General features: G+C 40.5%; 2 protein-coding genes across 3 annotated transcripts; both read left to right on the top strand.

Moving 5' to 3' along the window:
* Nucleotides 1-23013: 23013 nt before the first annotated feature.
* LOC129635893 (plasminogen activator inhibitor 2-like) lies at nt 23014-40715 on the top strand. 2 transcript variants are annotated; one of them, XM_055559115.1, is made up of 8 exons: nt 23014-23065; nt 27523-27702; nt 31939-32058; nt 33701-33829; nt 34472-34589; nt 37985-38127; nt 38813-38977; nt 39514-40715. In XM_055559115.1, the coding sequence occupies exons 2-8, from the start codon at nt 27532-27534 to the stop codon at nt 39916-39918; spliced, it is 1251 nt and encodes a 416-aa protein (XP_055415090.1). In that variant the 5' UTR covers nt 23014-23065; nt 27523-27531; the 3' UTR covers nt 39919-40715. The 2 variants fall into 2 exon arrangements, with proteins under 2 accessions (XP_055415090.1, XP_055415091.1); XM_055559116.1 differs by lacking the exon at nt 23014-23065 and adding an exon at nt 25606-26133.
* A 14082-nt stretch (nt 40716-54797) lies between these two features.
* SERPINB10 (serpin family B member 10) lies at nt 54798-70158 on the top strand. Its single transcript, XM_055558869.1, is given in 6 exon segments — nt 54798-54876; nt 55674-55742; nt 63796-63938; nt 67653-67723; nt 67725-67806; nt 69754-70158. Coding segments are annotated over 6 exon segments (849 nt in total).
* The last annotated feature ends 1158 nt before the right edge of the window (nt 70159-71316 follow it).

Genomic DNA, 71316 nt, shown 5'->3' with positions numbered 1-71316 from the left:
CTCCTCAACTTTCTGTCTATGGTAATCCCAGAAAAGTGCAAAATTTTATCTCAGCATTTCGTATTACCGTGCTTCCTTGTGTATAAGTCAATAATATGTGAACTCAGCCAACTACACAAACTGTTCAGTCATCCAAGTACTTATCAGGTGCCTGACACTGCAGTAGGCATGATGGGACACAACACATGTGCATCACACAGGGACACACTAAATATTTCTGACACACATTAAAGGAATGAATTGAAAAATACCAATATAAAGGAAATGGTAAATATGAAATTTATAAAGATTCTGCATTATCAAATATAGATGTCAATTTCTATAAGCTCAACATATAAAAATGAAGAACAGTGGGCTACAGAGAGAAGAAATATATAAACATTAAAATCATCTACTGAATGGTATCTGACATGATAAAAAAATACCTTCTGGGTACTAAAGCAATGCACTCACTTTTCATAAACTCCTAAAAACTAAAAGCTTAAACAGAATTGACAAAAGTTAAACCAGACTAATCAAAAAAAGAAAAAAAAATGGAGGAGGGCCCATAGAATATAATCAGTAATGGAAAAGGAGAAGGTACACAGATTACACAGAAATTCAGTGGACTATAGAGATCACTGCAATCAACTATACACCAATCAAGTATAAAGTCTAGAAGAAATGGATAAATTCTTAGAAATGTACAATATCCCAGTAATAAGGCATTAAGAAATAGAAAACATGAACAGACAGATTACCAGTAAGGAAATTGAATCAATAATTTTAAAACTTCCCCCCCCAAAAAAAGTCCAGGGCAAGTTGGTTTTATAGGTGAATGCTACCAATTTAGAGGAGAGTTAATACCAATATTTCTGAAATGACTCCAAAAATTTGCAGTGGAAGGGATACTTCCAAACTCAATCTAAATACCACCATCACCTTGATATCAAAATTACAGAAGTCACCCCCCAAAAAAATTACAGTCCAATAACTGTGATGAACATAGACCCAGAAACCTCAACAAAATACTAGAAAACCAAATCCAACAATATATTAAAAGGAGCAGACACCATGATCAAGTGGTCTTTATCTTAGGGACACAAGGCTTTTTCTCTACCTATAAATCAAACATTGTGATACAACACATTAACAAATTGAAGGATAAAAGCAGTGTGATTATCTGAGTAGGTGAGAAAAAAAGAGCTTTTTGACAAAATTCAGCAACCACTTAAGATAAAAACAAAACAGAACAAACTGCTCCAATAAGTGGACATAGATAGAACTTACCTAAACATGATTAAGCTCATATACAACAAACTCAAAGCAAGCATCATTCTCAATGGTGAAAATTTAAAGGAATTTCTTTTAAGATCAGGAACAGGACAATGATGTCCATTCTCACCATTTTTATTCAGCATAGTTTTGGAAGATCTAGTCATGGCAATCAGAGAAGAAAAAGAAATAAAAATAATCCAAACTGAAAAATCATAAATGAAACTATCACTGTTTGTAGATGATATGATTTTATACATGTGTGTGTACTAGGTCACTTCAGCTCAGTTGCTCAGTCATGTCCGACTCTTTGCAACCCCAGGGACTGCAGCAAGCCAGGCCTCCCTGTCTATCACCAACTCCCGGAGTTCACCCAAACTCATGTGCATCGAGCCTGTGATGCCATCCAGCCATTTCATCCTCTGCCGTCCCCTTCTCCTTCCCCAATCCCTCCCAGCATCAGGGTCTTTTATAATGAGTCAACTCTTCGCATGAGGTGGCCTAAGTATTGGAGTTTCAGCCTCAGCATCAGTCTTTCCAATGAACACCCAGGACTGGTCTCCTTTAGGATGGACTGGTTGGATCTCCTTGCAGTCCAAGGGACTTGCAAGAGTCTTCTCCAGCACCACAGTTCAAAAGCATCAGTTCTTCAGCACTCAGCTTTCCTTATAGTCCAACTCTCACATCCATACATGACCACTGGAAATACCATAGCCTTGACTAGACAGACCTTTCTTGGCAAAGTAATATCTCTGCTTTTTAATATGCTATCTAGGTTAGTCATAACTTTCCTTCCAAGGAGCAAAACCTTTTAATTTCCTGGCTGCAATCACCATCTGCAGTGATTTTGGAGTCCAAAAAAAATAAAGTCTGACACTGTTTCCACTGTTTCCCCATATATTTCCCATGAAGTGATGGGACCAGATGCCATGATCTTCATTTTCTGAATGTTGAGCTTTAAGCCAACTTTTTCACTCTCCTCATTCACTTTCCTCAAGAGGCTTTTTAGTTCCTCTTCACTTTCTGCCATAAGGGTGGTGTCATCTGCATATCTGAGGTTATTGATATTGATTTCCTCTGGCAATCTTGATATTGATATTGATATTGATTTCTCCCGGCAATCTTGATTCCAGCTGTGCTTCTTCTAGCCCAGTGTTTCTCATGATGTACTCTGAATATAAATTAAATAAGCAAGGTGACAGTATACAGACTTGACGTACTCCTTTTCCTATTTGGAACCAGTCTGTTGTTCCATTTCCAGTTCTAACTGTTGTTTTCTGACCTGAATATAGGTTTCTCAAGAGGCAGGTCAGGTGGTCTGGTATTCCCATCTCTTTCAGAATTTTCCACAATTTACTGTGATCCACACAGTCAAAGGCTTTGGCATAGTCAATAAAGCAGAAATAGATGTTTTTCTGGAACTCTCTTGCTTTTTTGATGATCCAGCAGATGTTGGCAATTTGATCTCTGGTTCCTCTGCCTTTTCTAAAACCAGCTTGAATATCTGGAAGTTCAGTTCATGTATTGCTGAAGCCTGGCTTGGAGAATTTTGAGCATTACTTTGCTAGCGTGTGAGATGAGTGCAATTACACGGTACGTCACTTCAGTCATGTCTAAAGCATCATGACCCTATGGACTTTAAATTGTATAATTTATTGTATACTTTAAATTAGATAATGCTTGCAAATTGCTTTGTACAGTGAATACACGTGGTAGATACTCAACAACTGTCACTATGGTGTTATTATTGTTGTTAATTGAACCAAACCTTGTGCTCTTTTTACTGAAAAAAGTTACTGTCTGTATATAAGTACAAAACTAGGGGAGCACATATGAGGTGGTTACATTGGCCCAGCATTGATGGAAGAGGGCTGCAGGCATAGGGAGGAGGAAGGAAGAAATGGAACAGTTCCTGGAGGGTGCACAGAGAAGATGCTGGAATGGCGGTGCAAAAAATATGAAGGATAGCTTTGGGTAGTTGGAGGGCTTGAGTCAGTATGTTGAAAAATAACTCCATGGAATTGCATTCACTCAGCATTCACTGAAGACCTGCTTAACTGAAAGCAAAAATAAATCTGATTTTACTGTAAGGTTATTGCCCAGAGAACCAGACAGACATGTAAATTATACCTGTTTGAATTTGGAGTAAAGAATCCAGGTGTGTATGGTGAGGAATTAAGGGACATTCTCATCCCAGGAAGTGGTGTAAAATATAAAAAGAAGCAGTGAGAAGAACTAGAAGTCAGGTGGGACAATCTGTATATATAAAATAAATAAAACATTAAAAGTGAAATTTAAGAATGGCCAGAGCAAACAAAGGGTAAAAACAAGTATGAAAACTGGGATATGGAACCAGAAATTGGGAATGTGGAGGTATAAATATGTTTAAACAAGTCGGAAGGAACTGGGAGGGGTAGGGTAGGGAGAGAAAATATTTTTCACAGCTCTTTGTGCTCATGGAAGAACTTTATGACAAATAGCATCACATTTTTTAATTAACACAATGTACCTTTTCATTATAAGTTGACTTTTAAATTTATAATGTTTTTTATTGAATAAAGTGAATAAATTTGATGAAAGATTTATTTCTGAATGATTGTTCACAATCTCCCACCCCTGCTTCCTTCTCTTTCTTTGCTTCTGTTATGTGGGGAGGTTTCTTGTTTCTTGGAATGGCTTCCAGGTAGGGAAAGTTGACTAATCCATAGAGGGAAAGAGGAAATGACAAGAAGCCAGAGGGTAAATTAACTGATAACAATCAAGGACTAAGAAAAGGGAGGGAGAGAGAAAGCAAGATGAATCGCAGAGTGAGGCATTCCAAAGGTCTGAGAGGGGATGTGAGTAGAGAGAGACCGAGAACAGATGAGCAAAGTCCAGAGTGAGAGGGAGATGCTGGGGGTAGGGCCAGTGCTGAGAAAGTTGCAAAGGGATTGACAAGACGGCGCTATGGGTTCCCAACTGGAAACCCTTTAGTGTTCTTCCAAGAGACAGAAGTAAAGTGTGGAATTGCCTTTTGATTATTTCTGGTTGCTGCCTGTCTGGACAAAAATACACTGTAGGCTACATGTGTCTTTTATACATAGAGAACTCAGGTGGGCTTTATCTGCGTGATACTGATAAATGGAATATTTCCTACCATGAATTCAGTCACTCAGTTGTGTCCAGCTCTTTGTGACCCCATGGACTTCAGCACACCAGGCTTCCCTGTCCATCACCAATTCCCAGGGCTTGCTCAAAAGCTTGTCCATTGAGTTGGTGATGCCATCCAACCATCTCATATCAGTAAACAAAGAACAATCATCAATGATTGTAGCCACCAAGGAAGGTGAGCTGATGAGGCCTAATGAAACTCAGGAAGGAAGGAATACCTGCCATCTAGCAGTCATCAGATAGCATCCACTCCCCACAGTGAGCCCTGAGGAAACTCAGGATGTGAAAACACAGGATCCTGGACCCAGATAGCTGAGACACATAACAAAGGAATGATTTCAGTGAGCCCAGGCTCTTGCATCTTCCCACACATAGTGAACCAGTGAAGTTGCTCAATCCCGTCTGACTCTTTGAGATCCCATGGACTGTAGCCTACCAGGCTCCTCCATCCATGGAGCTTTCCAGGCAAAAGTACTGGAGTGGGTTGCCATTTCCTTCTTCAGGGGACCTTCCCGACCTGGGGATTGAACCCAGGTCTCCTGCATTGCAAGCAGATGCTTTACCATCTGAGCTACCAGGGAAGCCCACACATAGAAAAGTGCTAAACTCCTTAACTTGGGACATCGGGCTTTCTTTAATTTATAGTAATCTTTTAGCATTCAAACTACCTGCCTTTTGTTGCAAAACCTCTATATAATCTGTCCCTCCCTCCCATGCCTCCTCAGAGCAATTCTTCCTGGGTTACTTAAGATGCTGACTTCTTGGCTCGATGTCCTAAAAATTCCTGCTGAATAAAAAGTAACTGTCAACTTTTATGTTGTGAATACTCTTTTAATTTCACAATACCATTCACTTTTACTTTCATTTCTTCTTTTGCTATGCAATCATTTAAAGGAACCATTAAAAAAAAAAAAAAAGATGTGTAAAACATTTTCTTCAAAATGGTCTGTGTGAAATAACTTTCCTTAGAATGAGTATGCTTCCTACCACGTACACATTTGCTGGGCCTGCATTCCAAAAATGTTGCAAGAATACGTGCACAGCTGGGTTGCCCCATGACACAGCAGCTGCATGATGTGTTGCCATTATGAATCTGCAGGAAATGGACTTTGCATGTGGAGTGGTCTTCCTGTCTTTCCTCATGAGCAGAAACATATCATTAGGGAGGAGCTGCTGGGTCAGCACTCAGGGTGGATGTGGTGATGACTAGAGGTTCTGGAGCTCTTTCCTGGAACAGGGCTGGAGGATGGGAGCAAAGGTACAGGGGCGCCAACAACTAAGTCTTCAGCACAGATCTCTGTTAAAGGAGTGGGGTCTAGGGACATATGGTGCTGAGCCTTTTGTACCTCCAGAGATCCTCAACTAGCATTTGGGTGGTTAGAGGTGAGGAGCTAGAGGGCTAGCCCTGCCCAGGCAGATGTTCATATTAACAGGGAAGAGCCAATTCTGACTCCATGTTCGATCTGTTTCTTTGACTTTAAACTTTGCTTTTTGTTGTTTTAGTTATTGTAATCATACATAATGGCCTGAAGCACCAAAGAATTGATGCATTTAAACTGTGGTGCTGAAGAAGGCTCTTGAGAATCCCTTGGACTGCAAGGAGATCAAACCAGTCAATCCTAAAGGAAATCAACCCTAAATATTTGTTGGAAGGACTGAATATTTTGGTCACTTGATGTGAAGAGCCAATGCATTGGAAAAGACCCTGAGGCTGGGGAAGATTGAGGGCAGGAGAGAAGGGGGCAACGGAGGATGAGATGGTTGGATGGCATCACCAACTCAATGGACATGAGGTGGAGCAAACTATGGGAAATAGTGAAGATCAGAGAAGCCTGGCGTGCGGCAGTCTACAGGGTCACAAAGAGCCCGACATGACTTAGGGACTGAGCAACAACAAATAATGGCCTTTCTCAGGGAACCCTGCACCTCTGCCTGACTGTGGCTTTGTTCAGCTCACACAGAGACAATCTCATTCTGTCCACCTGTGAATGACTGCAGGAAAGAAGACATTAACACATCCTCTCCTAGTTTACAAAATAAACGGCCTTTATACTTTGTTTCCTCACCTCCCTCCCCATCCCATCTCTGTTCTATAAAAGAAACTGGCATCCAGACCCTAATAAGATGGTTATTTTGAGACATGGGTCTGCTGTCTTCTGGGTCTGCCAGCTTTCAGAATTATTCCAATAAGTCTGTAGACTCAATGGCCTGATGTATGATAAGCAGAGCAAACTTGGACTTGGTAACATTCAGGCATGCTGAGGAAGGGCTCAGGATTTGCCCTGACTGCATCATCAAAAATTTAGGTAAGGTTTTTAGGGGCTTCCCTGGTGGCTCATTGGTAAAGAATCCATCTGCCAATGCAAGAGACGTGGGTTCAATCCCTGATTCTGGAAGATCCCACATGCCATGAACCAACTAAACCTGTGTGCCATGACTACTGAGCCTGTTCTATAGAGCCTGGGAGGTGCAACTACTGAGCTCACGTGCCCTAGAGCCTGTGCTCCACAAGGGAGGAGTCCCTATAATGAGAAGCCCACACACGGCAACTAGAGAGTAGCCCCTTGCTTGCAACTAAAGAAAAGCCCATGCAGCAGCAAAGACCCAACACAGCTGAAAATACATAAATCAATAAAATTATTTTTTAAAATTAGATTAGGCTTTTACATCAAGTCTATCAAGAAATTTGATTCAATCATCCTGTAAATGGAAGAGGCAAGGTGAAAAACTGGGCTTTACCAGAGAGGAGGTTAGGGATTTCCTTATAAGGTAGCAGGTCCTATTTTCTAGAGAAAGGTGAGCCAGCTAAGGCTGAGCTGAAGGATGGTGGCTGGGTCTCTTAGTGTGAAATTTTCCTGCTATAATCCTTCTCTGCTTAGGTTTCATGAGAGTTTAAGAACTATGGAGAAAGCCACCTGCATTATTGATAGGTTGCATGTGTGCGTGCTAAGTCACTTCAATTGAGTCCAACTCTTTGCAACCCCATGGACTGTAGCCTGTCAGGTTCCTCTAGCCATGGGATTCTCCAGGCAAGAATACTGGAGTGGGTTTCTATGCCTTCCTCCAGGGGATCTTTCCATTCATTTCAGTTTAGTTCAGTTGCTCAGTTCAGTTTGAGACACCACGGACTACAGCACGTCAGGCCTCCCTGTCCATCACCAACTCCCAGAGTTTACTCAAACTCATGTCCATTGAATCAGTGATGCCATCCAACCATCACATCCCCTGTTGTCCCCTCTCCTCCCACCTTCAATCTTTCCCAGCATCAGGGTCTTTTAAAATGAGTCAGTTCTTCACATCAGGTAGCCAAAGTATTGGAGTTTCAGCTTCAGCGTCAGTCCTACCAATGAATATTTAGGACTTATATCCTTTAGGATGGACTGGTTGGATCTCCTTGCAGTCCAAGGGACTCTCAAGAGTCTTCTCCAACATCACAGTTCAAAAGCATCAATTCTTCAGCACTCAGCTTTCTTCACAGTCCAGCTCTCACATCCATACACGACTACTGGAAAAGCCATAGCTTTGACTAGAGGGACCTTTGTTGGCAAAGAAATGTCTCTCCTTTTTAATATACTGTCTAGGTTGGTCATAACTTTTCTTACAAGGAATAACCATCTTTTAATTTCCTGGCTGCAGTCATCATCTGCACTGATTTTGGAGCCCAAAAAATAAAGTCTGCCACTGTTTCCATTATTTCCCCATCTATTTGCCATGAAGTGATGGGACCAGATGCCATGATCTTTGTTTTCTGAATGTTGAGTTTTAAGCCAACTTTTTCACTCTCCTCTTTCACTTTCATCAAGAGGCTTTTTAGTTCTTCTTCACTTTCTGCCATAAGGGTGGTATCATCTGCATATCTGAGGTTATTGATATTTCTCCTAACAATCTTGATTCCATCTTGTGCTTCATCCAGCCCAGCATTTCTCATGATATAAGTATATCATGTATATAAGTTAAATAAGCAGGTGACAATATACAGCCTTGATGTATTCCTTTCCTGATTTTAAACCAGTCTGTTGTTCCATGTCCAGTTCTAACTTTTCCTTCCTGACCTGCATTCAGATTTCTAGTCTAGTATTTCCATCTCTTTGGGAATTTTCCACTGTTTGTTGTGATCCACACAGTCAAAGGCTTTGGCATAGTCAATAAAGCAGAAGTAGACGTTTATCTAGAACTCTCTTCCTTTTTAGATGTTGGCAATTTGACCTGTGATTCCTCTGCCTTTTTTAAATCCAGCTTGAACATCTGGAAGTTCACGGTTCATGTACTGGTGAAGCCTGGCTCGGAGAATTTTGAGCATTCCTTTGCTAGCTTGTGAGATGAGTGCAATTGTGTGGTAGTTTGAGCATTCTTTGGCATTTCCATTCTTTGGGATTGGAATGAAAACTGACCTTTTCCAGTCCTGTGATCATTGCTGAGTTTTCCAAATTTGTTGGTATATTGAGTGCAGCACTTTCATATCACCATCTTTTAGGATTGGAAATAGCTCAACTGGAATTCCATCATCTCCACTAGCTTTGTTTATTCATAGTGATGCTTCCTAAGGCCCACTTGACTTCGCATTCCAGGATGTCTGGCTCTAGGTGAGTGATCAGACCATCATGGTTATCTGTGTCATGAAGATCTTTTTTGTATAGTTTATCTGTGTATTCTTGCCACCTCTTCTTAATATCTTCTGCTTCTGTTAGGTCCATACCATTTCTGTCCTTTATTGGGCCCATCTTTGTATGAAATGTTCCCTTGGTATCTCTAATTTTCTTGAATAGATCTCTAGTATTTCCCATTCTTTTGTTTTCCTCTATTTCTTTGCATTGATCACTGAGGAAGGCTTTCTTATCTCTCCTTGCTATTCTTTGGAACTCTGCTTTCAAATGGATATATCTTTCCTTTTCTCCTTTGCCTTTCACTTCTCTTCTTTTCACAGCCTCCTCAGACAACCATTTTGCCTTTTTGCATTTCTTTTTTTGGGGGATGGTCTTGATCATTGCCTCCTGTACCATGTCACAAACCTTCATCCATGGTTCTCAGGCACTCTGTCTATCAGATCTGATTCCTTGAATCTATTTGTCACTTTCATTGTATAATCATAAGGGATTTGATTTAGGTCATATCAAAGTGGTCTAGTGGTTTTTCCCTACTTCCTTCAATTTAAGTCTGAATTTGGCAATAAGGAGTTCATGATCTGAGCCACAGTCCACTCCCAGTCTTATTTTTGCTGACTGTATAGAGCTTCTCCATCTTTGGCTGCAAAGAATATAGTCAATCTGATTTCAGTATTAACCATCTGGTGATGTCCATGTGTAGAGTCTTCTCTTGTATTGTTGGAAGAGGATATTTGCTATGATCAGCACGTTCTCTTGGCAAAACTCTGTTAGCCTTTGACCTGCTTCCTTTATTACTCCAAGGCCAAATTTGTCTGTTACTCCAGGAAGCTCTTTACTTCCTACTTTTGCATTCCAGTCCCCTATAATGAAGAAGACATCTTTTTTGGTTGTTAGTTCTAAAAGGTCTTCACAGAGCCCTTCAGCTTCTTCAGCATTACTGGTTGGGGCATAGACTTGGATTACTGTGATATTGAATGGTTTGCCTTGGAAATGAACAGAGATCATTCTGTAGTTTTTGAGATTGCATCCAAGTATTGCATTTTGGATTCTTTTGTTGACTATGAGGGCTACTCCATTTCTTCTAAGGGATTCTTGACCATCGTAGTAGATATAATGGTCATCTGAGTTAAATTTACCCATTCCAGTCCATTTTCGTTCACTGATTCCTAAAATGTCTATGTTCCCTCTTACCATCTACTGTTTGACCACTTCCAATTTGCCTTGATTCATGGACCTGACATTCCAGGTTCCTATGCAATATTGCTCTTTACAGCATTGGACTTTACTTCCATCACCCATCACAACCACAACTGGGTGTTGTTTTTGCTTTGGCTCAATTTCTTCATTCTTTCTGGAGTTACTGCTCCACTCTTCTCTAGAAGCATATTGGGCACCTACTGACCTGGGGAGTTCATCTTTCAGTGTCATATCTTTTTTCCTTTTCATCCTGTTCATGGGGTTCTCAAGGCAAGAATACTGAAGTGGTTTGCCATTCCCTTCTCTAGTGGACCACATTTTGTCAGAACTCTCTGCCATGACCCATCCGTCTTGAGTGGCCCTATGTGGCATGGCTCATAGTTTTATTAAGCTAGACCAGGCTGTGGTCCATGTGATCAGTTTCGTTAGTTTTCTGTGATTGTGGTTTTCATTCTGTCTGCCCTCTGATGGGTAAGAATAAGAGGCTTATGGAAGTTTCCTGACAGCATCTAATGTAGAGCTACCCCAGACATATGTAGGTTGGGATGTTAGACAAAGCATTGCCAGAGGTCACTTATCCTGAGAATGTCCCATTTAGCCTATTGACTGAAGACTTCTTATTTGCTAATGACTTTGCCAGGCTCTGGGGAGGTCAAGAATGAATACCACATTGTCTGATGCTGGTGGTCCTGATAGCCCCTTAAATAATCACAGAAATATAGACTCATACATTTCAATAGTGTAAAGAGCATTGACCTAAAACATTTAGATTCAATTTAATGTTGACCATTCATTAACTAAGAGGCACACCCTTTGCTCTCTTATCCTGTTTCCTCAGCTGTAAAGCAATGATTTATCCTGGTTAAACAGTCAGTGAACTTATTTAATAAGATAATGTGTATTAATGGGACTTCCCTGGTGGCACAGATGGTAAAGAATCTGTGTGTAATGTGGAGACCCAGGTTCTATCCCTGGATGGGAAAGTTTCCCTGGAGAAGGAAATGGCAATATCATTTCAGTATTCTTGCCAGGAGAGTTCCATGGACAGAGGAGCCTAGTGGTCTACAATCCATGGGGTTACAAAGAGTCAGACACAACTGAGCGATTAACAAAATGTACATTAAAATATTTTATAATTTGTATGGGATCACCACAATGTGGAAGAGACAGCCTAAAATGACACAGCCAACTATTATCAGATGTCAATATAATGCTCAAGAGTTATAGTTAAGAGATAATTATATCTTAATTATATCTCTTAATATCTCAAGAGATAATTACTAATAATACTCTAATAATAATAATGTGATCAGTTGCAGCCATCTCTTTGCAACCTCATGAACTGTAGCCTCCCAGGCTCCTCTGTCCATGGAATTTTCCAGGAAAGAATATTGGAGTGGATTGCCATTTCCTTCTCCAATAATAAAAATATTGAGTGCTTATTATGATTAGACATTCTATTCATGCTTCACCTGCATAATTTCGTTTATAACAACAGTAGTTTTGAATACAGAACATGCAACTATTTTCAAATTGCTCCTACTTTATAACTTAATCCAAAGCTGTTGGAACTCATGAGTATTATTATATTTTAGATAGCTGTATCAAACATTGGAAATGCAGGATATGTGTGCAAATTTTCACACTGTTATAAGAAGGAAGAGGATCTTGTTTCAAGTTTATGATGCCGTAAACCTGTAATACTTAAATTATACTCATGAGTTCCATATTAGAAAGTCATGCAAAATGATTTCAATATGAGTCATAGATTCAGGCTAAGAAGTCATGACTGTTAGGCAATTATGATGACCAAAGTTTCTTCCTTGATGGTGGAGTTCTCCAAAAACTTTTTATAATCCACTTTGGTTACACTCTTATTCCGTAACCCATATCTGTTTGCCTGGGCAAGTCCAAGAATTGGTTATGGAATAAGAGTTTATAACCACTATAGAAAAGTTAAATTATTATACTCAATCTCATGTCCTGCCAATGTGTGGACAGATAAACCAACACTTTCATACAGATTTGGCCAAGAATTTCTCTTGTGTTTTTCCATAACCCAAACGTACTTCTTGGCAAACCCAATATTAAGGCAACAAGCTTGTGGAGGCAAGTATGGAAATTACCAAAAAATAGGATTAAAATAGTGTTGGAATGTTGATAAGAGCAAAATTCACTGAGACACAATATACTTTGGGGAATATTCATTCCTTTGATTAAGACTTCAAATCAGCCAGAGCTCCAAAGGAATAGATTAAGTAACTAGAAGCAAATGTCAGGGGGGGGAAAAAAAGTCATCACAAGTCCAGACCTGATGGAAATCTGAGATGTTCTGATCTTTGCATGATTTCATCAGCTTATTCACTTCAGTGCCATTCACATAAATCATTTATGTCTTTCAATGAGACTAATAGTCTTGCCAATCTCACATAATCTATAATGTAAAAAGTGGTGTTTAGAAGCATCTTTAAAAATTCCTTTTTCGGTTGAAAGTTTTACTCACTTCTATTTGGAGTCAAGTGTCCAATACAAAACTTGGAAAATGAAGGCAGATGGAGTAGTCTTCTTCCCCTGTAAAGTCCACTTTCTGTGGCCTTGACCCTTATCATCTTTTAGTTCTTTGCCTCCTTCCTTAGTACTGATACTTACTCACTGCTTAGAACTCTTGGGGTCTCAGCTTCACTCAAACTCTGGAGTAGAGGAGATTATTCCCCTTCCACAGGCCTGATACCCTCCATGCTTGGTGTCCAAGATGAAGGGGTCTGTTCCTTTGCCTACCTGCCCCTGAATTTCCCTGAGCTCCTAGACCCAGGATCCCAGCATTCACCTCATATCCAGTTCATGGGACCCACTGTTAACTATTCTCTGTCCTGGAAGGTTGGGTTTTTGAGAAATGGAGTATTTGCTGCCATATAAGTTAAAAAAAAAAAAAAAGAGGGATGTCACAGTCATCAGAGATTGCAGTCATCACAGATGGTGAGCTGGTGAGCCCTGAGGAAACTCAAGAAGAAAGAGTATCGCCATCTAGCAGTGATCAGACTACACCCACTCCCCACAGTGAACCCTGAGGAAACTTGGGATGTGAAAACAGAATCCTTGCCCCAGACAGCTGAGATACATACCAAAGGAATGATTTCAGTGAGCCCAGACTTATGTATCTTCCCACATATTAAAAAGTGTTAAATTCCTTAACTTGGGATACTGATTTTCTTTAATTTACAATAATCTTTTGACATGCAGACTATCTCCCCTTTGTTGCTACACTTCTATATAATCTAGCTCTCCCCCATCACCTTGTTTGGAGCAGTTCTCTCAGGGTTACTTAAGATGCTGCCTCCTGGGTGTCAAGTCCTAAAAATTCCCACCAAATAAAATGCAACTCTCAACTTTTAGGTTGTGGTTTTTTTTTTTTTTTTTTTTTTAGTTGACATTTTCTATCCTCATGGAGAAGGGGAAAGAAGAAAAAACCACATTTTGTGTAATTCAGTAGTTCTACAGAAGATCAGCATTGAGACACAAAAGTTCACTTTCAGTTTAGGTCAAAAAACAGTAAGTAGGTATCCACAATGAGCACATATTATACCAAATTACAAAATGATACACCCAATTTCTGCCCTGAAAGAGTCTTACTGCAGAAACAAATATGCAAAGATAGCACTTTGATACAATTTTTAAGTATGTAATAGAGGTGATAGTAATCAATGAATGATTAATCAATGAATATGATAGTAATCATTAATTTTGAGTACTTACTATATGCCAGCTATTCGGTTGGCCAAAAAGTTTGTGTGGATTTTTCCATAATATGTTATCAGATCAGATCAGATCAGATCAGATCAGTCGCTCAGTCGTGTCCGACTCTTTGCGACCCCATGAATCGCAGCACGCCAGGCCTCCCTGTCCATCACCAACTCCCGGAGTTCACTGAGACTCACGTCCATCGAGTCAGTGATGCCATCCAGCCTATGTTATAGAAAACCCAAAAAACTTTTTGACCAACTCAATATTATGCTAAAAACGTATCTAGAGTCTTTAATGTTATTGGAGAGGAAGGCAGGGGCTAGATAATAAATGGTCTTGGACTCATGTAAACCCAGTTAGGACTTTAAGTGTTTGCATGCTCAGTTGTGTCTGATTCTTTGTGACATTTTTGGACTGTAGACCACTATATTCTTTTGTCTATGGGATTTCCCAGGCAAGAATGTTGGAGTGGGTTGCATCTCCTTCTTCAGGGGATCTTCCCAACTCATGGGTCGAACCCATATGCCCTGTGTCTCCTGCATTTCAGGTATATTCTTTACCACCTGAGCCACCAGGGAAGCCTTACTTGACAGATAGCATAATGGAGACTCATTGAAGAATTTGAAGAAGAGTCAAGGCTGGGTCAGATTTACATTGTAAATACAACAAGCTGTGGCTTAAAGGACAAGACATGGAAGACAGGTCAGGGCAGAGATGATGAAGATCTGAGCCAGGGCAATAGTTTAAGAGAAAAAAAAAGAGAAGCTTGTCAACTCAAAATATCTTAAAACTAAAATTAGTGAGATCTATTAAATGATAGATGTGACAGTGGATAAAAATAAAGGCATCAAGGATGTGGCTTTGATTTTGGCTTACTAGTAGATGGGGAGTATATGAGGAGAAACATGTCTGGGAGAATGATGGGGAGATGACGTGTCCAGTTTTGGACATGCTGAAACCAGAGTGCCCATGGTCAAACAGTGGAGATGTCCATAACAAGTTGGATTTGGCATCTCAAGGTCTGGGGGAGGCAAAGACTGGAGATAGAGTTGTAGAAGTCTGTGTTGTTTCCTTTCCCTCACCCTCCCTAGTCATCCAGGCATTGCACTCATAACCCCATATTGCTGTCGATACATTCCGTGAATTGCGACTAATGGATGAGAAGAACTGAGCAACAGTTTCCTCCCCATCCTCCTCATTTGACACAAGCCTAAATAAGGCTATCATACTTTGAAGATAATGTATATTCTCTGGTTCAATCCTGTGATAAAACACATCCCTGCCTCACACTTCATCTAACATTTCTCTGCCATGTCCTTCCTTCCCCCTAATCATTTAATATGAGATCAAATCTGAATCTGTATGTGAATCAGGCATGTAATTTAGTAGTGAGTGTCAATTGGTCTCAGGTCTTTTATCTACTCAAAGGAAAAAGAAATACAGAAATTCATAGAAGTGTAAAACAAAAGTAATTGATACCTCGATTTGGAGTAATGAATATGTGGTTATTTATCATCTATGTATGTTTTATGAAGGTTGAAACTAAAATGTGTTACTTTTACTGGGCATATGCCATTGACTGAGATGTAGTAGGAACATACTAGATAAGAGAAAGAGCAAATTAAGGCATGTCAGGTGATATAATGGGCTTCCCTAGTAGCTCAGACAGTAAAGCATCTGCCTACAATGCGAGAGACCCAGGTTCAATCCCTGGGTCAGGAAGATCCCCTGGAGAAGAAAATGGCAACCCACTCCAGTACTCTTGCCTGGAAAATCCCATGGACTGAGGAGCCTGGTAGTACAATCCATGGGGTCCCAAAGAGTCAGACACGACTGAGCAACTTCACTTCATATTTCAGGTGATATAATAATCCATTTATAGGAAAATGATCACAAGGATAGTAGAGGGTTGAATGATGCATGCAACTGTGGTTACAGGAGTCCAGGAATATATCACTATATCCCTGAAGGAAATTCATCACTCTAAGTGTAGAGTTTCACCTGGTGTGTATGGTGAGTGAATTTGTGATTCACGATGCATTCTGAGGCTGCTCTGAAAAAGGAGTCTCTTTGCATGCTTTTGTCATGACAAGTTTTAGGAAGGCTGTTGACTTTCTCAAACAGCTCAACCACAGAACCCTGGATATATGTTCCCACAGTGTTCCAACCACAGCATCCATGTTGGGTTTATCACTTGGCAACAAGATAAATATTCTGATGAGGTGTTACACTCCCTAACAAAGCTCGTTTCATGTACAAACTTTCTCACAATCGTGGCTAGCTCAGGGCAACATCTCAAAATAGGTGAGGTTTGCTTTCTGTTGTCCTGGATTCTAGAAGTGTCACTGTCTGTGGCCTAGCCTCAATCTCATTAAAAAACCTTCTCATTCTCTTGCTTATCTTCTTCACACACCCCGAAACTCCTTCCCTGACCATGTCTCCATCCACTCCATCAAAATCCTCTCTGCAGGAATTTGAAAACATGTATTATCTCTCCAGGAGACATTAACATGCTATATTTTATTTTTGTTGCTAATTGTAAAAGGAGATGTTTATTCTTTTGTAAAGATACTTCAAGGAATGTATGTTGGAGGGTGTTCTAGTCAAGATGACCCCAAATTCACACTACAGGGCTAACTACTTCCATATACACTTAGTCCTGCTCCCAGCAACAACTATTTAAATTTCTAAAGTGAATCATGCTATTTAAACACACAGGTTAATTTGTTCTAATGATCTTTGTTATAAAAACAGTGTTGTAATAATATTTAACTGAAAGTCTTTTATAAAATAAGATTACTATATGGAGTTTTGTTTTTTTAACAATTTATTCTTCTTAAAATGTTATGGGCTGTCTGGATTTTTTCTTTTTTCATTTTGTTCCAGTGATATTTGTTGGAATAATCTGATATTTGTTGGAAATGTCTGAGTTCAGCTGGTGTTCAAGTTGGGGTGTTCTCCATAGCTTTTCTCTCTCTGGATGATGTCTTATCTTTAAGGGCTGTTTTATTTTTTTGGCTATGCCTTGCATGAGAGATCTTATTTCCTGGACCAGGGATCAAGCCTGTGCCCCCTGAAGTGGAAGTTCAGAGTCCTAACCACTGGATAGCCAGGGAAGTCCCACTATATGGACTTTTGTGTCAAACGGGACTTCCTTTTTGACCTACATTTACATTATCCTTTGGATAACTTCATTAATGACATTACTGCTGGTGGAGATACATCTTTCTAAATTGTACAGTCCCCAGTTACCAGTAACAAATCACATGGAAAGGGTAATTAGGAAGAGTTAGTGTTTGCTCTGGAGAAGGCAATGGCACCGCACTCCAGTGTTCTTGCCTGGAAAATCCCATGGATGGAGGAGCCTGGTAGGCTGCAGTCCATGGGGTCACTAAGAGTCGGACACGACTGAAGTGACTCAGCAGCAGCAGCAGTGTTTGCTCACTCAGCATGGAGAGAACAGAAAGACATCACAGTGTGTTGAGGATGAATAAGTCATTTAACAAGCATTTAGTGGGAAACAATCTGAGTCAAGTGTCTATCCTGGCCATCAGGAAAGTTGATTATGGTTGTGGAACTCATGATGTTTACCCATTTGGCAGGAAGACAGACACTGAATAGTTAACTGCAAGAGCTATTCAATCACAGTTGAATGTGTGTTTTGAAAAAAAGGACACTGTATGTCATCTCTAAATTAGAATATTAGAACCTTATTCATAAAGTTGTTTTCTAATTTTGGATATTATTTCTATGTATTTTTCTAATTTATGCATAATTTATTGTAGTGCTACTGGAAAGAAAATGAACACTTCAATATACTCGATAATATATTTCTGATTTTAAAATAAATGCATACCAATTATAGTACATGTGAACATTTCTAAAGTAAATGAAAAAAATTACAAATATCTATAAATCTGTAACCCAGAGGGATCACTGTTTACATTTTGACATATTTCCTTCAAATCATATTTCTGCACATATTAAATATATATATAGTTGATGTCATACTGTATATTTAATTTTATATCCTTCCTTTTTCCACTTAAGATAATTGCATACACATTTCCTAGAAGATAAGAAAATAAGGTGAAAGATATTCTGCTCATTTTATTCTTTACTTCTATAGAAATGATCTGTTCTACAACTTTTACATATACTATTTCAGGGTCACTAATCTTACCATAAAGCATTGGAGAAGGAAATGGCAACCCACTCCAGTGTTCTTACCTGGAGAATCCCAGGGACGGGGGAGCCTGGTGGGCTGCTGTCTATGGAGTCGCACAGAGTCGGACACGACTGAAGCGGCTTAGCAGCAGCAGCAGCAATCTTACCATAAGACCTAATCAAACATATTTTACAACAGTAAGGAACACTTTGTAGAAGTTGTGCTTTTCCAACTGGTATCTTAAGATGTGTCTCATTCTTTGGGTTCTTTCTCTTCCAGACTTCTCAGATTTTTCTTGGTAAAACACTAATTTTTACAAGTTACTTCCCTTCTCCGGGGTATGCAGTAGGCTGCCTTTAGATTGGGTTTCCCTGGTGACTTAGTGGTAAAGAAACTGCCTGCCAATGCAAGACACATAGGAGATGACGGTTTGATCCCTAGGTCAGGAAGATTCCCTGGAGAAGGAAACAGCAATCCACTCCAGTGTTCTTGCCTGGAAAATTCTGTGGACAGATGAGCATGGCGTACTATAGTCCATGGAGTTGCAAACAGTTGGACAAGACTTAGCAACTGAGCACCCAAGCACACCTTTAGATTAGCTCTCAACTCCATCTAGCTTTAGAGGGCCCTCTGTAAGATGCTGTCTTCTTTCCTCTCTCCAGCTCCTGGACACTGACTGCTCCAGGCAGACCTCAGCCACAGTCAGTCAGTGTGCGCCCCACTTTGTAATTTTAGTGTCTTTCTTTTTCAATCTCCATCTTTTAAAATTTATCTCAACTCTTTCCTTGAGGTCCTCAAACACAGTTTCAATGCTTTCCCCTCCTCCCTATAACATTTCCTACCTTTGGCCCTATTCAATTTGGCTCTGAATCATATATTGCCTTTTACAACTTTCTCTAATTGCTTGATTGGTGAATGTCTTTTTTTCGGATGTTGAGCTTATCAAATTGCTTTAATCTAGGCAGGGCGGTGACTTCCACACCTGGACACCAGCAATCTCTGTTATACCAGCTAACACCATGGGGCACTTGCCATGTGAAGAATAATATGTTAAGTACTTGACAGCCAGTAACTCATTCATTCTTCACAAAAGTCCATGTCTTTTAGGAATGCTTTTGGCTGCTAATGAGGACACAAGATGGCTCACAATGCCTAAACAATACAGATTTATTTATAATATATTATGACAGTAACAACAAGAACAAAAACTGGATGTAGGTGGTTTCCAGCATTGGCTAGGAACTCTGATGTCAGGGTTCTGGTTTGGCATCTCTACAAGTCTTTCTGGCTTCCTGTGGTTGCGATATGGCTGTAGCATTTCCCCGTACAACATCCTCACACAACCCTGCTCAAGGTCAGGAAGGAGGGATGATGTAGGACAGGGGGTTCTCTTTGCATATCTCCCTCTTATCAGGAGAGAAAAATTTCCCCAGATTTTTCCCAGCAGATTTCTCCCACATTTCATTGACTAGAACTGGGTTATCTCTCCACCCTCTAGATGAGCAATTAGGTCCTTCTTCTCAAGATCAAGAAAGCTCTGAATAATACTGAAAATCAGGAAGAAAGATGTGAGAAATGAACTGCTTTTGCATTGGCAATGAACAGTACCAGCTGTGGAGCATGTTAGGAAATGTAAGCTCAGAGAAGCTGAGGCATTTGCACAAGATTATCCACTCCAGTATTCTTGCCTGGAGAATCCCCATGGACAGAGGAGCCTGGTGTGCTACAGTCCATGGAGTTGCAAAGAGTTGGACACAACTGAGCGACTAAGCACAAGGACAGGACATACAACTAGTGAAGAGCATCTTCGTTGTTTAGTCACTAAGTCGTGTCTGATTCTTTTGTAACCCCATGGACTGTAGCCCACCAGGCTCTTCCATCGATGGGATTTCCCAGGCAAGAATACTGGAGTGGGTTGCTATTTCTTACTCCAGGGGATCATCCTGATCCAGGAATCAAACCCGCTTCTCCTGCAGAGGCAGGTGGATTCTTTACCGTCTGAGCCACCAGGGCTTCCCACTAAATGGCATGAAGATGTTTCAAATCAGACTTTTGGAGTCTCTCAAAATCCACATCTTTGCTCACCACACTATAAGGTCTTTCTAGAGAGTTTTAGCATCTTATTCAATTCATCAAAAAATATTCAGTATCCATTTGATGCTCAGCACTGTTATTACTGCTGAAAAGGAATGAAGTATATAACCTAGTTAGTGACAGAAGATCAACCCAGATGAAACAGCTGGAACACACAAGGTTAATTAATTAATAATCATATATTTTTATGTTGCAAGTTCAACTTGAAGGGGTATCTATATCGCAGGAATTCACCGAGTTTGATAGAAGTCAAACTGGACACTATGGAGTGTGAATCAAATCATACAGATTTGATTCAGTGGGAATAAATTGGCTTAGGAGACTGTTGTGCTGCCTATGTGTGGTTAATAAACAGCTGAACAAATTGAAAAAGGAGAGAGACCTAGACCACAAAGCAATAGTACCTGCTGAACGTTCACTGAGTTAGAGAAGTGGCTGAGTGCCAAGGGAAGTGAAAATTTATAAAAGGGTCACTGGCTGCCTGCAAGGTTTCTGTGGTCTAATGGAGAAACCGAAGATTTGAAAGATCACTCTTGAAGTGAAATTTCAGCTCTTTTTCTTTATGTGACCTGAGATCTTCCAGAAATTAGTAAACCGAATAATTCGGCTTTTGATGGCCAGATACAGATTCTGAAGAACACACCTATCTCATTGTCCCTTTAATAATAATGAGGGGCTTGAGTTAAGTCTGGTGGTTCAGGTGGTAAAGAACCATCCTGCAGTGCAGGGAACCTGGGTTCAATCCCTGGGTGGGAAGATCCCCTGGAGAAGGGAATGGCTCTCCTCTCCAGTATTCTTGCCTGGAGAATCCCATGGACAGAGGAGCCTGGAGGTCTACAGTCCATAGGGTCACAAAGAGTCAGACACAACTGAACGACGAACACTTTGGGTTAAGTCAGCCCACTCCTTTTTGACCAGAGACTCACATTAGCAAGAAGAGCTAAAGATAAGTCTGGCTCTGTGGACCACAGCCAAGCTAAGAAGCTCATGCAGGGCTCAAACTCACAGGCTTGGTTTCAAGGACACCCCAGATTGTCAACTCAGCTCTTCAAGTGGAGACTTGGGGCTTGCCACACCAGCAGAGAAAAAGCACGGTGGTTTTACTTCTTTTCATCCCTATCGCTTTGGGGATTTCCTATGCATAAAAGTTAAGTGTGCAACTAGAGATTATCTTACTAGATGAGGTAAGTCAGAAAGAGAAGGACAAATACTATATGATATCACTTATATGTGGAATCTAAACTGTGGAGTGAGTGAACATCTGTGGAACAGATTGGGACCTAGTGATCAGACTTGTGGTTGCCAAGGGGGAGAGAGGAGAGGAAATGGGACGGACTGGGATTTAGGGGCTGGTAGATGCAAATTATTACATTTAAAACAGGTTTGATGCATGATACTGGATGCTTGCGGCTGGTGCACTGGGACGACCCAGACGGATGGTACTGGGAGGGAGGAGGGAGGAGGGTTCAGGATGGGGAACATGTGTATACCTGTGGCAGATTCATGTTGATATATGGCAAAACCAATACAATATTGTAAAGTTAAAAAATAAAATAAAAAATAAAAAAAAATAGAATAGGTATATAACCAGGCCTTACTATATAGCACAGGGAAAGTATATCCAATCTCCTGGGATAAGCCATAATGGTGTTTGTGTACGCTCAGTCATTTCTGACTCTTTGTGGTCCTATGGACTGTAGCCCACCTGGTTCCTCTGTCCATAGGATTTTCCAGGCAAGAATACTGGAGTAGAGTGCAATTTCCTACTCCAGTGGATCTTTTTGATCCAGGAATCGAATCTGCCTCTCTTAGTCTCCTGCATTGGCAGGAGGATTCTTTACCTCTAGTGACACCTGGGAAGCCCATAATAGCAGAATATAAAAAACAAACAAAAAAACTATATATATATGTGTAAAGCTGAGTCACTTTGCTGGGCAGTTTTAAATCAGCTATGCTTCAATAAAGAAGCAAAGTGAAGAGAAGAAAAGCTATCTTTACAATGTGTTGGAAACACTTTTCAATAAGCTCTAACAATATGAACATTTTAAAGCTCAGCTTCTCTTTCATTACACATATCTTTTATCTATTTTTACTCCTCGGATTCCTTTGGCTGTATCTAAAAATCTAGTGATTTTCAGAATCATATTTTCGACATCACAAATTCCAATTAACACCTATAATTTACCCTCTTAAAAGTTAAAGTACACAGTGGATTTTCACTGTTTAATTAAAGATAAGATTTATGTTCTAAAAAAGGACAAATGAAACATTCTTTGGGTGTGGTTTGTGACAGGAGATTAGGGTGGAACCCAGAATTATTTTGGAAATTATAGCTTGAGAAAATGTAAGAGGGTTTAAAATAGAGAATTTATAAGGAAAAAAAGTGTTTATTTGTTTTTTTTCTGTTCTCAAAGAATTGCTTGGGGGCTGTCTAGATTCAAAAGACAAAGGATTCCATTACTTTTAAGTATTGCAAGAAGCTCCCAGGCCATTCTTGGCAAAAGATAGAAGAGATATTGTAGAATTTCTTAGGAGGAGAGCAAGTTATAGCAGGGACTGTTGAAACTAGGGCTGACAGATTTTAGCTAATTTTAAGAGGCATATGTAGGTATTACCAAATTCTTAAGTTTCTGAATGATGTCATCTTTCCAACAAATTTCTTCAATGATGCCTTAGCAAACAAGCATTTCTATTCTAATGATGTCTGAGTAAAATGTTGAATCACTCAAAGGATACAGATAGAGAGAAAAAAAAAATGCCATGTGGGAGGGGCAGAGCTTTATAAAACCAGTCATTGCCATGTCTGAACTCTAACAACGCTCAGAGGACCGTTTCCTGTCAGGCAGAGAAGAACCAGGTATTTCAGTCATTTCTTTATCTCTATCTATGAAATAGGGTTTTATTTTGCATACTGGTATTATTAATATAATGAAAATTAAACTGTAGGATGTTTTCAGAGGATAAGTAAAAATTTCATGGTGTTTTCTTGTTTAGTTGCTTGTTTGAGAATATTTTGGTTCAAGATTTGAATTAAATTAAGTTAGACCTAATCTTAAATCTCAGAGACCAGCACATGCCTATGTAACATTCATCAAACCAAAATGTACATTCTAGTTGTGATGTCAGTTTTACCAAACAGCTCAGATTGAGTGTATCCTTTACTATTTAGTGTTTGGCACTGAATTTAATGAAAATAGCCAGATCAATTAAAAAGGATTATTTTAGTAACTGAAAGTAATTTATAAATTGTGTATAAATATGAGAAAGACAAAAAGAGGACTCAGTTTTCATCTTAAACAACCAGAAATTAAGCAAAAAGCTGGGTGGTTCAATTCAATACCAGAATATACTTGTTGAATTTAGTTTGATAATTGGTCAGTTTAGTGAAAGAGAAAGAAGAGCCCAGTTAGTTGCTGGATCGACTGAAGTAATAGTTCAATAAATAATTTAATATCCCATAAACAAATAACTTCATTATGAAAGGAGTCAAGTGCAGAAAAGGTTTTTAATTTTGTGGGGGCAAAACTTGGTAATTTGGAATGGGAAATTTCCTTGAAGTATTGTTTTTTCTGTGTCATTAATTTTTCTGGTCAATTTCAAAATATTTACACTGTGTTGCTACTAAAAAATTCATCTAAAAATGCTACAGCACACTCAAATCTAATGTTCAATGCCAGTGAGCAGGAGTGTGGTTGTGGGTCTGAGCTCTTTGTTGCCTGTGCCAAGTTTCAGAGGCACATTTGCAACTTGTCTTGTAGGAACCAACACAAACATCACAGAGACCAGCCCCACATGTGCTTTTCATCCGTTTGTTCCTCTAAAGATGATATTAAACGTTAGTTAGGAGTATAATATCTAGAAATTGTTGAAATTGTGTAGCTCACTCTAGTGTTAAGAAATTCACAACAGGTGTTTCCTGTTCTGAGAGACTCTGATGTCACTCAGTGACTTCGATTTTACATGGTCTTAGGCAGATTCCCATTTAAATGCAGGGTGGATGTGTGGTACAGTCAGAAGACACATACAAACACATTATATATATATGGAGAATCCCAGGGACAGAGGAGCCTGGTGGGCTGCCATCTATGGGGTCGCACAGAGTCAGACATGACTGAAGCAACTTAGCAGCAGCAGCAGCAGCATATAAAATATATTCATAGATTTCTACAAATATAAACTCCTCAAACCTTATTTGAAAGGTCTGTAGGAATAGCACTAGAGCTGGGATCAGAAGCTAGTGTAGGCTTTGAAACTAGCTGTGCTATGGACGTCTTCATATTCTCATTGGTATAACAGGAATTACTAGCTTTATCAGACAAGTAATTATGCAAGTTAAATAAAACAGTGAGGCTGAAGGAATTTGGTAACTGTGATATAGACATAACATTATTTTTTATGTTAAATGCAGTTAATTGCACCTATCTGAAAGATAAACTTTAAATGTTTTTAAAACAAGTAAATACATCTGGGTGATTTAATTTTGTCCTTACTCATTTTTTAAATTAAAAAAAAAAATAGTCACAGTCAACTGAAATTCTAATTTGGCATTAAAAGCCCTTACTGTTAGTTTGTCTTGACACTTAAATTTTGTTAGTGTCAAAGTGACTGACTAGTCAGGTCATTATAAAGAATTGGGTATAGGAGGGGCCTACATTAATTAATTAATTAATTGTTCACTCTGTGCAGACCATGGGATCTTAGTTCACTGACCAGGGATTGAGCCCACGCCCTCAGCAATGAAAGTTCCGAGTCTTAGCCCCTGCACCACTAGGGAATTTCCAGGCTTAAGTTTATTTTTCTAGCTCTGATTCTTTATTTTTTCATACACAATAGAGAAATATTTATGCTATTAATTCTGTTTCTGAAATGTTTTTGAGATAATTTGCAAAAAAGGATCTACCCAGGAATAATTCATTATAAAGATGATTTTAACATGTAGAAGGAAGAGGAAACAAATTTCTGTCACCCAGGTTAATCTGATCTCAGTGATGAAACAAGCAAAAAAGAAACTGACTTTTAAAAACCTTAATAAACCTTATAGAAGTATCAAAAACTGGCTTCCTTGCTCTTTTTATTTCCTCTTTCTAGCATTTCTCAAACCAGTAGCTGGGTGAAACTCTTATACATAGTAATTCAACATCAGCAAGTAAAGTGTAAGTGAGATTGGACAGAGGGGGTTTCTGAAGCTTGAATCCCTGCACCATTACATACAAACTCTGTGACCTTTTATAAGTTACTTAACCTCTCTAGCGGAGAAAGCAATCACACCCACTCCAGTACTCTTGCCTGGAAAATCCCATGGATGGAGGAACCTGGTAGGCTGTAGTCCATGGGGTCGCTGAGTCGGACACGACTGAGCAACTTCACTTTCACTTTTCACTTTCATGCATTGGAGAAGGAAATGGCAACCCACTCCAGTGTTCTTGCCTGGAGAATCCCAGGGACAGTGGAGCCTGGTAGGCTGCCGTCTATGGGGTCGCACAGAGTCAGACACGACTGAAGTGACTTAGCAGCAGCAGTAGCAGTAACCTCTCTAGGCATCAGGATGTAACCTCTATGTATCTCATGCTGATCCTGTTGAATATCAAATATTAAAGGAGACAAGAAGACATGAGAGAGTTTCAGGGACAAATTTTATTGAATTTACTATTTTGTCTTGATAAAATACAATTGGGTGGTAACTCACATGAGAAATTTTGATACAAATGGCAATCACTTTCTTCACAAGAAATGTTCATGAACCAAATGTTCACATAAGACACCCATGGACTAGGGAGCCATGAGCCTGGAGACCCTGCTGAGGGAGCCCATGGCTATAGAGCGCCTCCTCCAGGGCCGCCCCCAGCAGCTCCGCAGCCACAGTCCCCAGAAGGCTTCCTGTGAAGTGATGAGTGTCAGCATCGCTTGGTATATTTATAGATTTTGGTAAGTGCAGGGTGTGTTTAAAGCCATTATGAAAACATAAGATACAATCTGTTGGCTAGAACCAGCATGTACCCACCCACACCCCGGTGTGTCCAAGCATTTGGCTGCATGTGAGTCTTAGGTCACAGAAATGTGTCTGTTATTTATCTTCAGATGGTGGATGGTGCATGTGTGTGAGCTCCATATATCCAGGATCACCCCTGCAGGGGGACCTGGTGTTGATTGCCCTGCTAGGGGTGTTGGGAGGAGGGGGCCTTTCTAGCACTCCCAGTAACAAACTGCTCAGCACAGGGGAGCTTTGGAAGAAAGGCTGTGGTGTGTGAGTGAGTGGAGGGGGCCCAGGAATGGGAGATAGGGCGGTGTGAAATGACCACTCTTGAAAGGTGAGTCTAGGTCACTTTTAGAAAGGAGTTTGACCATCTCCAATGGGGCCAACAAGAGTATGTGTGCAGGCGACACTCATTTGAATATGTGTGTATTTGCCTCTAGTGTGTACGATGCTTGACGGTTTAGTGACTAAGTCATGTCCATGGACTCTTGTGACCCTGTGGACTGTAGTCTACTAGGCTCCTCTGTCCATGAGATTTCCCAGGCAAGAACACTGGAGTGGGTTGCCATTTCCTTCTCCAGGGGATCTTCCCAACCTGGGCATCAAATCTGAGTTTCCTGCATTGCAGATGGTCTCCTGCATTTCAGGTGGATTCTTTACTGACTGAGCCACCAGGGAAGGCCCTCGTGTGTGTATCTGTGTGTCTGTATGTGTGATGTGTGTTTGTAGGTACAACACTGAAGTTGAGAGTATGACCCTGGAGGTACCCACCAACCTGGCTTCAATTTCCAGTCCTGTTCCTTATAGCTGAGTGACATGGGTCACTTTTCTGATTCTCTCTGGGCAGTAGCTTTTTCCTTTGTAAGCACAAGAATAGCAGTGTCTTTCTCACAGGGCTTGTGTAAGGATTACCTGGTTAGTACAGGTAAAATGTTGAACACAGCATCTGTTGTACAGTTAAGAATTCAATCAGGGCTATTTATTGTTATTGCTGTTGTTATCATTATTATGAGGTGGAGGGTCACCACGCATCATAGGACTGTTCTCTCTATCTCAGGATCAGTTGTGTAATTTGCAGGATCCAGTGCAAAAGGGAAATGCAGGCAGGACCCTTAGTATAAAATCATTAAGGAACTGCCGTGTTGTGACAGCGGCGCATTGCACCAAGAGTGGAACCTTTTGTGTCTGTGCAGGTCCCAGGGTCACGATGCTGCTGACCCTGTTCAGTGAAGGGAGAACAGAGAGGGAACCCCTGCCCTGCGCAGGGTACTATGCCGCTGACATCCTCAAAATGTTGAGTCATCTTGTAGAGCTGTTCCTTTTCCTCGTTTTCCTTCCAGATTGAGACAATGGAAGAACTTAATGTGGCAAATACAATCTTTGCCCTCAATTTCTTCAAGCATCTTGCAAATACAAGCGCCAACACCCAGAATATCTTCTTCTGTCCCTGGAGCATCTCCTCCACCTTGGCCATGGTCTACCTGGGCGCCCGGAGCAATACTGCAGACCAGATAGCCCAAGTAAGTTTCTGTTTAAGTTCCCAATTGGGACTGAAGGATTCCTGAACTGAATTGCAGAACTGATCTGATTATATGCTTGTGGTATCTGGACTATAACAAAGTCAGCGGCTTGTGGAATCTTAGTTCCCCCACCAGGTATTGAATCCGTGTCCTCAGCAATCATCACAAACCATTACAGCACGTGTTACTTAGATTCAAATCTATAAAAGAGCCAAACCACAGAAACCCTCAATGGTTGATATAGCAGGATTATCAGAGTTTCTTATCCTACAATGTTAGAAATAGTTAATAGTGACCATATCTGACATCTGATAATGTTTATATTTTTCAAAGGATTTCTGTGCTTTATCTCTTACGGGTTTTAAAACAAGTGTCACTGACGTATGGGCAGTGGGACTAAAGCACCTTTCCCAGGGGTTCCTCTGGTTTCTGTCCTCTCATCTCAGGCTCCTTCCATTTATGTAAAGAATTCCTCTTAGTGGTTTTTAGAGTGCTATGAAGAGAAAAAACAAAAAACAAAAAAACTGTCCTAGGGCTCGGTCTCTGCACTCTGGGGGAGGCACAGAGAGCACCATGACTTCAGAGGGCCTCAGCCAACATTCTCCACCCCGTGAGCTCATGTCAACAAAATGGGGCTGACGGGATGGCCAATCCTCAATGTCAAGGTGGTCAGGGGTGGCACAGCACTGTGGGGGATTTCTGTCAGGGCCACTGGCCTCCTTCCTTGGTGAATGGACACCAGGTCAGTCAGGGGACCCTTTCATTGAGTCTGGGTCTATGGAGATACGTTGAACTAGTTTGCCTGTACACGGCAATCAACCTATGGGATGAATGCAGCGCTATTAAAATTCACATGATCCTTCACGTCAATGTAGGGCAAAAGCCACTACAATATTCTAAAGTAATTAGCCTTCAATTAAAATAAATTAATTAATTAAAAAAAATTCACAGGATCCTGTCTTCCCTGGGTCTGAGACCAGACAAGGTAATTATACCATTAAAATTCTTTCCTAGTCCCATTTATATAGACATTAGCATTGAATGCTATGAGTACAAGCTCTGGTTTCCCACAAGCATGGAGGCTGCTTTCAGTCACACCAGAATGCCGCTGGCTACTGTTGAGTTTCTTGTAAGAATCGCACCTGAGTGTGTGAATACAGATAGATGGATACAGTCTTCCAGGTACACGGTGACCCATTTAAGACAGGACTTACTTGGAGTGGCTCACACAGAGTGTTAGCCAATCTCACCGCAGGAGGAAAAGGGATGGGAGCTTCGCTCTCTGTGTTTGTGGGAGTTTAAACGTGAAGACTTACGACAAAGCCCCGTTGCTCAACTCCCTGATACCAGCCACATTTTGCAAAACTCCTTCCCCTTTATTTTCTTTGCCTTGAAAAAATAAATAAATGAAGGCAGTGAACTTCATTAAAAACTTTAGAAAACATCAAGGACTTCATTTTTTATTTTTATTTAGTTTTTGGCCACGCTGTGAGGCATGTGGAATGTTAGTTCCCTGCCCAGGGCTTGAACCCATGCCCCCTGCATTGGAAGCATGGAGTCTTAACCAGTGGACCACCAGGGAAATCTTTTTAAATGTAAAGGAATCAGAAGCTTTTTTTTTTTTTTTTTTTTTTTTAGGACAAATGCCAAACAAAGTACTCTAGGTGCTAAAAGTAAAAACTTTGATTTTGATACTAGAGGAAAAGTAACTTATTGGTCCCTCGAGGTACAACACAGTTTTTCTGTGTTTGGAAGGTATTTTCTCCACATGGGACAAGGATTTTATATACAGTAGTTTTCTTGTAACTCTGCTACATAGGAAGATTCTAAAATTCAAAGGCAAATTGGCTTAATTCTCTACCAAAAAAGAGGAGACACTCTTTGGTTTAAAGGTGAAAGCCTGGACTTTGGGGACAGACCTGCCTGTCTTTGGTTGATGTCTTTGCCACTTACTAGGTGTGTAAGTGAAGACATTTAATGCTCTGAGCCTCAGCTTTCTTATTTTTTTATTTTACTTTTTAAGAACAGCTTTGCTGATTTATAATTCACATTTCATAAATTTCACCCATTTAAAGCTTATAATTCAGGAGTTCTTAGTATATTCACAAGAATTGTGAAGCCATCACCACAATCTAATTTCAGAATATCTTCATCTCCCCTAAAAGAAACTCTGTACGGTCTATGCCTATACCTCCCTGAACCCTCCCGATCTTGGAAGCTAAACAAGGCTGGGCCTGGTTAGTACTTGGATGGGAGGCATTCTGTACCCATGAACTATATTAATCTGATCATATGTAATGCGGATCGCTAACCACATATTTTGTACATTAGTTGCAGACCTCTTAAACACCATTTGATAACTCAAGAGAGTCTAGTGGTAACTGTCTTATTTTAAAAATGTGAATGGAAATGTGTATCTGGCAAGATGGGTATGAAAATTACAGTTAACTAGAGAGGTACATGGTAGAACTAATTGTTTTCTTAGCTGATACATACAATGCCCCATCCAGGCATCTTAATGTTTTAGGAATTTATCCACAGAAAACAAAATCCTATGAGGTAGGTGCTCTGATTACCATACTCACTTTACAGATGAGAAAATCAGGGCAGGAAGAGGCCACACACAGTTGGGAACAGGTGTAGCTGGTAAGGCTAGAACAGTTGTAGTGGAAAAAAGGGTAAATAGAATAAATATATACTCTCTTACAGAGCACAGACAATTTGAGATTTGCAGGAGTATTTTTACCCAGCTCTTATCTTTAGGATAAGGCCACAGACCAGCCCAGGGCAGGCTGCCTCTTTGGGCAGGGTACCTGCCCCAGCCTGGCTCAGGGTCATTTCACATGCCCCACACCTGCAAGGACTCTTGCTGTGACTCAAAAGGGCTTCAGTGCTGCCCAGAGACCCTGACTTATGGGTCAACTTCCTTAAAAGGTCGGACAACCAGAGAAGCTCTTACACAAAATAGTCCCCCTTGTGTAGCGGCAGTCAGACCGCTTCTTTTCAGAGAGTATTAGGTAGGAACTTATAATATATGATCTGAAGAGCAGAGAAAGATCCCAGAAATCCTAACACCTCTCCTTCCAGCCTACAAATTCACCATCTGCTGGACAAACTTGCATTCTTTCCCTTGGCAGAACCTCCACCATCAACGCATTAACCAATAAGCTCCTCCCTGCCTGGGGCCCGATGGGGCTGGGACCCAAGAGATGCTGGAGGTGGGGGTGGGTGGGTGGTAGCAGGGCCAAGCTGAGGAGTCTACGATATTGGAGAGGGGACCTGAGCACCTTCCAGGGCAAAACTTCACCTGCCAGCTTCACTGTTAGCTGGATCTGCCACTTACAACGTAAAGAAATTCACATTGGGACTTCCTGGTGGTCCAATGGCTAAGACTCTGTGCTCCCAATGCAGGAGGCCTGGGTTTTACCCCTGGTCAGGGAACATGTAGAAACTAAAGATCCTGCGTGCCTCAACTAAAGATGCTGCCGGCCTCAACCAGGGGCAGCTAAATAAATCCATAAATGAAAATAAATATTTTTAAAAAAGAAATTCATATTGTCATCTGACTCCTGCCATCTGCCCCCAACATGGACAGAAGTAGGGGATTTCTTCATGTGTAAATAACATTTGTGGAAATGTTTTAGATGATCCCTGGTAATACTGAGCAACCTGTTTTTGTGCTTAGTATAAAGGGCTCCCCTTGTAGCTAAGTCAGTAAATAATTTGCCTGAAATGCAGGAGACCCTGGTTCGATCCCTGGGTTGGGAAGATCCCCTGGAGAAGGAAATGGCAACCCACTCCAGTACTCTTGCCTGGAGAATCCCATAGACAGAGGAGCCTGGCAGGCTACAGTCCATGGGGTTACAAGAGTCAGACACGACTTAGCGTCTAAACCACCACAGAAGGGTATATCATGTAAGGCCACTGAATAGAGAGATGAAAGGTCAGGAGTTAACCTTGCTACTTCTTTCAAGGCAATTTATGAGTTGAGTGATAATTTTATTAAAATGTTATAAATCATCTCATAATAAAAATATTGTCAAAATGGCCAGTATTTGAATTAGTATAAAATAACTCATGCTAATTCCTATGAAGGAAATCTCACTGACTTGTTGCCCAGACACAAAGGCAGGGAACTAGACGTAGGACCACTAAGAGGTACCTGACAGCCATTGGTTTAAAAGCTAAATAATGCAGCAGAAAAATGTACCCAGTTTTCTCAAATTCCAATTGTAGGTGCTTCAGTTTAACCAAGTTGGAGTCCACAAAGGCACCCCAGTGACCCCACAGAGCCTCACCAGTTGTGATTTCACGAAGCAGATCCAGAGGGACACATATCCTGATGCTATTTTGCAGGTATGTGACACATCTGTTCCTAGTTCTTTTGTATTTTGCTTCCAGAAACTTCTTGTTATTAAGTCACAATACTTATGAAGAAACCTAGTACAACGTCCACCTTTCACAGTAGAAAACTAAGACTCACAGTCCTTGAGTGGATATCTTACCGTCACTCTGATAAGGAAGGGCAGAACTGGGGTAGAATCCAGATTTTATGACTTCCAGGTCAAGACTTTCTAAATTCTGTCACATCACTCTGCCATTAGTTGGGTATGTATAATTTATTCTAAAGCCATTGTAGAGACTCCTAGAATACACGTGTGAATGCAGATTTCCAGATTCAAGGGTGACATCTAACTGAAGAATGGAGATGGCCAGGCTTGTTGACTTCAGGAGACGTCTCTGACCTCCACATATCCCTTATCTCCTCTCTATCTATCCAGGGCTTCCCCAATGGCTTAGTGGTAAAGAATCCACCTTCAGTGCAGAAGACACAGTACATGTGGGTTCAGTCCCTGGGTGGGAAGATCCCCTGGAGCAGGAAATGGCAATCCACTGCAGTCTTCTTGCTAGAAAAATTCCATAGTCAGAGGAGCCTGGTGGGATACAGTCCAAAGAGTCTCGAAGAGCTGCACACAACCAAGCAACTGAGCATGAGCACACATCTATCTATCTATTGTCATCATTATGATCATCATCTACTATCTATCAGTATCTATCTCCCTATCTGCCAATCTATCATCATCATAATTAGCAACTGAACAATAACTATCTACCTATTTATCATCATTATCATGATCATCATCTACTATCTATCTATCATCCATTCATCTAATCTATCTCAGGTTAATAATATCTTTTCCCAGTAATTCACTTCCATAAACGCCAGCCATCCAGCTACATTATAAGAGGCTGGTATAGATGGGCTCCTGTTGGTAAACAACTTCCACTATCACACCCCTGAGTTAGGTCATGGGGAGATACCTCTCACAGGTTCCTTCCTGGGAACACTGATGCTCCACCTGCCTGTCACCCAGGGAATTACAGACTCAGGATGGAGAGAGGGCCTCTTCAATAGGGCGATTCTGCCAGGTCTGGGTGGACAGCAGGTGGTCCATCTTCAGGGCTCTGACCTTGGCTTCACCCAGCGGTTTCTGTGACTAAGCCCTGTGTCTGTCATCGTGCTTGCAAACTTCAGGTTGAGGTCTGGAATTCCCCTCAATTTTATGTTTTCTAAACTCCAGATTTTCCATTGCACAGACTACCCCTTAATTATGCCGTGGGACTTGTTGAAGTTAAATAAATATTTAAAGAACATTTCTAAGGTGACATTTTAATATAATAAAAATTGCTTAGTGACTTTATAGTTTAGCTAAAGTATCAAAGGAGCCTGACTTTTTCTAGGATCTCAGTTCTGTCACAGTTAAATCCAATCCATAGGCAGAGCAAAATCTGAAACAAGTAAAAACTTATCTGATAAATTTTAATGTACTACATCCATATCAACAGTATTTCCTCAGAGTTACCTTCAAAGTGACAGAAAAATGTATATTTTAATACAGCATTTCATTGATATCCTAGAAAAAAATACTATTGCTTCAGAAATATCTTGTTTAGGAGTCCTGAGTTATATAAAACGAATCCCTCCTTTCCTTTTAAGGCACAAGCTGCGGGGGAAATCCATTCATCCTTCCGTTCTCTCAGCAATGCCATCAACGCGTCCACGGGGGAGTATTTATTGGAAAGTGCCAATAAGCTGTTTGGAGAGAAGTCTGCAAGATTCAAGGAAGTGAGTGAAACCTGCGATTTAAATGGCAGGGCCCCAAACTTGCAATGAGGTCACTTTCAAAGTTGTTTTCTCTGATTCATTCCCAGTGGGTCAGAATTCCACTCGGGCTCGCTAAGGCTCTTCGAGTCCATGGGACAAGATCCAACGCAGCTATGCTTACGCTCCCTCTGTGGGTGCTTCCTCTTTCTACTGTAAAAACCTTACGTGTAAAATCACAAGTCAGGAGGCGTACACAGCTATTCCCAGAACCGCTAACCCCACGCCCAACCTCTCCTTCTGTACTCTGTTCATAATGCACAGTATGCAGGAGAACAAGTGCAGTCGGGACTGGATTGGGGTGGGGGGAGGGCGGTCAAAAGAGCGCATAATCAGCCCCCCAGCCACCCCGCTACCCATTCTTTAGGCTCCCCAGTCTTGACAGGAAACCTGCAATTGACAATTACACCATTGCTTGTGGGGTATCCAGGAGAAGGGCATGGCAACCCACTCTAATATTCCTGCCTGGAGAAGTCCATGAACAGACGGAGCCTGGTGGTCCACAGTCCATGGAGTCACGGAGTCCAGGCGACTGAGCGAGTAACACTTTCACTTGGTGGGTGTATAGCCTATGTAACCTTTGTCATTATTGTTTTCACTTTAAAGGAATACATGCAACTCTCCAAGAAATATTACTCTACAGAACCCCAGGAGGTGGACTTCCTAGAATGTGCAGAAGACACCAGAAAAAAGATTAATTCCTGGGTCAAGACCCAAACTAAAGGTAAAACCAAGGAAATAGTTTCTGCTCTTCTTTCCAGATAGAAAACTCTGATTTTTTTTTTTTTTTTTAAGTCCTTAAACTTAACCCTTAATCCCAACCTTAGTTATTTTGGCTAATGTAACTTGATACTTGTGGAGCTTCCTGGTGTTTTAAGTGAGGGAAAAAAATAACGGAGGCATCCTAATAGAAGATACATATTTAGTATTTCAATAATCTGGTTTTGGATTATTACCTTAGAATAGAATGTAAGAAGAGGCAGATCTTTTCTAACATAGGAAATATCAGTACTGAAATAATTGTGACTTTATGTTCACTATGAACAAAAGTAAAGAACAAAGGCACAGTTGTCAACTAATTGGTGTGAGAATATCAGCAATGGAAAAAGGAGAGATCATAAAACTTTAACTCTTTCTTCTATTGCACCATTCAGAGTCACTATGTTGTCAATTTCTTTCAGTCCCTGCTTCATCTGTCATTGATCATCTAAGCTATTTCTACCTTGGTTACACATGTCCTCGGTTCTTAACTGACTCATCCAAGATGCCACTGTCGGTTAGTGGTACATCTGGGGTTCCCGCTTCTTCTGAGCCTTAGTCTAATTCTGGAATTCTTCAATTTAATGCTCAGAGAGTTTGATATCTTAATGCATAAAACATATTTTCACTTATCTCCCATGTTTATTTATTTACTTTTAAATACATTTTTATTTGGCTGTGTTGGGTCGCAGTTGTGGCATGTGAAATCTAGTTCCCTCACCAGGAATCAAATCTGGGCCCCTGGCATTGGGAGCATGGAATATTAGCCACTGGACTACTAAGGAAATCCCTACATCCTATGTTTAAAAGATTATTTCAAGTCATAGTATGCTATCCTGCTTTCTTAGCTACCATAATAGAAAAAAACACTTGTATTAAGTTCTGTAGAATTGAAAAAAGTATTATTGTTTCTCTAAAAATAGTTGACCTACTTCAGTTCTTCATTTCTAGATTTTTAAATTACTGCTTTAAAAGACTGACACACCACTGACAAAAAGAAAGCAGAGAAAGTGAAGATTTAACAGAAATGAAAGTCAAAGCGGATTGCAAAATTAAAGAGACACATGAAAGCTTTGCTTTTTTGAGATCAGCAAGAATTTCTCTTCTTTGTAAGCATTTGTGGTGAATGGCTATAAATCAATCAGTGGAATTGAAAAAATGCCAAATAGTTATTTGGAATGATTTTTATAATAATTTGAGAAAAAAAATTTTTTCCTTGTTATGATCAAATACTATGTGTCACAAAGTTAAATAAAGTCCCAGTGATTTCCAAGTGAAGTGAAGTGAAGTCGCTCAGTTGTGTTCAACTCTTTGTGACCCCATGGACTGTAGCCCACCAGGCTCCTTCATCCATGGAATTTTCTAGGCAAGAGTACTGGAGTGGGTTGCCATTTCCAAGTAGTAACCAGGAATTTTAATTGCTAGGGGGTACATTGAATGAAGATATTGAATAACTATACTGAAACTGGTCATACTAAAGTGACATTTTCGCTTGAGTCTCATATCTGTCAGTAGAAATGGAAGATGGTGGAATTCTGACTGGCTCTCAAGCATTGTGACCTTGGAAAGGTTATTAGTATCTCACTATAGTGTCCATTCCGGAGAAGGCAATGGCACCCCACTCCAGTACTCTTGCCTGGAAGACTCCATGGATGGAGGAGCCTGGAAGGCTGCAGTCCATGGGGTCGCTGAGGGTCGGACACGACTGAGCAACTTCACTTTCACTTTTCACTTTCATGCATTGGAGAAGGAAATGGCAACCCACTCCAATGTTCTTGCCTGGAGAATCCCAGGGACAGGGAAGCCTGGTGGGCTGCCGTCTATGGGGTCGCACAGAGTCGAACACGACTGAAGTGACTCAGCAGCAGCAGCATAGTGTCCATTTGCATTGTTGTTCTGTTGCTAAGTCTTGTCCGACTCTGCCACCCCATGAATTGCAGAATGCCAGGCTTCCCTGTCCTTCACTATCTCCTGTAGTTTGCTCAAACTGATGTCCATTGAGCCAGTGATGCCATCTAACTATCTTATCCTCTGTTGCCACCTTCTCTTGCTGTCAGTCTTTCCAGCGTCAGCGTCTTTCCCAATGAGTCAACTCTTCCCATCAGGTGGCCAAAGTATTGGAGCTTCAGTTTCAGTATCAGTCCTTCCAATGAATATTCAGGGTTGATTTCCTTCTTGTGTAAAATGACACCAATAATACTCCCTTACTAGAGTGGTTGTGAGGTTAAATAAAGTAATGTGGTTGAAATATTGCAGAGCAGGTATTCACTATAAATGGGCTGTTTCTTAAATTAACTTAAAAAAATCACACTCAGATGTTATTATTTCTTGGAACCTTTTTGGGCTCAATCATTCACTCCCTTCTCTGTGTTGTCACAGTTCTCTGCATTATTCAGCTGTCTTATAGAACTAATTGCACTTTTTTTTCCTAAATGATTTAGAATGTTGCTCCAGTATTCTAAGCCTCCCCAGGACAATTCTTCCTTTATTACTTAATGGAATCTGTGCTATTCCTTATGTAGGTCTATCACAACTTCCAAAACATTGTTTTTGGGTGAATCAGTAGACCCATGGGCTGTCAAGACCAGATCTAGAAGAAGCCCTAGTGACTTACTGGGGAAATGCACTATTATATTCCTTATTAGTGTTAGTCATTAAATTGTGTCCATCTCTTTGCGATCCCATGGACTGCAGCCCACCAGGCTCCTCTGCCCATGAAATTCTCCAGGCAAGATTACTGGAGTGGGTTGCCATTCTCTTCTCCAGGGGATCTTCACCACCCAGGAACCGAACTTGGGTCTCCTGCATTGCTGGCATATTCTTTACCATCTGAGCCACCAGGGAAGCCCATTATATTCCTTGAGTCTTTTTTTCACTCCCATCTGAATGAACTAACTTCATATAACTACAAAACTTTGAGAAAACAGTATAAAGGGAATTTAAATTTTCTGGGCATTCTTTGGCAGTCCAGGGGTTAAGACTCTATACTCTCAAAGCAAGGGATGCAGGTTCAATTCCTGGTTAGGGAAATAAAATCCTGTATGCAGTGCAGTGTGGCCAAAGGAAATAAATTTAAAAAAGAAACTTTAAAAAAATATTCCAAGTCTGATAGTAATTCTAAATCATAATTATATAACTTCTTTATTTTCTCTTGAAGTTTGTAAACCTGAAAAATTTGGTCTGGGCTTTACTTATGATTTAAATAAATCAAGAGAAAAATTTGGAAGTGACTATCAGCATCTCTGCAGAGTATGATAAATGTGGATGCTGAGCTTGATGGTGACTCAAAAGACTCAAGAAATCATAATAACTTCACAATTGTTAATCATGAAACCTAAACATATATCATATTTTCTGTAGGCAAAATCCCAAACTTGCTACCTGAAGGTTCTGTTGATGTAGACACCAAGATGGTCCTGGTGAATGCTGTCTACTTCAAAGGAAGGTGGAAGACTCCATTTCAGAAGAAATTAAAGGGACTTTATCCTTTCCATGTGAACTCGGTATGAATCAATGACAACAAATTGAATTTTCTTAACACAGAGTTTAGGGCCTTTGACAAAATAGAGAAAGAATAATTAGGGACCACTCATTGATACCCATACATGATTTGCTATTAATAGTTATAAGTTATGCACACTGGATAGTTTATTGACTTTTTCAGTTTCTGAATAGCACTCAGTAATTTTCTGAGAGGCTTTATGAGTAGTGGTGAAGACCATGGGCTTTATAATTACACATTTCTGAACTCACATTTAGGCTGTACTACTGATCAACTATGATGTTACTTCTGGTTCGTGCATTCACTTTTTTGATTTGTGAAACTAGTATGATAATTTCCAACCTAAAAGGTTGTTATAAAGATTCAGTGAGATTTTGCAGAGTTCTTGACCCCTAGTAAGTACTGAACAAATGTTTTAGTATTATTATAATTGTCCATCTTATTACTAATGGGTACTATCTTGAAAATAACAAAATAGATCAGAATCCCTGTGAGAATATGCAAATAATAAATTTTACTTTTTAAATATATTTTGACATTTCTAAACAAATTTCAAAACAAATTTTTAATTTTTGAAAAACATATTTCTTTAGCATGAAAGCATAACCCATTCTCTTTTATGTCTGATTGTAAATCTTTTGACATCTTACTATCAGCTTTCATATTTTACTTTTTAATTACTTTAGACTCAGCGCAAATCAGTAGAGATGATGTTCCTGAATGAAAAGCTAAACATTGGATACATAGCAGACCTGAAGGTCCAGATTCTAGAACTGCCATATGCTGGCGATGTCAGTATGTTCCTGCTGCTGCCAGATGGAATTGCTGAATCCTCTAGGGGCTTGGAGATGGTAAGAATTCCAACTTCCATTGTTTTAAACTTCTGGGGCTAAACTCACCTTTGCACACGTCTGCTGTTGTTGCTATTTAGTCACTAAGTCAGGTCCAACACTTTGAGACCCCCTGGACTGTAGCCCACCATGCTCCTCTGTCCATGGGGTTTCCCAGGCAAGATTACTGAAGTGGGTTGCCATTTCCTTCTCCAGGGGATCTTCCCCATTCAATAATCAAACCCATGTCTCCTGCATTGGCAGGTGGATTCTTTATCACTGAGCCATCTGGGAAACCCTTGAATATACCTACACCTGAGGAAATGGTGTGCAGTTTGAATACGTGAACTGGTTTAAGAGGAACTGTGCCAGGTTTCCCACTGTCATTCATAAGTCTTAAACACATGTCATACATGCTATCTTCTTGCAAAATTTTTACCAAACTGTTAAATTTTAATATCACTTACAATATAGTGAAGTCATTGGTTGTCAACATTAGAGGTTGTTGTCCTTCTCTGCTAAGCATTCATTGGTTTTTTTATGTTTTGTATTTGTAGCTGGAAAGTGAAATCACCTATGACAAACTCAACAAGTGGCTCAGCGAAGACACCATGGCTGAGGATGACGTGGTGGTGTACATCCCCGAGTTCAAATTAGAAGAGCGTTATGAACTCAAGACCATTCTCACAAGCATGGGCATGGGTGATGCCTTCAGCCGGGGCCGAGCCAATTTCTCAGGCATGTCAGGAAAGAATGACCTGTTTCTGTCTGAAGTGTTCCATCAGGCTTCGGTGGAAGTGAACGAGGAGGGCACTGAGGCTGCTGCCGGCACTGGGGCCATCATGACAGGGAGAACAGGCCACGGAGGCCCGCAGTTCGTGGCAGACCATCCTTTCCTCTTCCTTATCATGCACAAGATAACCAAGAGCATCCTCTTTTTGGGCAGATTTGCCTCACCCTAAATTGAAAGTTTCTATTTCTGCACAGGAATTTGTAAAATGAGTGTAAGCCTCAGGATTTCTGCAAGTGCCAAAACTTCTCTGCATGTTTCTGTTTTTCTGAAAAACTTTTATTGCACACTAACTAGAAACACAGACATAGCGTGACATCTGTGAATCATAACATTACTCCCCTGTTAATAATTTGGCCTCCTAAAATGGGATGATATTTCATTTAGTTCTTTCTTACTTTCGGTTTATTTTATAGCATTAACTTTTACTGTATTATTTATTATTTTATATACTGTTTTTTTTTATTATGGTCACTGTCTAGTATAGTTGATACATTTACAGAAGCCAGTTATCACTTATTTTTCTTTCTAAGAAAAAATATGTATTTGTGGGCTTCCCTGGTGACTCAGAGGATGGAGAATCCACCTGCAATGCAGGATACCCGAGTTTGATCCCTGGGTCAGATAGATCCCCTGGAGAAGGAAATGGCTACCCACTTCAGTGTTCTTGCCTGGAGAATTCCATTGACAGAGGAGCCTAGCAGGCTACAGTCCATGGGGTTACAATAAGTCAAACATGACTTAGTGACTAAGCATGCATGCATGCATATGTATTTGTTCTTATAATGAAGGATAAGTAGGTGGCCTTCCATGACCTTTTGTAATAGAAACCTAGAAGAAAGCATTGAACAACAGGGAAATACATATTGTGTGCATTTCTAAACAAATGTCTAGCATTATGTATCACATACATGTGGCTGTAACTTATGTAAGGTTGCAAAATATAGAAAATAAACCTATTTTCACAAACCATTTGCTTGTTTACATTCTACTAGGTCTTTAGGTTATAAGACCTGCTTATCTTCTTTCTCAGAAATCAGGCATCACAGGTCCTTTGTGAGACCCAAGCAAACAGAATAAAGGAGCCAAGGGAATAACCAACTGCTTTGCAAGGGGACCCAGTGTTGGGGGTGGGGTGGAGTTGGGTGAAAAATTGATTAGCACTGCCTTCTCACAGCAGAAAAACGTCTAGAAATTCAAAATGATAGTTTGGGTGAGAGTCCTTTGGGGACCCCTGTATTCAAATCAGAACATCAGAAATAAACACCGAGTCTAGTGGTTGCAGACATAGCATCAAGGTCATAATCACTGAGTGAGTTGACAGAGAGTTCAGAGGGGTAGAGATGAGCTGGGCACAAGGGTGGAAAACACCCTTGTTTACTTATTTTAAGTGTGTTTGCTTCAAATAGCACTGAACACTTTTGAGTGGATCAACAGCAAAGAAGAACATAATTTAAGTCCTGAGAACTTAAATTATAAGTTGACTTATTTTAAGTGTATTTGCTTCAAATAGCACTGAACTTTTGAGTGGATCAGCAGCAGAGAAGAACATAATTTAAGTCTTGAGAACTAAAGAAGATCTGAGGATTAGGGAGTTTGACCTGGCTGCAGAAGTGTGTCTGGATCCTGAAAATGCATTCCAGGCATTGACCTCTTTATGATGAAAGCCAGGGATGGGTGACCCACTGGAGCATGGTGGCTAAAGAGGTAGCCTCATGACTTTGACTTCAGTTCAGTTCAGTTCAATTCAGTCACTCAGTCCTGTCTGACTCTTTGCCACCCCATGAATCGCAGTACGCCAGGCCTCCCTGCCCATCACCAACTCCGAGAGTTTACTCAGACTCACGCCCATCCAGTCAGTGATGACATCCAGCCATCTCATCCTCTAACGTCCCCTTCTCCTCCTGACCCCAATCCCTCCCAGCATCAGAGTCTTTTCCAATGAGTCGGCCCTTAGCATGAGGTGGTCAAAGTACTGCAGTTTCAGCTTCAGCATCATTCCCTCCAAAGAAATCTCAGGGCTGATCTCCTTCAGAATGGACTGGTTGGATCTCCTTGCAGTCCAAGGGACTCTCAAGAGTCTTCTCCAACACCACAGTTCAAAAGCATCAATTCTTCACCACTCAGCCTTCTTCACAGTCCAACTCTCACATCCATACATGACCACAGGAAAAACCATAGCCTTGACTAGATGAACCTTTGTTGGCAAAGTAATGTCTCTGCTTTTCAATATGCTATCTAGGTTGGTCATAACTTGCTTTTCAAGGAGTAAGCGTCTTTTAATTTCATGTCTGCAGTCACCATCTGCAGTGATTTTGGAGCCCAGAAAAATAAAGTCTGACACTGTTTCCACTGTTTCCCCATCTATTTGCCATGAAGTGATGGGACCGGATGCCATGATCTTCGTTTTCTGAATGTTGAGCTTTAAGCCAACTTTTGCACTCTCCACTTTCTCTTTCCTCAAGAGGCTTTTTAGTTCTTCTTCACTTTCTGCCATAAGGGTGGTGTCATCTGCATATCTGAGGTTATTGATATTTCTCTGGGCAATCTTGATTCCAGCTTGTGTTTCTTCCAGTCCAGCGTTTCTCATCATGTACTCTGCATACAAGTTACATAAGCAGGGTGACAATATACAGTCTTGATGTACTCCTTTTCCTATTTGGAACCAGTCTGTTGTTCCATGTCCAGTTCTAACTATTGCTTCCTGACCTGCATACAGATTTCTCAAGAGGCAGGTCAGGTGGTCTGGTATTCCCATCTCTTTCAGAATTTTCCACAGTTTATTGTGATCCACACAGTCAAAGGCTTTGGCATAGTCAATAAAGCAGAAATAGATATTTTTCTGGAACTCTCTTGCTTTTTCGATGATCCAGCAGACGTTGGCAATTTGATCTCTGGTTCCTCTGCCTTTTCTAAAACCAGCTTGAACATCAGGAAGTTCACGGTTCACATATTGCTGAAGCCTGGCTTGGAGAATTTTGAGCATTACTTTACTAGCATATGAGATAAGTGCAGTTGTGTGGTAGTCTGAGCATTCTCTGGCATTGCCTTTCTTTGGGATTGGAATGAAAACTGACCTTTTCCTGACTTAGTGAAGTGAAGTCGCTCAGTCGTGTCCAACTCTTTGCGACCCCATGGGCAGTAGCATAGCACCAGGCTCCTGCATCCATGGGATTTTCTAGGCAAGTGTACTGGAGTGGGTTGCCATTTCCTTCTCCAGGTAATCTTCCCGACCCAGGGATCAAACCCAGGTCTCCGGGATTGTAGATAGACACTTTACCATCTGAGCCACTTAAATGCACCCAAATCCCAGTTCAAATACTTATGAATCCTCTTAATTATAAGCTGGGAATGATGCTTCTTCATGCTTCAGTTTTCTTACATTGTAAACTAGGGAAAAGAGTGCTTTTCTCATAAGGTTGCTCTGATGGTGGAATGAATTCATATCTAACAAGAAATTAAACACATGCTTAGCATATAAATACTAGTGATTATAGTTATTTTCTTAGTTGGCAATAAAACTGTCTCACTGTCAGCTGACCAAGCATAGCATCCCAGAAAATTATTCAGTTGATTTTTTAAGGCTTGCATTATGTTTTATTACCTCAAAATCAGATATTCTTAAAAATTATAGGTTCTTCCTTTTATTCTCCTACTTACTTTTAGATTCATTTAAAAAATGTATTTTATCAATCCATTCAGCAAGGTAATAAATAGTAACTTTCTGAATCATTGTGAGGTTCTGAGTCTTAAGATATATATCACCTTCATTACTGAATTAGAGGATGAGCACAGAATTATAGGTTCAAAGTATTCTTCACACTTTGTTGTTGTTCAGTTGCTATGTTGTGATCAGTTGTATCCTACTCTTTGCTACTCCATGGACTACAGCATGCCAGGTTTCCCTGTCCTTCACCATCTCCCTGACTTTGCTCAAACTCATGTCCATCCAGTAGGTGATGCCATTCAACCATCTTAGTCTCTGTTCACCTCTTCTTCTGCCTTCACTCTTTCCCAGCATCAGGGTCTTTTCCAATGAGTCATCTCTTCTCATCAGGTAGCCAAAGTATGGGAGCTTCAGCTTCAGCATCAGTCCTTCCAATGAATATTCAGGGTTGATTTCCCTTACGATTGATTGGCTTAATCTCCTTGCAGTCCAAGGGAATCTCAAGAGTCTTCTCCAGCACCACAATTCAAAAGCATCAATTCTTCAGCGCTCAACCTTCTTTATGGTTCAACTCTCACATCTGTACTTGACTACTGGAAAAACCATAGCTTTGACTCTAGGGACCTTTGTAGACAAAGTGATGTCTCTGGAGTTTTGCTTCTTGTAGTTTTAATAATTTTATTTTTGCTTTTGATGCTGTTCTTAATATTTCATCACATTATGAATCCTTTAAAATGGTTTTCAAAATTTAGTTTATTCATCAGGAGATGTTTTCCATTTGGAAACCTGTGTCTTGATTTAGTTCTGGGAAACTCTCAGACACCACTATGGCCTGAATATTTGTTACCCTTACTCCAACACAGATGTTGAAACCCTAATCCCTGATGTAATGTTGTTTTTAGGGGGGCCCTTTGGGAGATAATTGGGATTAGAATTGGTCATGAGGGTGTGCCCTGGAATGTAATTAGTGTTCTTATGTAACTGGGAAGGGTTAATTAGGAATTCACAATGAATCTGCTCTTTGATTTTAACCCTTATATTGTCGATTTTGTTATTATAGGCATACATAATGGTCTGCCTCAGGGAGATAACCTGACTCTGCCCACCTGTGAAGGACTGTGATATTCTTAGATTCATTGTGTTGCCTTAAATTCTTTGTGTGGCAAATGGCGGGGACCTCCCTTGTCTGCTGCTTACTGGTGGGGCGCAGATATTCACGTTTTGGGAGGCAGGCATCACAGGTAGATGTGGCATCTTTGATTTCTGATGACAGAAGATATTCCGTTTCACACCACCCATGAAATCACAATTGATGCTTTTGAGCTGTGGTGTTGGAGAAGACTCTTGAGAGTCCCTGCAAGCCAGGAAGTGAGCCCTGACCAAGTGCCCAATCACGTTGGCACCCTCATCTCAGATCTGCAGCATCCAGAACTGTGAAAAATGGATGTTCTCCAGGCACCCAGTCAGTGGTCTTGTTACCTGACCAATGGTTGAATAAAGCAGCCATTATCCACAAAATTGTCTGGGCTCCACCCTATTTCCTTTCTTCTTCTGGATTCCCATTTAAATAATACTAATGTACCTAGAGTTCTTTATTTTATATGACAGATTTTGAATATCTAATACATTCCTTGCAATCTTAACATCAAATATTGCAAAAACAAAACAAAAGCCAGAGCAAAACTCTCCCTTTACACCTGTTCTCCATTCATATAGCTCCTATTCCTTCATGCTCAGTAGGAATATTGGTACATATTGCTAAACATACACCAGGCAGGCCACAACTAACAACAAATAAACAAATGAGCAAAATTCTGCTGATATTATATTGTTGACTTAGGATAGCATTACCTCTTTCCTTGACCCCTCCAAACAGTCATCAAAACAATGCAAAACCAAAATTTTATCAGTATAGCTAGTATGTGTATGCTGGGCTCAGTCACTTCAGTCTTCTCAGACTCTTGGCAACCCCGTGGACTGTAGCCTGCCAGGCTCCTCTATCCATGGGATTCTCCAGGAAAGAATACTGAAGTGGGTTGCCATGCTTTCCTCCGGGGGATCTTTTTGGCCCAGAGGTCAAACCTGCATCTCTTATGTCTCTTGAATTGGCAGATGGTTCTTTACCGCTGGTGCTACCTGGAAAGCCCGCTAGTGCCACCTGGGAAGCCCATAGCTAGTGTCGAGACGGGCTCGACAAGCAGGGTTTCCAAAAGTGCGATACAGCAAAAGAATGAGAAATGAGACACAAGAATTTAGAGAAAAGCGATGATCAGGGTACCAACACCGCTCCAAGGCAAAGGTGCTGAAACTGAGTCCAAGCCAGCTTGTTATACTTTCAGCCGTGAATGAAAGAATATGTGAGGAGTTAAGCTAATAACTTACGTGGCCTTCAGGGCCAAAAAAACAAAATGATCATTAACCATTGAGTAATTGGGAAACAGTAATTAATAACAAATCAGTAACTAAGACTAATATTCTTATCTATTTTTCCACCAGAAATTTAAAACATGTGACTCTGAGACGCCAGTTGAGAAACAGTCTGGGGTTGGTTTTCCAACTCCAGAATCATATCTTGTTTTCAAGATTATGAACTGTTCCCTCTAGACTTATTCCAAGAGTCTCATGCCTTATAGCATCCAGTTTAATCAATAATTATAAATGTCTTTTGTGGCCCTTGCTGGGGCCTGCTTTTCTTTTATTCTTCCTGTCTCCTACAAGCTAGTATATCAATATAAAGATTCCCATTTTATTATTTATCTATTTTTGGCTGTGCAGTGCAGCCTCTGGGACCTTTGTTCCCTGATCACGGATTGAACCCATGCCCCCTGCAGTGGAAGTGCAGAGTCTTAAACAGCAGACTGCCAGGGAAGTCCCTAAAGATTTTAAACAAGAGGTAAGTGAGAAAGGAATCTAGAGAAGTTTTGTGGGAAAACATGAGTAAAACTTAGTCTGTGGTTTTAGAGAAGAGGTTTTAGAGAAGGTGAAACAATTTCTTGTCTGATCCCTGCCAAACCAATATGGATACATTGAATGTAATGCAAATAACTAGATCTATGCAGTGATATAGCCTGAGTCACACTCTAGTGAACCACTGGCAGTCAAGATGGACAATCCCTCGATCTGGAGCCTCCATATGATGCATGACTGTGTGTGTGCATGTGTGTGCTAAGTCGCTTCAGTTGTGTCCAACTCTTGGCAGCCCTATTGACTGCGACCAGCCCTACTGACCAGGCATCTCTGTCCATGGGATTCTCCAGGCAAGAATGCTGAAATGGGTTGCCATGCCCTTCTCCAGAGGATCTTCCCATGCCCTCCTCCAGGGGATCAGACCCAGGGATTGAACCAACATCTCTTAGGTCTCTTGCACTGGGAGGCAGGGTTCTTTACCACTAGTGCTGCCTGGGAAGCCTTGAGATCCTCCTGTCCTAGGGATCAAACCTGTGTCTTCTGCATTGCCAGGCAGGTTTTTTGTTTTTTGTTTTTTGTTTTAACCAGACCCAGTAACTGCATAAAAAACATCTGTCCAGACCCCATATCTCTGGAGTGGGGACAATGGACATAAACTAGTTGGAGTTGTGCTTGGGGGTCGACACCAGCACCCAAATGAGAAGAATAGAAACATTTCCTGGATACTTCACGTAGTAACTTGTGAGCAATTTAACAGCAAACAGTTTACCTATAATAATCTCCATATCATTGCTCTTAATTATTCTACTAATTTAAAACTTTCTGTTTTTGTAGGAAAAAAAATATCCTGGGGAAGCCACTAATTGCTGCCAGTTGGCAGACTAGGGAAAACATGAAGCCAGGAATGTGTGAGTTACAATTTGTCATAATTCCAGGCTCTATATGCAGACAGACATGGAAAATGTGGGCAATTAAGTAATTGAGGCAAAACCTTATCTATCTTTCTTTTTATTTGAGCTTCTGGCCAAGATAAACTTGAAAGGAAGAGTGTGTGGGCTTGTAAAAGTGAATCAGAGGGTGGGGCTAAGAAAAGGGTGGTGCTAAAATTGCTAAAAATTACTCCTACAGTTCAGAGTTAATTAACTCAGCCACAATCTCTTACTAAAGGAACCCACTGCCAATTCTGCTCCAGTGGAAGAAAACAAGGTGTTGTAACAATGTAACATATTGTCTCTGTTTAAAAATATTTATTTATGTTTTCTTTCTTCATTTAAGTGCTTAGCTAAATAACAAGTTATCAAGACTTCCACAGAACAGAAATGATAGTTGAAGGCCATCCCCCAAGAATTAGACTAAGCAGGAGAGCACCTTCATTTCCAAAGATGTGAGAGAGATGGTTTTACCATGAATTGTTAAACTATGAATGATGTTTTCTCCAGTCACATTTTTGGATTTGCTACCTTTGTATCTGTCAACAGGGGCAAAAAGAAATAGGATAGTCTCAGAATGATTGACCAAAACCCTTCTACCCCTTCAAAAGATTGGACATGGCAACATAAACTTGATCTCACTCATTTGTGTAGGGAACTATTGATCTGACTCTTTATCCCCTACTCCCACCCAGCTTCAAGTCTTGGCCACCATACCAGGGGCCATTAGCTTTCCCCTCTTTCATAGAATAATCTAAGCCCCTAACCTTACACTACATGCTTATCAGAAACCCTGCCAGACTATTAATTCCCACAGAAATGGCTTTAGGTAAACTTAGAAGTGCCGGGAGTGTGGAGAGGTTATTTTCTGATATGCATGGCTCCACCAGGTAGGCAGTATTAGCACTGTCGGAAAGTTAGGAGGCCTTAAATACCCTCTCATGGAAAAGGGGAGGAGAGTCCTTCCTGCTTCCTCCTCCAGCTCACCATCATCCTTCCTTTTTACCTCCTCCTGCTTATCCTCTTTCATCACCCAATCCCTCCCTTTTACCATAAAACCTTAAAGGCAAGAAAATATAGTGACAAAAGCATTTGCATTTAGGTTCCAGAGCCTGGGATTGTGATGATAGCTCTTAGATAACTATGCATTTTAATCAGCACATTTAACCTCTCTGGGCCTTAGCTTCCTAGCAGATAAAATGAGGCAATTTGATTAGAAGGAATGGAAGATTCTTTCCAATTCTGATTTTTTGGGAATATGTGTATCTATGATGAGACATTTTGATGAATGCCACTATCCTTTTCTTATTTCCATATTTCTTTAGTTAAGTCCCTTTACAGATTGAGATTTTACATAAATGTGTTTATTTATAGGTATGTATACGTACTGTATATGTATAGCAAGGGCGGCTGCGACCGGCGCACTTGAGCGCGGCCAAGAGGAATTACCCCACGTCCGAGGTCAGGGGCAGCGGCTGCGACGGCGTAGGAACGGCCGAGAAGAGCTACCCAAGTCTGAGATCAGGGGCAGCAGCTGAGAGGAGCTACCCCACGTCCGAGGTTAGGGGCAGCGGCTGAGAGGAGCTACCCTGCGTCCGAGGTCAGGGGCAACGGCCGAGAGGAGCTACCCCGCGTCCGAGGTCAGGGGCATCAGCCGGGAGAAGCTATCCCATGCCCCCATGCCCGAGGCCAGGGGCATCGGCAGGGAGGAGCTACTCCATACCAAGGCCAGGGGCCGCGGCGGGAGGACCAACACCACGTCCAAGGAGCGGTGGCTGTGCGAGTGCAGGAGGGCCTAGAGGAGCTATTCCATGTTGAAGGTCAGGAAGGGCGGCGTTGAGGAGATATCCCTTGTTCAAGGTAAGGAGCAGCGGCTGCACTTTGCTGGAGCAGCCGTGAAGAGATACCCCATGCCCAAGGTAAGAGAAACCCAAGTAAGACGGTAGGTGTTGCAAGAGGGCATCAGAGGGCAGACACACTGAAACCATACTCACAGGAAACTAGTCAATCTAATCACACTAGGACTACAGCCTTGTCTAACTCAATGAAACTAAGCCATACCCGTGGGGCAACCCAAGAGATCTGACAGAATGTGGTCCACTAGAGAAGGGAATGGCAAACCACTTCAGTATTCTTGCCTTGAGAACCCCATGAACAGTATGAAAAGGCAAAATGATAGGATACTGAAAGAGGGACTCCCCAGGTCAGTGGGTGCCCAATATGCTACTGGAGATCAGTGGAGAAATAACTCCAGAAAGAATGAAGGGATGGAACCAAAGCAAAAACAATACCCAGCTGTGGATGTGACTGGTGATAAAAGCAAGGTCCGATGCTGTAAAGAGTAATATTGCATAGGAACCTGGAATGTCAGGTCCATGAATCAAGGCAAATTGGAAGTGGTCAAACAAGAGATGGCAAGAGTGAATGTAGACATTCTAGGAATCAGTGAACTAAAGTGGACTGGAATGGGTGAATTTAACTCAGATGACCATTATATCTACTACTGCAGGCAGGAATCCCTCAGAAGAAATGGAGTAGCCATCATGGTCAACAAAAGAGTCCAAAATGCAGTACTTGGATGCAATCTCAAAAACCACAGAATGATCTCTGTTCATTTCCAAGGCAAACCATTCAATATCACAATAATCCAAGTCTATGCCCCAACCAGTAACGCTGAAGAAGCTGAAGTTGGACGGTTCTATGAAGACCTACAAGACCTTTTAGAACTAACACCCAAAAAGGTGTCCTTTTCATTATAGGGGACTGGAATGAAAAAGTAGGAAGTCAAGAAACACCTGGAGTAACAGGCAAATTTGGCCTTGGAATACGGAATGAAGCAGGACAAAGACTAATACAGTTTTCCCAAGAAAATGCACTGGTCATAACAAACACCCTCTTCCAACAACACAAGAGAAGACTCTACACATGGACATCACTCTACAGATGATCAACACTGAAATTAGATTGATTATATTCTTTGCAGCCAAAGATGGAGAAGCTCTATACAGTCAGCAAAAACAAGACCGGGAGCTGACTGTGGCTCAGATCATGAACTCCTTATTGCCAAATTCAGACTTAAATTGAAGAAAGTAGGGAAAACCACTAGACCATTCAGGTATGACCTAAATCAAATCCCTTATGATTCTACAGTGGAAGTGAGAAATAGATTTAAGGGCCTAGATCTGATAGATAGAGTGCCTGATGAACTATGGAATGAGGTTCGTGACATTGTACAGGAGACAGGGATCAAGACCATCCCCATGGAAAAGAAATGCAAAAAAGCAAAATGGCTGTCTGGGGAGGCCTTACAAATAGCTATGAAAAGAAGAGAAGCAAAGGAGAAAAGGAAAGATATAAGCATCTGAATGCAGAGTTCCAAAGAACAGCAAGAAGAGATAAGAAAGCCTTCCTCAGTGATCAATGCAAAGATGTAGAGGAAAACAACAGAATGGGAAAGACTAGGGATCTCTTCAAGAAAATTAGAGATACCAAGGGAATATTTCATGCAAAGATGGGCTCAATAAAGGACAGAAATAGTATGGACCTAAAAGAAGCAGAAGATATTAAGAAGAGGTGGCATGAATACACAGAAGAACTGTACAAAAAAGATCTTCACACACCACGATGGTGTGATCACTGACCTAGAGCCAGATATCCTGGAATGTGAAGTCAAGTGGGCCTTAGAAAGCATCACTACGAACAAAGCTAGTGGAGGTGATGGAATTCCAGTTGAGCTATTTCAAATCCTGAAAGATGATGCTGTGAAAGTGCTGCATTCAATATGCCAGCAAATTTGGAAAACTCAGCAGAGGCCACAGGACTGGAAAAGGTCAGTTTTCATTCCAAACCCAAAGAAAGGCAATGCCAAAGAATGCTCAAACTACCACACAATTGCACTCATCTCACATGCTAGTAAAGTAATGCTCAAAATTCTCCAAGCAAGGCTTCAGCAACATGTGAACCATGAACTTCTAGGTGTTCAAGCTGGTTTTAGAAAAGGCAGAGGAACCAGAGATCAAATTGCCAATGTCCGCTGGATCATCAAAAAAGCAAGAGAGTTCCAGAAAAACATCTATTTCTGCTTTATTGACTATGCCAAAGCCTTTGACTGTGTGGATCACAATAAACTGTGGAAAATTCTGAAAGAGATGGGAATACCAGACCACCCGACCTGCCTCTTGAGAAATCTGTATGCAGGTCAGGAAGCAACAGTTAGAACTGGACATGGAACAACAGACTGGTTCCAAATAGGAAAAGGAGTTCGTCAAGGCTGTATATTGTAACCCTGCTTATTTACCTTATATGCAGAGTACATCATGAGAAATGCTGGACTGGAAGAAACACAAGCTGGATTCAAGATTGCAGGGAGAAATATCAATAACCTCAGATATGCAGATGACACCACCCTTATGGCAGAAAGTGAAGAGGAACTCAAAAGCCTCTTGAGGAAAGTGAAAGTGGAGAGTGAAAAAGTTGGCTTAAAGCTCAACATTCAGAAAACGAAGATCATGGCATCCAGTCCCATCACTTCATGGGAAATAGATGGGTAAACAGTGGAAACAGTGTCAGACTTTATTTTCTTGGGCTCCAAAATCACTACAGATGGTGACTGCAGCCATGAAATTAAAAGATGTTTACTCCTTGGAAGGAAAGTTATGACCAACCTAGATAGCATATTGAAAAGCAGAGACATTACTTTGCCAACAAAGGTCCGTCTAGTCAGGCTATGGTTTTTCCTGTGGTCATGTATGGATGTGAGAGTTGGACTGTAAAGAAGGCTGAGCACCGAAGAATTGATGCTTTTGAACTGTGGTGTTGGAGAAGACTCTTGAGAGTCCCTTGGACTGCAAGGAGATCCAACCAGTCCATTCTGAAGGAGATCAGCCCTGGGATTTCTTTGAAAGAAATGATGCTAAAGCTGAAATTGCATTACTTTGGCCACCTCATGTGAAGAGTTGACTCATTAGAGAAGACTCTGATGATGGGAGGAGGTGGGGGCAGGAGAAGAAGGGGACGACAGAGGATGAGATGTCTGAATGGCATCACTGACTCAGTGGACGTGAGTCTGAGTGAACTCTGGGAGTTGGTGATGGACAGGGAAGCCTGGTGTGCTATGATTCATGGGGTTGCAAAGAGTCGGACAGGACTAAGTGTCTGAACTGAACTGAACTGATACTGATATATGGGCTTCCCTGATAGCTCAGTTGGTAAAGAATCTGTCTGCAATGCAGGAGACCTAGGTTTGATTCCTGGTTTGGGAAGATCCCCTGGAGAAGGGAATGGCTACCCACTCCAGTATCCTGGCCTAGAGCATTTCCTGGACTGTAAAGGAAATCAGTGCTGAATGTTCATTGGAAGGACTGATGCTGAAGCTGAAACTCCAATACTTTGGCCACATGATGCGAAGAATCGACTCATTGGAAAAGACCCTGATGATGGGAAAGACTGAAGGCAAGAGGAGAAGGGGACAAGAGGATGAATTGGTTGAATGGCATCACCAACTCTATGGACATGAGTTTCAGTAAGCTCCAGGAGTCGGTGATGGACAGGAAAGCCTGGTGTGCTGCATTCCATGGGGTCACAAAGATTTGGACATGACTGAGTGACTGAACTGAACTGAACTGATACTAATATATGGAGTAGGAAATGGCAACCCACTGAAGTATTCTTGTCTGGAAAATTCCATGAACAGAGGAGCCTGGTGGACTACAATCCATGGGGTCACAAAGAGTCAGTCTGGGCAACTGAGCATGCATACTGATATATCTACATACCTCTTGAAAACTGCAGAAGAGCAATCATTCTGAAAAGGGAACATTTGACTTCTGACCTAGACTTTAGTCTTTACTTATAATTTCCCCTGAAAAGATCACTCTCCATCCCTTGAATGGATAAATTATTTCATGAGAATTTCATCCCCAAATTTTGCATCTTTCAGAAAGCACTTTTTACTACTGGCTTAGCACTTCAGTACTTTTTTTTTTAAGGCAAAAATTGTTCTTCTTGTATGTTCTGGGCTGCATCTGATATACTAATGATGATATTAACAAGAGAGTTAATGAAGCCGAAGATAACTGTCTATTAATTTCCCACAAGAAATTAACTCTTTCATCAGAGAGAATTATCATTTTCAGGGATTTGTTACCAGTATCTAAACTCTGGAATAATCATAAATCATAAGTAGAAAGATATAAGTCCTCAGCCCTAAAATAGTAGTTTCTCCTCTTCCCTTCAAGGTGATTATGCTTTGGCCATGGAACCAAGCATTTTCCATATGAAAAAATTCACGAGTTCTTAAAAGATAAAGCTTAGGGGACTTTCCTGGTGGTCTAGTGGCTAAGACTCCCTGCTCCCAAAGCAGAGGACTTGAGTTTGATGCCTGTTCAAGGAACTAGATCCCACATGCCTCAACCAAAGACCCTACATGCCACACATAAGACCCAGTATAGCCAAATAAAAAAAGCTGGAAAATAAAAGATAAAGCTTAATGTATAGGCAGTAAACAAAGCATCATTTAAATGGACATAGCTATAAAGAAAACAGGGAGCTTATCTCCAAGACGGCACTGGATCTGTCAGGAGAAAGTGCTTATATTCACTTTGACACTTTGTAAATTTCAAACATTTTATGAGGGCGTAGAGTTATTACAAAACTAGAGTTGTTGCTCTTTTTATTAAAATGTGTTAGCCTAGAATTATCATCAGCTTGTGCAATAAGTAGGTGATGATGATGCTTCTGTATCATCAACTAGAGATGATTTAAGGGCTGAGAAGCTGTTCGGTTAAGGGTAAGCCTATGACTAGGAGAGGTTTCACCAGTTTTCACTGTTAACTCAAGTCATGATAAAATCAAGACTTTGTCTGAACATGTCTCTTCCTTGATTCAACCATTTAACTAGAACGATCTCCTGACTTTTCTAAAGTTCTCATTCTAGGCTTCTCAGAGGGCCAGATGATATCAGTGCAAGACCAAGTTCTACACAATAGTGGCTGTAAAGGGAATCTCTAAACCTAGGAATCTGGCTTATTTTAAATTAATCAGTTTGAGAAATTATTTGGCTATAAAATGATAATAGTTTGAACTCATTATTTCTTTGATAGCGATCCAGTCTTAAAAAACTTAAAAGAAAATATCAGAGTGATTAAAAGTGAAATTTAGAAGCTGAATACAATATTTTAAAGATATGAGAAAGCTTGAATTCCTCTGTTCATTAAGATCGGTTTCAGGGAGACTTGGTGAGTGAGAATAAATACAAGAGTCTTGACTTCTCTACTTCTCTATAAGCATTATAAACTGTGAAAAATTTCAGGTTTAAATAGATTTTAAAAAATGGTGACTAGGACCCAAACTATAAACACTCTAAATAAAAAATAAGTATTTGTAAGTTTCCATTTTGTGCAAAGTCCTGAGCTGTGTGCTAGCTGATGCACAAAGAAGATTAAGAAAATTTTGCTCTCAGGGAACTTATCTTAGAGTTGAAAAGATATAAATATATAAAAACAGAACTAGCAGTGTGATGAGTGCCAAGCAAGTGGTGAAATTTACGTTATGGGACTTTGGTGGCAGACATGCTCCTGTGAACCCCCAAGTTCAGAAAAAGCTTCCAGAGAAAAAGATCTGGAGCAAAGTTGGGTTTCAACTTCTTGTAAAGGAGGATAAAGGCTCTCCAGGAACCAGGATATCACTTATCAAAGTATGAACAAATAAACAAGGTTAAAAAGTATAAAAACGGGGTAAAAGATAAGTGAGAAAAAGTACAAAGTCAAAAAGGTGTATAACTATTCCTCATTTACTGGAAAAGTCAGCAGGTATGTGTTGTATTAAAAAGAAGCACTTGGCTGATTCCACTACCATTTATATTCTGGCATTTTCAACAGGGAGCCACTAACTGACCAGGATCCAGGTGTTCTCTCAGGAGTATCAGCTGTAGAATTTGAGGGAGTTCTCTTAAACTCTCTAGACTCCAGTTTTCTAACATTTAAAATAATATTGGAATTATGTTCATTCAGTTTTTATGAGAGTATGGATAAAAGATATACAGATTATTGTCGTTGGTGTTTAGATGCTAAATTGTATCCAACTCTTTGTGACCCATGGACTGTAGCCCACCAGACTCCTCTGTTCACGGGATTTCCCAGGCAAGAATGCTGGAATAGGTTGACATTTCCTTCTCTGGGGGATCTTCCTGCTCCAAGGATTGAACCCATGTGTCTTGCATTGGCAGGCCAATTGTTTACCACTGAGCCACCGGGGAAGCCCCATATAGATTTTAAATTGGATAATACATTCTTTTGTCATTTCAATGAGGTGTGATAAAAAAGATAATTGTGTAAGCCAAAAAATCCATGTACAAAAATAAAATAAATGGAAAGGATTATTAACACGATCTTTAACTGCTTTACTTTTCTTATGTCTTCCCAATAGACTCTCTAGCAAAATCTGTCAACCAATTTGCTCTGGAGTTTGGCAAAAAGCTAGCTGAATCTGCTGAGGGTAAAAATATCTTTTCTCCCTGGGGCATCTCAGCTTCCTTGGCCATGGTGTATTTAGGCACCAAAGGGACCACTGCAGCCCAAATGGCCTAGGTGAGTAAGAAAGATCAACTATCCTCTATGTCTTAAAATGAAATGTTTCTTTCTTTCTTTTTTTTTTTTTTTGCTTTCACTTTCATTCCTCTCCTGAAACCCAACTAATCCACATTTTACAATAATGTCTTCCAAAATAAAAGACACACAAATTTTCCAGACCTTAAAAAATAAGTCTGAGAGAGTGAATCAACTGACAGCTGTTTCTAGGAAAACCATTTAAGAATGCCTGTTCTCTGGCAAAATCAGTTGGAGGGATGAGGTTATCAAGTTTGGTTCAATGTTTTAAAAAAATTATTTTGATTATTAATATATTTCAAGAAAGTCATGGCTCATACTTGGATAGCGTTAGTCATCATCTTTCTAATCCTAGAAGGATTTTCTTAAAAACACAAATAGAGGACTTCTTTGGTGGTCCAGTGGTTAAGAATCTGCCTTTCCATGTAGGGGACACAGTTTCTCAGGGAGGATCCCACAGGCTGCAGGGCAACTATTGTAGCCTGTGAGTCAAGAGCCTAGACTCCAAAATAAGGGAAACCCCACTTAGAGATTAGCACCCAGTCACCTCAACTACAGAAAGCCTGAATGCCCGTGCAAAGCAGCAAAGCCCCAGTGCAACCAACAATAAATAAATAAAATAATAAATGATTTTAAAAGACACAAATAGAAAAATGAGGTGAATTCTGTTCCTCATGCTTTGTTTGGTTGTTACTTTGTTCAGTCCCTGATTGTCTGGACAAATCTAACGAATCCATGAAGAGAATTAAAATAGCAGAACAGTATTATTGTATAAGCAGTTATTAATTTGATGTAAGCATTCTCAAATCACAGCATGTGTATGGGCATAGCCTTATATATCAAAGCAAAAGTGAAAGCCACTCATTAGTGTCTGACTTTTTGCGACCCCCAGGGACTGCAGCCCGCCAGGCTCCTCTGTCCGTGGAATTCTCCAGACAAGAATACTGGAGTGGGTTGCCATGCCCTCCTCCAGAGGATCTTCCCAACCCAGGGGTCAAACCCATGTCTCCTGCATTGCAGGTGGATTCTTTACCATCTGAACCACCAAAGAAGACCTTATATAGCAAAACATATAATCTAATAGCCATATATATATATATGTATCTCTGCATGTGTAAACATAAATGTGTGTGTTTTAAATAAAAATAGAAGCAAATAAATTCAGCTCTATATCATACAGCAATATAAAGGCCAAGTGACAGAATTGCCACCCAAGAGGGTGGCCTCCATGACAAATGTAGAAATGGGACAGATAATAATCCTGAATGAGAGAGGCAGGGTACCTATTCTGTCAGTTTGGACTGAGAATATCTCCTTAGTCTTGTAATTTACAAGATATTTCATGGCTTAAAAAGAGTAATAACAGAATTTTGGTTCACAGAAATATCCTAGTTCACAACTAGTTAATAATAGCCTAATTATGAAAAGCTTTAACTATGAATGTGATAGATTTAATTTTAGATAAATTCCAGTTTGGGTCCATTTCATATAAATGTATTGCTGGATGTTGCTTACTCTTGTTTTATTTCAGTGCTACTTAAATATTAACAGCTTCAGTTTGAAATTAATGAATTGTCTCAGTAAAGTTCAGTTCAGTTGCTCAGTCATATCCGACTCTTTGTGACCCCATGAATCGCAGCACGCCAGGCCTCCCTGTCCATCACCAACTCCTGGAGTTCTCTCAGACTCACGTCCATCGAGTCAGTGATGCCATCCAGCCATCTCATCCTCTGTCGTCCCCTTCTCCTCCTGCCTCCAATCCCTCCCAGCATCAGGGTCTTTTACAATGAGTCAACTCATTTGGCATGAGGTGGCCAAAGTATTGGAGTTTCGGCCTCAGTATCAGTCCTTCCAATGAACACCCAGGACTGGTCTCCTTTAGGATGGACTGTTTGGATCTCCTTGCAGTCCAAGGGACTCTCAAGAGTCTTCTCCAGCACCACAGTTCAAAAGCATCAATTCTTTGGCACTCAGCATTCTTTATAGTCCAACTCTCACATCCATACATGACCAATGGAAAAACCATAGCCTGACTAGACGGACCTTTGTTGGCAAAGTAATGTCTCTGCTTTTCAATATGCTATCTAGGTTGGTCATAACTTGCCTTCCAAGGAGTAAGCGTCTTTTAATTTCATGGCTACAATCACCATCTGCAGTGATTTTGGAGCCCCAAAAAATAAAGTCTGACACTGTTTCCACTGTTTCCCCATCTATTTGCCATGAAGTGATGGGACCGGATGCCATGATCTTCGTTTTCTGAATGTTGAGCTTGAAGCCAACTTTTTCACTCTCCTCTTTCACTTTCATCAAGAGGCTTTTGAGTTCCTCTTCACTTTCTGCCATAAGGGTGGTGTCATCTGCATATCTGAGGTTATTGATATTTCTTCCGGCAATCTTGATTCCAGCTTGTGCTTCTTCCAGTCCAGCGTTTCTCATGATGTACTCTGCATATAAGTTAAATAAGCAGGGTGACAATATACAGCCTTGACGAACTCCTTTTCCTATTTGGAACCAGTCTGTTGTTCCATGTCCAGTTCTAACTGTTGCTTCCTGACCTGAATATAGGTTTCTCAGGAGGCAGGTCAGGTGGTCTGGTATTCCCATCTCTTTCAGAATTTTCCACAGTTTATTGTGATTCACACAGTCAATCGCTTTGCCATAGTCCATAAAGCAGAAGTAGATGTTTTTCTGGAACTCTCTTGCTTTTTTGATGATCCAGCGGATGTTGGCAATTTGATCTCTGGTTCCTCTGCCTTTTCTAAAGCCAGCTTGAACATCTGTAAGTTCATGGCTCATGTATTGCTGAAGCCTGGCTTGGAGAATTTTGAGCATTACTTTACTAGCATGTGAGATGAGTGCAATTGTGTGGTAGTTTGAGCATTCTTTGGCATTGCATTTCTTTGGGATTGGAATGAAAACAAAAAAACAAAGTGGCCAGTCCTGTGGCCACTGCTGAGTTTTTCAAATTTGCTGGCATATTGAGTGCAGTACTTTCACAGCATCATCTTTCAGGATCTGAAATAGCTCAATTGGAATTCCATCACCTCCACTAGCTTTGTTCATAGTGATGCTTTCTAAGGCCCACTTGACTTCACATTCCAGGATGTCTGGCTCTAGGTCAGTGATCACACCATTGTGGTTATCTGGGTCATGAAGATCTTTTTCGTATAGTTCCTCTATATATTCTTGCCACCTCTTAATATCTTCTGCTTCTTTTAAGTCCATACCATTTCTCTCCTTTATCGAGCCCATATTTGCATGAAATGTTCCCTTGGTATCTCTACTTTTCTTGAAGAGATCTCTAGTCTTTCCCATTGTGTTGTTTTCCTCTACTTTTTTGCATTGATCACTGAGGAAGGCTTTCTTATCTCTCCTTGCTATTCTTTGGAACTCTGCATTCAGATGCTTATATCTTTCCTTTTCTGCTTTGCTTTTCGCTTTTCTTCTTTTCACAGCTCTTTGTAAGGCCTCCCCAGACAGCCATTTTGCTTTTTTGCATTTCTTTTCCATGGGGATGGTCTTGATCCCTGTCTCCTGTACAATGTCACGAACCTCCATTCATAGTTCATCAGGTACTCTATCAGATCTAGTGCCTTAAATCTATTTGTCACTTCCACTGTATAATCATAAGGGGTTTGATTTAGGTCATACCTGAATGGTCTAGTGGTTTTTCCTACTTTCTTCAGTTTAAGTCTGAATTTGACAGTAAGGAGTTCATGATCTGAGCCACAGTCAGCTCCTGGTCTTGTTTTTGCTGACTGTATAGAGCTTCTCCATCTTTGACTGCAAGGAATATAATCAATCTGATTTCAGTATTGACCATCTGGTGATGTCCATGTGTAACATCTTCTCTTGTGTTGTTGGAAGAGGGTGTTTGCTATGACCAGTGCGTTCTCTTGGCAAAACTCTATTAGCCTTTGTCCTTCTTCATTCTGTATTCCAAGGCCAAATTTGCCTGTTACTCCAGGTGCTTCTTAACTTCCTACTTTTGCATTTCAGTCCCCTATAATGAAAAAGATATCTTTTGGGGGTGTTAGTTCTAGAAGGTCTTGTAGGTCTTCATAGACCTATTCAACTTCAGCTGCTTCAGCGTTACTGGTCGGGGCATAGACTTGGATTACTGTGATATTGAATGGTTTGCCTTGGAAACAAAGAGAGATCATTCTATCATTTCTGAGATTGCATCCAAGTACTGCATCTCAGACTCTTTTGTTGCCTATGATGGCTACTCCATTTCTTCTAAAGGATTCTTGCCCACAGTCGTAGATATGATGGTCATCTGAGTTAAATTCATCCATTCCAGTCCATTTTAGCTCGCTGATTCCTAAAATGTCAACGTTCACTCTTGTACTCAGGTCAAACCCCTGTTTGACCACTTCCAATTTTCCCTGATTCATGGACCTAACATTCCAGGTTCCTATGCAGTATTGCTCTTTACAACATCGGACCTTGCTTCCATCACCAGTCACATCCACAACTGGGTGTTGTTTTTGCTTTGGCTCCATTTCTTCATTTTTTTCTGGAGTTACTTCTCCACTGATCTCCAGTAGCATATTGGGCACCTACCAACCTGGGGAGTTCATCTTTCAATGTGATACCGTTTTGCCTTTTTATACTGTTCAAGGGGTTCTCAAGGCAAGAATACTGAAGTGATTTGCAATTCCCTTCTCCAGTGGACCACATTTTGTCAGAGTTCTCCACCATGACCCGTCTGTTTTGGGTGGCCCCACACAGAATGGCTAATAGTTTCATTGAGTTAGACGAGGCTTGGACGTGTGGTATCGCCTCTTGGCTGCCCGCTGCTCCAGCACGGCACTGCTGCTGCTCGCACATCAGTTCCACTGATATCCCACGCTTGGGACATGATACGCTTTATGCTCTGGTGACAATTTTGCCTTAGCTTGCCTGGGGATTTCCTGACTTTAGTATCTGACAGTCTCAGTCCTGGACAAACCAAGATAGTCAGTTGTTTGGACTTGTAATAAAAGATGAATCCTAACTTCCTAAACTGACATAGAAGCTCAGCGTTACCTCAGAGATCTTGCCTGTCTCTCTACTTCAACTCTTGTCATTCTCTGACTCAAAATTAATGCTCAGGAATTCTAAGTGGCACAGAATCCTGGAAGATTCCTATGCTACCTCACGACCCCACACACCTGCTTCTGTGTCCCCACAGTCTGAAACTGTCCCATCTCCTGCCACTCCTAGTCCCTTCATGGCCACTGGATAACAACTCAGGGCCTCCCTCAGGGATAAGAGCCTTCCTACTTGCTCTCAAAACCCCTTTGGGAACCTTTACCTTGACACTCATTATGTTGCTCCTAAAATTAACAATTGTTCAGTTGTTCATTGAAGTCCCTACCTCTCCCACTAGATTCAAAGACTCAAGTGCAATATTACTACCTTTTTCAAGTTTCTGCTTTGAATCACTAACACATAACAGCCTCGCTTATGTTAGTTGCTCCGAACATTAATGTTTATTGAAGTGAATTGAGGAAGCTGGCAGCCCTAAATTCTCAGTTCTTTTTTTCACTGAACTAGTGACTCAGAAGCCATGCTGAGGCAGGAGTGACTGTTTTCCCTAACTTATGCCTGATTTGGATTTATCCAAATGTGAGTCTGGTTTGAGAATTATAGATTAACCTGTATTTACAGAAAGAAACTATTTGCATTGTTCCAGTTCATATGAGAAACAAACGTGATTGTACAGGCAAAAGCACATTGAAATACACAACACAGACTCAACATAGTAGCTGTGCTAAGTCACTTCAGTCGTGTCCAACTCTTTGCAACCCTATTGACTATAGCCCACAAGGCTCCTTGGTCCATGGGCTCCTCCAGGCAAGAATACTGGAGTGGGTTGCCATGCCCTTCTCCAGGGGAATCTTCCTGATACAGAGATCGAATCCATGTCTCTTATTTCTACCTGCATTGACAAGCAGGTTCTTTCCACTAGAAATGGAAGAAATTATAGTGACAGATCTGAACTAAATCTCAGCTCTCAAATTCCTACCCTCTGCCTACGTGGTTCTCTGGAAGACAGGAGGGGGCCTTACAGACAGGAAGGCAGGGAATGACCCATGTGCTATCTTTCACCCCAGCAAAGCCTTTCAGAGCTGAGTAGAGAGAAACTGTCATGCTCACAAGATTGGTTTGTGTAAGGGTCTTGCCATCTTCCCCATATAGGCTGATGCACTCAAGGAGCATGACAGAATCCATTTCACCAGATCACAGAGCTGTCCAGATCTCCCTATGATGATAGAAATGTGCCATAAATCCGAGGGCTGCCATAGCAGATGACCACAAACTGTGTGGTTTAAACCAATGGAAATATAGTCTCTGATAGTTCTGGTGCTTTCCTAGTATCTCAGTGGTAAAGAATCTGCCTACCAATGCAGGAGATGCAGGTTTCATCCCTGGGTTAGGACGATCCCCTGAAGAAGGAATGACAACCCACTCCGGTATTCTTGCCTGGGAAATCACATGGACACAGGAGCCTGGCGGACTACAGTCCATGGGGTCGCAGAGTCAGACACAACTTAGTGTGAAACAATGCAACAACACAATTCTGGGGGCTGCACTTCTGAAATTAAGGTGTTAACACGGCTCTGTTGTTGTTCAGTCGCTAAGCTGTGTCTGACTCTTCACAACCCCATGAACTGTGGCATGCCAGGCTTCTACTCCTTTGGAAAGTTTTAGGAAAGAAGCCATTCCAAGCCTCTCTTCTAGTCGCTCATGGTTGCTGGCAAACCTTGGCTTATAGAAGCATCTCTCTGATCTCTACCTCTGTTGATACATGGCTTTCTTCTTTTGCTCTCCTTTGTCTCTGTGTTTTAACAGTCCGTGTGTCTGTTCTGAATTTCACTTCTTTTATAAGAACAGCAGTCATTGAATTATAGCCCCAACCTAATCCAGTATGACTTCATTTTAACTTGATTCTACCTGCAAAAACCCTATTTTGAAATAAGACCACATTTACAGGGACTGGGGGTTAAGAATGAATGTATCTTTTGGGGAGGACAAAATTCAGCCCACAAGAGTAATATTCTCTCCCAAATGCATAACCTAAGTATTATCTTGAGGAAGCATCAGACAAATCTGAACCAAGCATTATGCATTCTACAATTTTGTTTTTCAAAAGTATCAAGGTCATGAAAGACAAAGAATGAATGAGGAACTGCCTCAGATTAAAGAAGACTAAAAGGAAATGAAAGCTAAATGCAACTTGAGTCCTTGGATTGATTTCTGGTCTAGAAAAAAAGGACACTATTGCCTTGCATTGGAGAAGGCAATGGCACCCCACTCCAGGACTCTTGCCTGGAAAATCCCATGGACAGAGGAGCCTGGTAGGCTGCAGTCCATAAGGTCGCTAAGAGTTGGACACGACTGAACAACTTCACTTTCATTTTTCACTTTCATGCATTGGAAAAGGAAATGGCAACCCACTCCAGTGTTCTTCCTGGAGAATCCCAGGGACAGGGGAGTCTGGTAGGAGGCAGTCTATGGGGTCGCACAGAGTCAGACACGACTGAAGCAACTTAGCAACATTGAAACAACTGATGAAATTTAAACAGGGGATGCCCCTGGCAGTCCAGTGGGGCTGGGATCTTGCCTTCTGAAACATGAGGTATGGGTTTGATCCCTGGTTGGGGAGCTAAGATCTCACATGACTTGTGGCCAAAAAAACAAAACATAAAACAGAAGCGGTATTGTAACAAATTCAGTAAGAACTTTAAAAATGGTCTACAAAAAAAAAAAAAAAAATTAGAAGAAGAAATCTAAATAGATCTGTTGATATTAAAAGTATTCTATCAATACTGACTTCCTAGTTTGAATCCTTGTATGTTCCATTTAATAGTATTTCATAATCATCAGTTTTATAAGTGTGGCATTTCACCAGGATGTAACTGTATCATTTGGAATTTGCCCCTTTGCTCCTGTAGGAAAAATCCTGAATCTCCTACCTGATGATGCTGTGGATCCTACAACCAGAATGGTTCTGGTGAATGCCCTTTACTTTAAAGGAGTCTGGGAACATCAATTCTTAGTCCAAAATGCCACAGAAAAGTCTTTTAAAATAAAGAAGGTAGGAGCCTGTTAGTAACCAGTATGCATTTTATAAGATATTGCAAATGAAATTCTATTTTAAATTCATTCTATCTGAATATATGTTTCTGTAAACTATGGCTCTTTACTCGGCAGGGACGACTGGCCTAAAAGCCCCAGTTTCATCCCATGTCCCCAATAATCTGGACATTACCCTTTCATTATTTAATTCTCTGAAGATAGACCACGCCATATTTTATCACTCACCCCTTGCTGCGACTATGGTAGTAGTGTAGGTGAGGCATTTACTGCATTTATTTCCCAGGTTAGAAATTCAGTGTGGCTAAGTGACTAGATTCATTTCAATTTTATTTATTTTGGTTGCATTAGAGTTTCCCTAGTCAATAGAGGAAACAACCTTTAAATGTCCAGTGTTTGTGTGTGTGCATGTGTTAATCGCTGTTTGTGACGCCACAAAGACTTTGTGACTGTAGCCCGCCAGGCTCCCCTTTCTATGGGATTTTCCAAGCAAGAATACTGGAGTGGGTAGCCATTTCCTCCTCCAGGGGATCTTCCTGACCCAAGGATCGAACCTGGGTCTCCTGCAGTGGCAGGCGGATGCTTTACCGCTGAGCCACTGGAGAAGCCCCAAGTGACTAGAGCTGTGCTTCAGTTAGAAGGCTGCCAGAACCAAGATTCCACGCTCTTCACTTACTAGTTCTGTTCTTGTTCTACTAAACTAGCACTGCTGCTGCTGCTGCTAAGTCACTTCAGGCGTGTCCGACTCTATGTGACCCCATAGACGGCAGCCCACCAGGCTCCCCCGTCCCTGGGATTCTCCAGCCAAGAACACTGGAGTGGGTTGCCATTTCCTTCTCCAATGCATGAAAGTGAAAAGTGAAAGTGAAGTCGCTCAGTCGTGTCCGACTCCTAGCGACCCCATGGACTGCAGCCTACCAGGCTCCTCCGTCTATGGGATTTTCCAGGCAGAAGTACTGCACTATCTTATACCAAACTCTGACTTTTCCAGAAGAAAAATAAATAGAAAACATTGTAAAAGCTCATCTCTTTCTTTAAGGTTTCCCTCTGGGCCGGCACACAGAACACTTGTTTTTCTAGTAGGAATTTACTTCAGTAACAAGGGAGGTTAACGGAAGGTCACAGATACACCCAAGGGCTGGATGTTGGGACTTGAGTGGAAACAAGGATTCAAATATTGTCAGGATTCATTCTCTATCAATAACTTGGCCACCTGATGTGAAGAGCTGACTCACTTGAAAAGACCCTGATGCTGGGAAAGATTGAGGGCAGGAGGAGAAGGGGACGACAGAGGATGAGATGGTTGGATGGCATCACCGACTCAGTGGACATGGGTTTGAGTAAACTCTACGAGTTGGTGATGGACAGGGAGGCCTGGCGTGCTGGGGTCCATGGGGTTGCAAAGAGTTGGACACAACTGAGCGGCTGAACTGAACTGAAGTGATTCTCTATCTTTCCAACTCTGTTTCTCCCATCCTTTTTCTCTCAATCTGAAGTCTAACCTCCATTCTAGAGACCAGTTTGATAGGTCGCATTCCAAATTCCTAGGTAAGGAACCGACTGGCCAAAGTTTGCACAAACATTTTAGTCCTGGGTGGATGATCTCACTTAAACAGTGCTGCTGAGGACATATTATTCTAACCACATGGTTGTGTGTAATAGGCAGTTTTCAGATAATCAGTGGTGTAAGGATAGAGAAGGGACTGAATTTATAATCCAACAGGCTAACTAGAAATAAGCTGGATAGTTACTTGGCTTAATAAAATCACTAGGAATTTTCAGCTGCAGGTGATAGGAAAGCATTCCAAACTAGCTCCAGTGACATGAGAATTATTTTAGTGTTAGCTCAAGAGCTTCCTTGATGGAACAGTGGTAAAGAACCCGCCTGCCAATGTGGGAGGTGTGGGTTCGATACCCTGGTTGAGAAGATCCCCTGGAGAAGAAAATGGCAACCCACTTCAGTATTCTTGCCTGGAAAATCCCATGGGCAGAAGACACTGGGGGGCTACAGTCCATGGTGTCGCAAAAAAGTTGGACATGAATAAGAGACTAAACAACATCAAAGCAACCAAGAGGAACCAGGAGTGTGACCTCTATAGTCTCAAACATAATCTGTTCTCTCTGCCTCTACCCTTGACCCATTATTATTGCTCTCATTCTCTACTATTGAAGATGGAATTTATCCATATAACAAGGGAATATGACTGCCCTGTATTCTAGCTTCACAATTCTGCTATTAATACAGAGAGTCTTGGCTGCTAGCTCTAACAGAATGCTCCCAAAGAAGACTCTGGTTGGTCCCACTCATACGCTTATCCTTGAGACAATCATTTCATCACAAGCATCCTGAACAAACAGCCCTGGTCACATGGCCACTACCTTAGCAGAAAGGTAGGACTTTGTGATTGACATTTAGTTCCACATAGAGTGGATAAATAACAAGTCTACAATGTCTGAACTGCAGGGTTTTACTTTCGTTTACCATTGGCTTTACTAACATTTCATAATGTCATGTATCCACCATTACAGTATCATACAGAATAATTTCATTGTCCTAAAAATGCCCTGTACTCAACACATTCACCCCTCCCTCTAAATCTCTGGCAACTGCTGATCTTTGTACTGTCTCTATAGTTTTGCCTTTTTCAGAATGCCATCTAATTGGAATTGCATAGTATGCAGTCTTCTTGGACCACCTTCTTCCACTTAGCAATTTGTACTTAAACTTCCTCCATGCCTTTTTCTGGCTTGATAGGTCATTTCACTTTATTGCTGAATAATCTCCCATTGTATGGATGTAAGAGTTTGTTTATCCATTCACCTTTCTGAAGGGCATTTTGGTTCTTTCCAGCTTTCGGGAGTTACACTAAAGCTGCTATAAGCATTTGTGTGCAAAATTTTGTGTGAACGTGTTAACTCATTTTGGTGACCACCCAGGAGCACAGTTGCTGGATCACGTGGTAAGGTCGTGTTTAGCTTTGTAAGAAACCACAGCATTGCCATCTGGTGTGACTTCCACTTTGCAGTCTCACTGGCAGAGAATGTCAGTTCCACCTTCACTAGAGGTTTGTGTCATCCGGGTTTTGAATTTTTAGCCATTCTATTAGCTGTGGAGTGGTATCTTCTCTTTTAATTTGCAATTCCCTCAGCACATAGGATTGAACATCTTTTCTTATGCTATAGGTCTTCCTTTGGTGAGCTATCAGTTCAGATCTTTTGCCTATTTTTTAAGTAGGGTTCATTGCTTTACCACTGTTGAGTTTTAAGAATTCTTCACAAATTTTGGATAACGGTACTTTATCAAACATGTGTTTTGCAATTCTTAGCTCCTAGTTTATTGCTTGTGTTTTCACTCTAAAGTGAATTTCAGTTTTATGATATTAAAAGACTGTCTCAAATATTTGAATCTGAAATGCAACTTAGTTTCTGAATCATTGGCATTTGCATAGTTTGCATAAAATTACATACTCTTAAGTGTTTGGTAGACTCCAGCTTGCTGTGATTCACAGAGGATGGCATAATACTGTCAGAGAAAAAGACTCCCACATCATTTATTGATGATGTTATCCAGTAGAACACATATTTCCAGAAAGCAAGGTTTGGATAATTTTATTCAGCATTTGGCAGAGGATCACCATCTTTGACTCAATGTTGCTAAAGAATTAAGAATTTGGTGAGAGACCGCCCCAGTGATTTTGCTGCATACATTCTACAGATTACAAGCAAACCAGTGCAAATGATGTCCATGAAAGAAAAACTTCGAGTATTTTACATAGAAAACCCACAAGATAGGCGTTCAACTTTACTATGAGAGCCGTGACCTCAGTCTGCTCATACTACTGCCAGAAAACATTGGTGGACTGGATCAGGTAAAAGGCTCAGTCTATTCATACCTCTCTCTTTTCCTCTCCCCTTTGGTAACATTTGTTTTTTCTCTGAGTCAGTGTCTATTTTGCAAATGCAAACAAAATCGCTTTAGTCATGTTTGACTCTGTGCCATGGACCCATCAAGCTCCTCTGCCCATGGGATTCTCCAAGCAAGAATACTGGGGTGGGTAGCCATTTCCTTCTCTGGGGGACCTTCCCAATCCAGGGATCAAACCTGTGTCTTTTATGTCTCCTGCATTCGCAGGCAGGTTCTTTACCACTAGCACCACCTGGGAACATTTATTTACATGGAAAAATAACTTTTAAAAAAAGACATCAGTCTAACATGAAGATGGTTCTAGTGTTTATTCCTCCTGGGAAAAACATAAAGACACAATCTCCCAGTTCTTTAATTGCTGTACAGGAAGGCAAACAACATACCTTCAGCCCTAGGTACTATATTTTCACATTATCATTTAAGCTTTACAAAACTTTGTAAGGTTGATGTTACTATTCCTCAGGAAGGTTAAGTAGTCTACAGAAACCTTTAGCATCAGGTAGTCACAAAAACAACAGCTAGAGATATTTATCATGAGTAACAAAGCTGTGTAGGTTGATCATAACAATCTTTAAGGTAGTATAGGTCTTTTTCCTCCTTCTGGTAGAACCTACTTCATTAACTTTATGTTTAAGTGAGCCTTAGACATACATTTAAAAATATTAAACAGAGTCTAAAACATTGTTTAAAGAACTTTTTTTTTAATCAAGTAAACACTCTTCAGAAGATATAGTCTGTATCAGTGCATCTTCAAGTTATTATTCAAGTTATTCATCAGCTAAATATCTCTTAAGCCTGATTTTGGTCAGACCACATTTCTGAGCAATTCACATGCAATAAGTGGTCTGTGTGTCTTTGCCCTGTGACTACTTTTCATGTGTGACAGATTGTTTATATTTCTGCTTCCACTGCCCTACTAGTGTTTAGAAAGATTTCTAGATAGTGTCATAAAATTTGTGAAACTGGAGAGGATGGTAAAAATAAGACCAAGTGTGAATATTAAACTATTAGTTACATCATTATAAGATAAGCCTTTTTTTTTAGAAAATGCAAGTTCCTGACCTGAAAACATTGTCACTTAATGCACATCATTTACATATGTGTCTTTGATAGCAATATTTGGATCAAGAAAACTTCGAAGTAGCAAAAGCATGTGCTTTAAACAAACATGTTATTTAAAAAATCAAACATTGCTTTGTAGCCTATCTATGTACACATACGTGTATATACATATATATTTATTGTTTCAAAATTTTAAATATCAAGAGAAAAAGCAGCTTCAAAATCACTATTTAAAAAGTTATTACTCTTAAGATAGAAGGATTTTCCTTTCTTTTTTTCTGTGATTTATAGCTACTAGTTTCATACTGGTGTGATTTTAGACATTTTATTTTATTTCAGATTTTGTTTTTGAAGGATTGTGTACTGTGTTAATAAAACTAATTTAATAAATTAGCTATTAAATTAATTTATTAAGTAATAAACTAGTTTTAAACAAGTTAATAAAACTAATAAAAAATTTTTTTTGTTGTTCCCTGGCATACAACATGTCCTAGAGTATATGCTTTTGTGTCGATGACATCTAAATGTATATTTATATTAATATATTTGTGTATGTAGTTGCTGTCTTGCAAATTATCACAGAAGCATTTTAATTTCAAGGTCTAATCTACTAAGCCTATATCCTGAGAACTATTAATCTGCAATATGATATGTCAACAGTGTGAAGGATCTCATTATTATAAACAAAAAACTTCCAAATGTGTGTGTTTTACTACCTTTGGTAATAGGAGTGATTATAATTCATCTATGTAATATCTAGAGGTCTCACTCAACCTCTATTTCTTAACTGGAAATTACTGACTCTTTCTTCATCGGCTCCAAATTGCAGCTGGAAACGGCGATCACCTACGAGAAGCTGAGTGAGTAGACCAGCGCAAACATGATGGAGTTGGGCAACCTGCAGTTAAACCTTCCCAAGTTCAAGCTGGAAGAGACTTATGATATCAAGTCAACTTTGAGAAGTATGGGGATGAGCGATGCCTTTAACCAGAGCAAAGCTGATTTCTCAGGAATGTCCTTAGAGAAAAACCTATTTCTGTCCAGTGTTTTCCATAAGTCTTTTGTGGAAATAAATGAACAAGGTGCAGAGGCTGCAGCTGGTACCTGGAGTGAAGTGAGTGTAAGAATTAAACTCCCCTCCATCAAATTCAATGCAGACCACCCATTCCTCTTCTTCATCAGGCACAACAAAACCAACAGCATACTATTTTATGGGAGATTCTGCTCCTCCTAAACCCTGTATCTCTCTCATCAAACAAGAGCATCTTAGTATGAAAAATACACATATGATCGAAAACACAATTCTAATAAAACCGGTTTGTAGCCTGACTCTTTCTTATGCATAAATATTAGCAAAATTATCTTGAAATAATATAGTCTAGTGATCCTATGAGGCCTATATAGCTAGAGAGAATGGCAAATTTAATTTTTTTAACATTTTATTTTAATGTGACTTTTATTTACATTTCAGAAATTCGGTTATTCAATCATATGCCTTACAATGCTTGACCTACCTGGTCACTGTATTTCCATTGTCATTTATATTTCACATGCATCATTTCATGAAGAAAAATCTTTATAAAGGTGATATAATGATATCACTGATATTAATATGTGAATTTAAAAGCATTCCAAAATAAAAATTTTATTAGAATTATTATGGGTAAAAGTTGTCACATTAACATCTTTGCTTTTAAAAATCTTATAAACTAGAAGAGTAAATTTCTAATTTATATAAATGCGTATTGTCAGGTATAAGAAGATATTCTTAGTAAAATTTTATCTCCACAAAATTGCCTTTGTTTTTCCAACTCCTACTAAAAATGCTCCTACACAATGGCTTATTGATCATCTCATCAGCTCTTATTCTAATTTTAGAGACTAAGTGTATCATTCTAGGTTGCTTTTTTTCATTTTAATGTACTGAGTGAAAGATATAATCTACCATGGCTCTGACATGAACAGTGTATAAAATAGTACAATAAAACATGTTTTCTGTATAAAATCTTGGTTTGGTATCATAGAATTAAAAAAAAAGAGATCCTATACTTTGGGCTTCCCTAGTGGCTCAGATGATAAAGAATCTGCCTGCAATACAGGAGACCCGGGTTCTTTGCTTTAGCTCCAAAGAAGGGAAACTGTAGTATATATGACATTTTATCATATCATCATGTAACGTTTTGCCTCTACCCATAGCACCTCACATTAAGTAACAACAAAAGAAATCCCTGTGTCTGTGTTCTATCGCATTAAAAGTCCTTAGGTTTTTCGTATCATGTGGACTCAAAAGAAAAGTAGGTTAACAAGTGAACAGGAAGCCTAGAAACCAAGCCAAGATAAAGGAAGACCAGAGTGACTCTGTCAGAAGCTGACAGTCTAAGAACATTCAACA

The sequence above is a fragment of the Bubalus kerabau genome, chromosome 21, assembly GCF_029407905.1.
Source record: "Bubalus kerabau isolate K-KA32 ecotype Philippines breed swamp buffalo chromosome 21, PCC_UOA_SB_1v2, whole genome shotgun sequence".
In the NCBI taxonomy this organism is placed as follows: Eukaryota; Metazoa; Chordata; class Mammalia; order Artiodactyla; family Bovidae; genus Bubalus; species Bubalus kerabau.
Note: the sequence above shows the minus strand (reverse complement) of the source record. Positions and strands in the feature narration are given on the sequence as shown.

Excerpts from the sequence above, each read along its gene's own strand:
- LOC129635893 (XM_055559115.1), top strand. The coding sequence starts at position 27,532 with ATGGAAGAACTTAATGTGGCAAATACAATCTTTGCCCTCAATTTCTTC. Across the intron at positions 32,059-33,700 it reads ATCCTGATGCTATTTTGCAG|GCACAAGCTGCGGGGGAAAT; the intron begins GTATGTGACACA and ends TTTCCTTTTAAG. Across the intron at positions 38,978-39,513 it reads CCTCTAGGGGCTTGGAGATG|CTGGAAAGTGAAATCACCTA; the intron begins GTAAGAATTCCA and ends TTGTATTTGTAG.